The following is a 72089-nucleotide window of genomic DNA, read 5'->3' as shown; positions in this document are numbered from 1 at the left end:
TAATAAATATGTGTTTTTTCACCAAGATAATCGACAAAATAAACTTTAACGACCTTATATATATATATATATAAGAGCATTGTTCATTAAAAAGCCCATGCATAATAGTCAGGCTCCGCTTTTGGATCTCGTTGCAAACATGGAACAGAACCGTTAAATTGATACATGTATCTTATATACCAATCCCAATGCTTGCAAGAATCTCTACCAAAATCATAAATAACGAAGGTATGTTTTTCGCCATGCCACGAAAAATTGCATCTAAATATAGTTGATCCAAAGAATTGCTCATTAAACTGAAAATGCCAAGACTTTTCATAATTAAGCACTTTTACACCAAGATCTTCGCTTGATCAACAATGAAAAGTAAGAACCCTCTCTAGCATTGGCGGTAAAATATTAGTTATATTAACAGTAATTTTGGCATTGCACACAAACAAGTATGGCAAAAGAAGGGTTATTGATGAGATAAGCTTGTTTAAAGGACTCATCTTTTTGTTTGGAGGTAATTCTAGGACTTTTTTTTGTCTCTATAGGTTTAAGAAAATAACATAATTTTAGAGTAGGTGCCCTAGAGCTAATCATATTATTGTATTTGACTCTATGGATCACGGTTATTTTATTTATAAAGGCATCATTTATATTATGCAAAGCATATTCCATATGTATGCATTAATATATGCCCTTAGAGTGGCTGAATCGTAACGAGGGAATCAAGCAGTGATAAGTCTTCATTGTGAGATCTCTATGATCACATTTGGTGGTCATTCTAGAAATGTTCGTAGTCCTAGTATTATCCTAACTTATGGCACAGATAATACGGTAAGGCTATATAGCGTTGAACGACCCTACCAAAAGGTAGTTACAGATCTCGCATGTCAAGGTTTTTTTAAGACAACTTGGTGAGACACGTGGATACTTGTTATTCACAAGTTCACCGGACTAGCCCATCAGAAGATTCCATATAGAAGGTAACCCTAATATCCATAGAATACATCCTCTAATAAATGGTGGTGCATGTGGTCCTTAAACTTGAGATCACTAGAGCACCATGTGTAAACATTGGTTTAGTTTGACACTAGTCTAACGTAATCATGTTCAAGGTTATCAATATGGTAGTGATTGGCTGTATTGAGATGTACATCATGGCTTTGGTGGATCGACAAAGGATTCATCACTCCTAGTTACAAGAGAAATTATCTCGGTGAGATATTTAGTTTGAGACAATGACCTTAAATCTGTGGCCACGGTGGAATTGAGTTAGTGCACGATTAATTGGTCGATTGATCCGACAACCGAATCTGAATATGTCAAGGTGATTTACACTTGAAGCTGACATTATTTCTATGCTTCAAACCTTGATGTGATGATAGATGGTGAAAGGATTTGATTGCACGGTAATTATACCGTTGATAGGTAACAGATACGCTGAATCTGAATCTATCGGATACCCATGATGCCTTATTAGAGGTCAATCTTGGTCTATGTGTAATAAGATGATTAATAGGGTGTTGATCACATATTACTCACTACCGATACGATGAAGAGCCTACGGGTCACACACTTAAAAGGCAATTTAAAGAAGATAACTAGTGAGGGGCATTTTTGTCATTTATTGATGAATTGGTATTTTGGTAAATCTTACGGAGTAATTAAATTTGCTGGAAAGGTTGTTGTCTAGATCCAATCCTGAATTGGATTTAATATGTAAGATTGATATTATATTATATGTATATGTGTCTGTGTATATATCTATACACACACACACACACACACACACACACACACATGTATACATATATACATCTATATATATAGATGTATATATGTATACATGTGTGTGTGAGTATACATGTGTGTGTGTGTATATACTTTGAAATCAGATAATGAATGATAACTTACAAGAAGAATTTTTGATGACGAAACGTGTTATTGCTTGATGACTTTTTTACAAAGTATTTTCAAAGGACACTAAAATTTTGCTCTCTCTTTTGAGCTCTTGTTTTCTTCCTTTTTTGCATTCTGCCTTGTACATATGAAGTGATACATATTTATACTACAACCAAGCGGATTTCAAATACATTTGAATCCGTCTTCATTATTACAATACATTATAAAATATGAAGTAGTTGATAAACTGATGAGCTGTCTTGAATACGTGTCTTGAATTATTGAGAACTTGTCTTGATATTGGTCGACAAAATGATCTTGGTGATAAGGAGAATCATGAAAAATCTTGGATATCCACCGAAAGTCTTGAACATGTGATAAAGCTGGTGTTGAGTCATTGTCCTTTATTGAAATCATAATTGATTTGATTATGGAATGTTGCAAAATAGTCTTCATCGTCTTCATCACTTGGTGACTTGGTATTGTTCAAATCTACTTTTTAAGATGAGGAAGATCCGATGGCCATAATGATTTTGTCCATATCTTGAGGGGTTTGGCATTTTGATTTTTGTGTCAGAATGTTGATTGTTGTTGAGGTTGACATAAATGAGGGTGTTGAGAAATCCATATATGCACTACTGGTGGGCTGACATTTTGGATGGAAAAGCTAGGCCACCATTTAATAAAGAATTTTCTTTGTAATTCTCTGAATTTTGGATGAGGAGGTATAGTTATATAAAATTGCCAACTCATTATCCAAGCAAATAAGAAATTGTTGGAAAATGCTAGCAAAGGTTCTTCACTGTTATATACATTTTTGGCGAATAATTGATATCCTTCCCAAACCGAAGGTGGGAGAATTTTTTTCATTTAAACCGAAAAAATTGAAACATTGTTGAAACCATTTTGGAAAAGTTTTTGGACAAGTTTTGTCAAATATAAAAGACCAAAAATGTGTTGTATGTGATAAACAGAAATTATAAAATCGGGCTTTTTCATAATCTTTATAAGAAAATTCTTGAGGAACGAAGGTTTGAGAAAATGAGCGTTTTTTGTAAATCCCAATACGCCAATCTTGTGGTCTAAAGACTTTTTTTATTTTGCATTTTGAAAAAGCAATTTTATTTGGATCATATTTATCTGGATAATGGGTAATTTCAATTGAATTAGTATCAACTAAAATAAATTCATAAAAAGTTCTTGTTTTTAATAGATCATCAGGAATAAAATAAAAATCAGGAGAGAAAATTTTTGATAAGGTTTCTTGAAAAAGTTTGTCCCCAGAATTTAGGTTCAATAATACAAATTGATTGGGTTGTTTCCTTTTCAATGTATTGAAAGGTCGGATTAATGTTAATAGGTTTTGACGGAGAAGGTGAATAAGATGTTGGTATTGTAAGGGCTTGTTGGTCATTTTTTGGTGGTGATGGAGAAACATATTCTTCATCTAGAAGAGTGAACTGATTTGGTTGGGTAATAATGGTTTTCTGTTTATTGGGTTTTGAAGATTTTGATTGTGGGGTAATAGGTTGTTGAGGTGGTAGCATCGCATACGATGCTTTTGATTTTGGATTATTTTGGGGTTTGATGGGAGTGCCCATCTTTTCCTCACTTTCTGTCAAAAAAATTTTGTCCTAAAAGTTATTATGAGAGAGACTATTTGTAACGCCCCACTTGAGGTACGTAGTTATTGTTTCTTCTTTTGCTCTTAGTTGAGTTGGTTTCTTGGTAATATTGCTTGGTTGACCTTTGATTGAGTGTTGTGTTGAATACTTGCCCTGAATTGTTAAAAATAGAAGAATTCAGTGTGACAAGCTTCGCCGGGGCGAAGAAGAATCTTCGCCGCGGCGAGAGGTGTTGAAGCCACTGGGGAACTTGCTGGACAGTTTCGCCGTGGCGACATAAGTTTCCTCGCCCCGCGGCGACAGGCCACAAAATGTTTATTAAGTTTTAGATATTTTCTTTCCTAAGGGCAATTTGCCATTCTACCCCTAATTAGCAGAAAAGTGGGGAGTAAAATGTAGGATTTTTTATAGAGAATATGTTGATATGGGGTTGTGTTTGTAATGAATCAAAGGATATAGATGGAATTCCCAAAGAAGAGTAAGGGCAAAATGGAAGGCTTGTGTATAATTTTCATTAAAAGGAATTAAGACAGGCAAACCCTTCATTCTCTTCTTCTCCCGCCACTTTCTTCTCTTGTTTTCCTCTCAAACTCTCTTTCTTTTGATCAGGAGTTTTAGGGCTTTTGGAGTGATTAAGGGTAGAAATCAACCTAAGGCATCCTAAGTAAGGATTCTTGCTTTGGTTGTGAAGTCTTGTGAGTTTTGTGTATTTATTGATTATTGAGGGTTTTTGTTCATTTGTTTAAGAATAGAGAAAAAGCCAAGCTTATCAAGTGAAAGGAAGAGCTAGTAAAATCTCTCCATAACAGGTAGTAAACCCCAACCCAAGTTGAGATTTAAGAAATTTCTGATTAGGGTTTTGATAGCACTTATGTATGTGTGTTATATACATGTTATAGCCATCTATTGAGCTTATAGAATTTATAGTGCTTGTGATGTTTATGCCTTTCAAATATAAGAAGTGAGTTGTGGGTTGGAAAGGTAGTTGTAGATTGAATTAAAAGTATTGGAAACTTTTTGGAAGTGTCTTTCTTTGGCAGGTTATGTGGCTATGCGAGGGGGTTTCTCCCCATTTGGGATGGTTAGAGAAAGATTTAGAATCGTTGCTATAGTAGAGTTTACAATGCACTTGAGTTGTTTGATGAAATGCCTAATAGAGGTTTGAGTATGAGTAGTGAACCTTAATCTTGCAACATTGCATGTTGGCATTTCATAGTGCATTAGTGGAGATAAACCATCCATGGCACTAATTGTGCATTGAAAAGTGACCTAAGAAAGAGTAGGAAACTTTGTGTATGCATTACTTTATGAGTAGAGAACTTGGTGGATGCAACTACTCTAAGGGTAGAGAGAATGAAAAATGCTAGAATAGAGTGTGAGAAGAGTAGTAGAAATGGTTGATGCTTTGTGATCATCACCCCGACAGTTATGAGATCGGGTTGATGCTTTGTGATCACCACCCGAATAGCCTAGAGATGGTTGATGCTTTGTGATCGTCACCCGATAAGTATTAGAAACGAGTGGATGCTTTGTGACCACCACCCGGTTTTATTAGATAAGGGTTATGCTTGTGTCATCACCCTTAGTTATGAGAATCGGGTTGATGCTTTGTGTCACCACCCGAATAGCCATTAGAGATGGGTTGATGCTTTGTGATCGTCACCCGATAAGTATAGAAACGGGTGGATGCTTTGTGACCACCACCCGGTTAGTTTAGATAAGGGTTGATGCTTTGTGATCATCATCCCATTTATTAGAATGGTTGATGCTTTGTGATCATCACCCGACAGTGATAAAGATGGGTTAATGCTTGGTGATCGTTACCCGATAGTTACGAAACCGGGTAGGTGCTTCGTGATCCCCACTCGGTAGTCACTAAGAACGGGTTGTACTGTGTGATTCCACCCATAGTCATGAGAGTGAGAGGGTGCTGGGTAAACGCCATCCGACCGTACCTCCTTAAGATGAGGCCATGACGTTTAGTAGAAACAGAAATAGAAACTGATGTGTAAGAAAGAATTAAGAGTATATCATACGGGGACAGACAGATAGAGGGCTGTACTTACTGAGCATTATTTTGTGCTCACCCCACTTTTTCCTTTGTGGATACAGGATCTAGGTGATGATGCAGTCGAGGGACGTCGCAAGCGAAGAGCATAGCTACACTGTTTCCCCTGTTTTGTCTTTTAAAATAACTTTTTGTAAACATATTCTTGTGTATAAAAGACATATGACTTATAATGAAAAAGTTTTTGGGCCCAATTTTCTATTGTTATTATGCTGCATTGTACTAGTTACACAGCCGTTACATTTTTGGTATAGAGCAAGATTTTGGGATTGAACAGTGTACTATTCTCTCGCCACGACGTCCTAAAACCGTGTGTGAGTTAATTCTTTCCTTACAGTAATTGTTTCTTGAGTTGATTGGTGTGATTATTTTGTAGATGAGGCGTAGTTACCGAAAACGTGGTAAGGGTGTGGTGACTGAAGGAGAACCTTCTAACCCACCAGAGTCTACGCCCCCTCCCTTGGATGAAGCTGGAGTTCAGGGAATTATACAGCAGGTTATGGCAGAAACACAGGGGAGAGTTGAAACCCCCGTACAAGTACCGCCAGTTGCACATGTCGAAAGAGGACAACTGGTACCCTCCCCAGCACAGAGCAGAGTTGAACCGATTTACGGTCTTTTAGTCAGCATCAACCCTCAGAGTTTAGGGTACTACAGATCCAGTAATAGCCGAAGAGTGGCTTGGTCCATAGAACGAGCCACGGGGTTATTTCCCATGTCAGACAGGGAGCAGATCTGGTATGCGAGTTTCTTGTTTCGGGTGATGCCCGAATTTGGTGGGAATTAATGGAAGAAACTCATGATGTGACAGTAATGCCCTGGGAAGAGTTCGGGCAAGAGTTTGAGGCCAGTATAGAACAGGGACCAAGTTCATGAAAAGGTCCAAGAATTTATCAGTTTACAGCAAGGAAATAGTGCCGTGAAAGAGTACTCGTGAAATTCAACTCTCTGGCAGGTTTGCACCCGGAATAGTTAGTACTCCGGCCTTGAGAAGAGATAGTTTGTGCATGGGTTGAAACGGAGATAGCCCGGATAAATGACAAGTTCCAACCCTCCTCGGAATTATAGTGAGGCTTTGAGGCGGGCAATGAAGGCGAAGATTTTTGAGATAAGATTTTCCCAGTCGGATCCTCGACGGAGGACCGCGTGAGCCGCCTTCCGCCCCATAGAGAGAGAAACAAGAGAGTGTAAGAGGTAAAGAAATGAAGAATCAGAAAAGAAGAAGTTTCAGTATAGACAATAAGAGGAGTGGAAGAATAAACGGCCCCGACGAAGGGTTTCCTCTTGCCCTAAATGCGGGAAGAATCACCCCGAGAATATCTGAGACCAAGAGTGTGTTATAGGTGTCGACAGCCAGGGCACATGATGAGAGATTGTAAGCTCCTCTTCCACACCACACCCAAAGTTCAGGAGGTACTGCGAATGCCAGAGTGTTTACTGTGGCACAGGGTGAAGCAGAGGCCATTCCATCAGCTGTTACTGGTCGTTATTATTTCATTCAGTTCCTCTATATGCTTTAATTGATTCAGGGGCCACTCATTCGTTTATATCTTATGGGATGATTGAGAGATTAGGTTTGAAACCTATAGAGTGACTCAACCCATTAAGATAGAGTTACCCATGGGTAGTGTTCTGATCAAGAATTTTTCGGGAGAGTCCTTGGTGATCCATGTAGAGTTAACATTTGATTTAATAGTTTTTTTTATCCCGACTTTGATGTATTTTCGGCATGGATTTCCTAGGGATATGAGTAGAGATTGACTGTCGGAAAAAGAAGGCGAGATTTAATCTCGATAGTGGAGATAGTTTAGTTTTCGAGAGGGCTATCAGTTGAGCATGCTGATATAGTTATGAAAGCGAGGAAGATGTTGAGAAAGGGGTGTTCGGGATATATTTCCCATATGTGCAGAAGGGTGATGTCCCACAGCCAGAGATTCAGAGAGTGCCAGTAGTTCGAGACTTTCTAGATGTGTTTCCGGAAGAGTTCCGGGTTTGCCTCCAGAGAGGGAGGTAGAATTTAGTATCGACTAGCACCAAGGACAGCACCAATATCTAAAGCCCCTTATCGAATGGCCCCGGCTGAGCTTCAAGAATTAAAGAAGCAACTCCAAGAGCTTTTAGATAAAGGCTTTATCCGACCGAGTCATTCTCCTTGGGGAGCCCCAATCCTATTTGTGAAAAAGAAGGATGGGTCACTAAGGATGTGCATTGATTATAGGGAGCTGAATAAAGTTACAGTGAAGATAAAGTACCCGCTACCCCGGATAGATGACCTTTTTGATCATTTGAAAGGAGCGGTAGTCTTCTCCAAATTGATTTGAGGTCCGGGTACCATCAGGTAAGAGTGGCTGAGCAAGATGTGGCTAAAACTGCCTTTCGTACAAGATATAGGCATTATGAATTTGTAGTGATGCTTTTTTGGCTTGACTAATGCCCCAGCAGTTTTTTATGGACTTGATGAACAGGGTATTCCATGAGTTTTGGATCAGTTTATTGTTGTCTTCATTGATGACATCCTGATTTATTCAAAGTCAAGGAAGAGCATGAGAAACACTTGAGTTTAGTATTGCAGCGACTGAGAGAAAAGAAGTTGTGTGCTAAATTTTCTAGTGTGAGTTCTGGCTTAATCAGTTTATTCCTATGTCATACCGTGTCAAAGAAAGGGATCTCGGTAGATCCAAGTAAAGTGTAGGCAATCCTGGAATGGCAGAAGCCGAGAACAGTGAAAGAAATTAGGAGTTTCTTAGGCTTAACAGGTTACTACCGGCTTTTTGTAGCGGGATTCGCCCAGTTGGCTAACCGTTGACAGCTTTTACCAAACAGAAAACTCCTTTTGCTGGTCGGCAGCATGTGAAGAAAGCTTCCAAGAGTTGGAAGAGATTAACCCACTCTGTATTTTGTTACCACAGAGAGGTGTAGTATATGACATTTATACGGATGCCTCTTTGCAGGGACTTGGCACTGTGTTGATGCAGTTAGGTAGGTCATAGCTTATGCTTCTCGTCAATTGAGAGTACGAGACCAAGACCCTACGCATGACCTAGAATTGGCAGCCGTGGTCTTTGCCTTAAAGATTTGGCGGCATTACCTTTATGGTGTAAAGTAATATCACACCGATCATAAGAGTTTAAAGTACTTCTTCACTCAAAAGGAGTTGAATATGAGGCAGAGAAGGTGGTTAGAACTGGTTAAGGATTATGATTGTGAGATCAAGTATCAACCGGGAAAAGCCAATGTAGCCGATGCCTTGAGTAAAAAAGCCTATTTATTCCGGCTTACCACCAGAAAGAGTTGATAGAAGAGGTCTAAGCAACAGATTGAAGTGGTTCCGGGAAGAATTGCCAGCCTAGAGGTACATTTTTCTTTACTGGAGGAAATAGAGAAAAGCAAGTGGCATAGATGGTGTCAGAAAACAGTTCAGCAAGTCTTGAGGGCAAGACATCAGAGTTCTTTGTGAGAGATGGGGTCCTCTATTCAGAAATCGGTTGTGCATTCCTCCAAATAGGAGTTGAAACAGAAATTCTTATGGGCCTCATGACACCACCGTACACCGCTCATCCGAGAGCAACCAAGATGTATCAAGATGTAAAGAAAGGTATTGGTGGTCAGGTATGAAGAAAGACATTGCAGTTTGTAGCTAAATGTCTAACTTGTCAGTAGGTGAAAGCAAAACACCAACGGCCGTCAGGTTGCTTCAACCACGATATTCCAGAGTGGAATGGGAGAACATTTCGATGGATTTTATCACGGGTCACCCCAGAGTATAGAAAGGGTGTAATGCTAATGGGGTAATTGTGGATAGATTAACCAAATCAGCCCATTTCTTCCTGTAAAGGAAGATACCACTACAGATCAGCTGGCTCAGATTTACCTCAAGAGATAGTCAGATTGCATGGTGTGCCCAAGACTATAGTGTCAATAGAGATTCCAGATTGGTTTCAGCCTTCTGGACGAGTTTACAGAGGAGTTTGGGTACCCATTTAGCATTCGTACTGCCTACATCCTCAGACAGATGGCCAAATCGAGAGAACCAATCAGGTGCTCGAAGATATGTTAAAGCCTGTTGCATGGATTATTGAGTATCCTGGAATGAGTGTTACCCTTAGTGGAATTTGTCTACAACAATGAGTTCAGTCTACAATTAGAATGGCACCTTACGAGGCTCTATATGTCGGGTAGGTCTCCGCTCCATTGGGATGAAGTAGGCGGAAAGATGAGTTGATTACCGCCCTTGGGCCAGAGATGACTCAAGAACTAGTAGAAGAGGTGAAGTTAATCAAAATAGAATGAAACAAGCCAAGTCGACAGAAGAGTTCCACTTGAAAGAGAAAGAGGTGGAATTCCAAGTGGCGACAAAGTGTTTCTGAAGTTTCCCCTTACAAGCGAGTAATGCGCTTCGGAAGCAAAGGAAGTTAGCATCGAGATATATGGTCCATTTGAGGTCTTGCAACGGATGGGAAGGCCTACAGATTGGCACTACCACCTAGCTGGACAGGTGCATATGTCTTCCATGTCTCGATGCTACGAAATATGTAAGTGATCCCCTCACATCCTGATTGTAGAGGACGTTGAAGTAACAGAAAATCTTGTATATGAAGAACGTCCAGTTCAGATTTTAGATCGAAGTAAAGCTTCGGAACGAGAGTGTTCCGCTAGTGAAGATCCTTTGGGGAATCACAAAGTGGAAGCCACTTGGGAAGTAGAACGGGACATGCAGAATCGTTTCCCAGAGTTATTTGTATGAATTTAGGGGACGAAATTCTTTTAAGGGGGGAAGAATTGTAACGCCCCACTTGAGGTATGTAGTTATTGTTTCTTCTTTTGCTCTTAGTTGAGTTGGTTTCTTGGTAATATTGTTTGGTTGACCTTGATGAGTGTTGTGTTGAATACTTGCCCTGAAATTGGTTAAAAATAGAAGAAGTTCAGTGTGACAAGCTTCGCCGGGGCAGAAGAATCTTCGCCGCGGCAGAGGTGTTGAGCCACGGGGGAACTTCTGGACAGTTTCGCCGCGGCGACATAAGTTTCCTCGCTGCGGCGACAGGCCGACCAAAATGTTTATTAAGTTTTGATATTTTCTTTCCTAAGGGCAATTTGACCTTCTACCCTATTAGCAGGAAAAGTGGGGAGTAAAATGTAAGATTTTTTATAGAGAATATGTTGTTGGGTGTTGTTTGTAATAATCAAGGATATAGATGGAATTCCAAAGAAGAGTAAGGGCAAAATGGGAAGGCTTGTGTATAAATTTCATTAAAAGGAATTAAGACATTGCAAACCCTTCATTCTTCTTCTCCATCGCCACTTTCTTCTCTTGTTTCCTCTCAAACTCTCTTTCTTTTGATCAAGGAGTTTTAAGGGCTTTTGGAGTGATTAAGGTGATAAAATCAACCTAGGCATCCTAAGGTAAGGATTCTTGCTTTGGTTGTGAAGTCTTGTGAGTTTTGTGTATTTATTGATTATGGAGGGTTTTTGTTCATTTGTTTAAGAATAGAGAAAAAGCCAAGCTTATCAAGTGAAGGAAGAGCTAGTGAAATCTCCATAACAAGGTAGTAAACCCCAACCCAAGTTGAGATTTAAGAAATTTCTTGATTAGGGTTTTGATACACTTATGTATGTGTGTTATATACATGTTATATCCATGCATTGAGGCTTAAATAGAGATTTCTAGTTCTTTGTGATTGTTTATGCCTTTCAAATAAAAAGTGAGTGTGGGTTGGAAAGGTATGTTGAGATTGAATTAAAGATATTGAGAAATCCTTTTGAAGTGTCTTTCTTTGGCAGGTTAGTGGCTATGCGAGGGGTTTCTCCCCATTTTGGATGGTTAGAGAAAGATTTAGAATCTTTGCTATAGTAGAGTTTTACATGCACTTGAGTGTTTGATGAAATGCCTAATAGAGGTTTGAGTATGAGTAGTGAACCTTAATTCTTGCAACATTGCATGTTGGCATTCATAAGTGCATTAGTGGAGATGAACCATCCATAGGCACTAATTGTGCATGAAAAGTGACCTAAGAAAGAGTAGGAAACTTTGTGTATGCAATTACTCTTGGTAGAGAACTGGTGGATGCAACTACTCTAAGGGTAGAGAGAATGAAAAATGCTAGAATAGAGTGAATGAGAAGAGTAGTAGAAATGGGTTGATGCTTGTGATCATCACCTGACAGTTATGAGAATCGGTTGATGCTTTGTGATCACCACCCGAATAGCCATTAGAGATGGGTTGATGCTTTGTGATCGTCACCCGATAAGTTTAGACGAGTGGATGCTTTGTGCACTACCCTGTTAGTTTATAGATAAGGGTTGATGCTTTGTGATCATCACCTGGTTAGTTATGGAATCGGGTTGATGCTTGTGAGCACCACCCAAATAGCCATAGAGATGGGTTGATGCTTGTGATCATCACCCATAAGTATTAGAACGGGTGGATGCTTTGTGACCACCACCCGTTAGTTATTAGATAAGGGGTTGATGCTTTGTGATCATCACCGACATTATTAGAAGGGGTTGATGCTTTGTGATCATCACCCGACAGTGATTAAAGATGGGTTAATGCTTGGTGATCGTTACCCGATAGTTACGAAAACCGGGTAGGTGCTTCGTGATCCCCACTCGGTAGTCACTAAGAACGGTTGGTACGTGTGAATTCCACCCGATAGTCGGAGAGTGAGATGGTGCTGTGTGAACGCCACCGACCGTACCTCCGGTAAGATGAGGCCATGACGTTTAGTAGAAACAGAAATAGAAACAGTGATGTGAGAATGAATTAAGAGTATTACTACGGGGACAGACATAGAGGGTTGTACTTACTGAGCATTATTTTGTGCTCACCCCGTTATTTTTCCTTTGTGAATACAAGATCTAGGTGATGATGCAGTCGGAGGGACGTCGGCAAGCGAGAGCTATAGCTACACTTTTTCCCCTGTTTTGTCTTTTAAAATGACTTTTTGTAAACAATATTCTTTGTGTATAAAAGACATATGACTTATAATGAAAAGAAAGTTTTTGGGCCCAATTTTCTATTGTTATTATGCATGCATTGTACTAGTTTACAGCAGTCGTTACACTATTAGAGTAAATACCTTTTGACTTTTGCATTTCATTGAAAACATAATTTTGAAACTTTTTAAATTTTAATACAAAAAGTTGAAAACACGTTTTTGCAATGCAAGCATCCAAAATTTTGTTAGAATCGAGCCATTCTTTTGTAGAAACAATTTCTAGACTCTCTAATTTAGTAATAGTATTTATCTTCGATATTGAAATATTTTTTAAATTACTAATGTCTTTTACTAGCAGCGGATTAACGAATTCAAATGTTACATCTTGTCCTAAAATATTTGTTGTAATTCCTCTACCGTTTACCATGAAAGGGTAAACTTGAGTAATAAATGGGGTACCTAATATAACATATTGATCTAAATCTTTTGCTAGAATAAAAGTATTTTTAATACAAAAAATTTGTGCACATACATGAGAATTGGATAATTTATAATTAATGTTTAGTTATTGACCATTAGCTCCATGTAATCTTTTTTTTTTTTTTTCATAATATTTTGTTGGAATTAATCCTTCTCTCATACAATTTTGATCTACTCCTGTGTCTACTAAGGCTTGTGTAATAATATCTAAATCATGGTTAATATTGATCCTAATATAAACATGCCATTTTTTAAATTGAATTCTAGATATTTCATTAATAAACGATTCTTCGATTTCTTCAATAATTTGTAATTCTGATTTTGAGGTTGATCGTTGTCCTATAGTTTCTTTAGAGGTTTTTAAACATAATAAATCTGTCTTAACTTCAAAATTATCTTTTTGTAATTCTTTGACTAGATTTTTCAGAATATTGGTTTCTTCTTGCAAGTCACTTAGACTAACTTGTGTGAGTTTGTCAAATCTTTTTAATATATCTTTTAAATTATAAGAATCTACATCTTTTTGTTTTTCTTCAGATAAAATCAATTCTTTAAGTTTTAATAAATATTGTCTCTTAATATCTTCATCCTGAATTTTATCAATAATATCTAATAGAAATTCTTTTGATTTAGTGATAACATTTATTGACTTAGGTCTAGAGATTGATATCATATTTATTGATTTTATTGAATTATTAGGATTTTGTGGAGATTTACTTTTAATATCCTGAAGTTTTCTATATCTACGGATGAATTACTGGATTCTTTATCAGAATTATTTTGATTAAAGTTTAATGATTGTTTTTTTTTTTTTTTTTTTTTTTTNGCAACTCCAAGAGCTTTTAGATAAAGGCTTTATCCGACCGAGTCATTCTCCTTGGGGAGCCCCAATCCTATTTGTGAAAAAGAAGGATGGGTCACTAAGGATGTGCATTGATTATAGGGAGCTGAATAAAGTTACAGTGAAGAATAAGTACCCGCTACCCCGGATAGATGACCTTTTTGATCAGTTGAAAGGAGCGGTAGTCTTCTCCAAAATTGATTTGAGGTCCGGGTACCATCAGGTAAGAGTGGCTGAGCAAGATGTGGCTAAAACTGCCTTTCGTACAAGATATAGGCATTATGAATTTGTAGTGATGCTTTTTGGCTTGACTAATGCCCCAGCAGTTTTTATGGACTTGATGAACAGGGTATTCCATGAGTATTTGGATCAGTTTATTGTTGTCTTCATTGATGACATCCTGATTTATTCAAAGTCAAGGGAAGAGCATGAGAAACACTTGAGTTTAGTATTGCAGCGACTGAGAGAAAAGAAGTTGTGTGCTAAATTTTCTAAGTGTGAGTTCTGGCTTAATCAAGTGGTATTCCTATGTCATACCGTGTCAAAGAAAGGGATCTCGGTAGATCCAAGTAAAGTGTAGGCAATCCTGGAATGGCAGAAGCCGAGAACAGTGAAAGAAATTAGGAGTTTCTTAGGCTTAACAGGTTACTACCGGCGATTTGTAGCGGGATTCGCCCAGTTGGCTAAACCGTTGACAGCTTTTACCAAACAGAAAACTCCTTTTGTCTGGTCGGCAGCATGTGAAGAAAGCTTCCAAGAGTTGAAGAAGAGATTAACAACAGCTCATGTATTAGTGTTACCACAGGAGGGTGTAGTATATGACATTTATACGGATGCCTCTTTGCAGGGACTTGGCACTGTGTTGATGCAGTTAGGTAGGGTCATAGCTTATGCTTCTCGTCAATTGAAAGAGTACGAGACCAGATACCCTAAACATGACATAGAATTGGCAGCAGTAGTCTTTGACTTAAAGATTTGGAGGCATTACCTTTATGGTGTAAAGAGTAATATCTACACCGATCATAAGAGTTTAAAGTACTTCTTCACTCAAAAGGAGTTGAATATGAGGCAGAGAAGGTGGTTAGAACTGGTTAAGGATTATGATTGTGAGATCAAGTATCAACCGGGAAAANAAAATAGTGTTGTGATTATTAAACTTAACAATTTCTTCTTTTGGTATATCAAAGGATTCAAAAAATGGTTTTACATATTTTTGTGAATAAAGGGTGTTGAATTAGATGTTGATTTCCTATTTCAACTATCTCCTTCCGAGTGGTTTTTGAAAATTTAGTGATTATGTGTGTAGTATTATCTTCAATCTTATTCATTTGTTGACTAATAGTGTGGAGAATTTGATTAGAGTAATTCTTTTGATGTTGAATACTTTTAATGTCTCTTAAAGTTGGTTGTTTTTTATCATCATCAATTCTATTAATTTTTTTAAAGGGTGATGCTATTATTTCTGCTTGTTGATGTTCTATTTTAATTTCTTCTAAAGGTGGATGAACAAATATAATAATATTATTAGTTGATATTTGCCAATTTTTTGTTGAATTAGTAGTTACAAAAATAGTTTTCTTTTCACTTAAATTTTAATAATATTTTCTATTTTCTAGCCAATTAAAGAAATAAATATTTTGTTTCAATTTTTCTTGTGTATTGTACCATTCAGATCTAAGGGTATTTTGTTCTTCTGGTTCAAATGTTGTAAAGAAAATTTGTCTTTTTTCTTTATTATAGTTTTGTAGGAATTCTTGTTTTAATAATTATATGTTAATTTCAAAGGGTTTAGTTATTGTGTTAATTTGACTATAATTTCCGAATACTTCTGATTGTGTTGGTGAAATATGTGGACTTGATGTGTTTTCATATGCCGGTTTTGGTACAGGAGGGGAATAATTTACTCCTACTAATTTACTTATTGAACTTGCTGATGAGGGCCTAGGTGTAGTAATTTCTTCAATCCTAGGGTTGTGATGATTTTTGTTAGTAATTATGGGTTGATTTTGTTCTATGGGAGTTTCTCTAAATTTTAATCTTATTGTACCATCTAGTTCTTGTATTATTTGTTGTATTTCAAATTCATTTTGATCATGTAAAGGTTTTGGAGGACATAATTTTTCTAGTTTCCAATCTGTTTGTTTAATAATTTCATCCCAAGCTAATCTTTTTTGTGTAAAAGCTTTATGTTTTGTTTTATCGGCTTCCATAATAACTGTGTGTCCTGGTGGGGACATCCTAAGGGCTCTTGGACTAATTGTGGTATTCATAACTTGGTAATAAATCCTATATATTAATGCTACTGGTTGGGCTTTATTTTGATAAGTAAGATTAGAAGCTTTTAAGTTAATAGTTAGTGCAGACAGTATTGTTGGATCATATAAACCTACTATAAAATTTGGATAACAATCAAAATATACTAGACCACTTTCTAAATTAGAATTTAATACTGCTAATAAAGAGTTATTGAAGTTTAAATTTCTTGCATCTCTTAACATTACTAATATTGGAATGTTTTGTCCTAATCTAAATAATGGTTTTACTGCTACTTGAACTAATCCTATGTGTAAAAATTTATAATTGTTTTGTCTGTGTTTATGTATTGCTTCTTCAGAAAGAAGTTGAATTTCTTCAACCCTTTCTTCCGTTATCATTATTATGTCTTCTGTTGTTTTAATAGAGTAATCTGACATAAATTCAAAACTACCTATTTGATATATTGTGTCTTTTTTAACTGGTGGTATGTTCCAATTATATAAGTGTTGATCGATTTTTTCCATATTAATTTCTTGAGTGTTAATAGATTTCAATAATTCTTGATTATTGTTTGTATTTTGTTGTTGATTATTAATTCTAATAGCGTTACTGCTACTACTATCATCTCGCCTACTGCTACTTCCTAATCTCCTTAAGAAATTAGACATCTCTAAAATAATTCTAACCTAAAAGTTCCAGTTTCTCTTCTAGATTACTGGACCACCTCCGGGACCACCTAACACACGGCTAACCAACGGTTACAGGTTGACCAAGCGCACCCTCCAAGCTAACCAAGCGTAACCTAGAATCAATTCTATAGTTCTTCTAGATTTATCTAACCCTTAATTCAACCAAGAAATGAACAGGGCTATGGATGAATAGTAAACTACTATAGTGTGAACAATGACAGTGAACAGTGATAAACAGTGCTTTTGAACAGTGTTTGCTACAGTTGCTATGGTAATGGATGTTAATTTGTGTAGTTTTTAATTCCTAATTCCTTACTTCTAATGACTCTTCTTGGCTCTGATACCATATGAAGCAGGATCGTTAAAATCTTGAGGGATGTATATAAATGTAATGTTTCTCTTTCTCTAGCTAGTATACTTGTGAAATACACAGTAAAACTCACTAAATATATATATATATATATATATAAGAAAATATACATGTAGATGAGTATGAAATAAAGGGCCCATACTAATTTTTCTTTTTATACAAAACTGTACAACAAGTAACAAAATTAGTCAAAAATAAACTCGACAGTCTTACCAGACCCTTCCGCTTATTGATGCTCCATCCAACCACATCTCATCTACTACCTACAAAAACATTGAAAACAATGAGGTGAGCACTAATTGCTCAGTAAGTAAACCCGTTATGCTACCCTTCTATCTCTGTTGCTCTTATTCTGATTCTCTTTCCTTACATCAAACTTTTCTATTCTTCTCTGCTCTAGTTTCTCACTACTCAGGATAGTGGAAATGGTATCATGCATAAATATAATGCATATGCACAAATGCATAGGATGTGCATTTTCTTTTCTGTTTTTTCTGCTTTCTTATTCTACTTTCTGTTTCTTTGCTCTTTCTTTGTTTCTTTCTTTCTTTTCTAGTCTTTCTTTCTTCTATTCTTTCTTTCTTTTTATTCTTTCTTTCTTTCTATTCTTTCTTGCCGATCGGACTCGGTTGAGGCATGGATTCAGAACCCTGGCCGTGTGAGTGTATTCTCTAACTCTTTCTGGGTACAGTCCTCATCCACATACACTTCTAACGGACTGTACAATTCTTCTTTCTGATTCTAAGGCCGCTCACTAAAGGCGGCGTACATGCAGGGCTAGTCACTCACGGGTTCCCCATCGCAACAACCTTCTCTTCTCTTCTCTTCTTTCAAAGTGTTCTTTATTATTACTCTTTTCTTTCTCTTTGTTCTTTAATGTTCTTTAATGCTCTTTAATGCTCTTATGAGTATGTATGCATGTAGATGGGCTTATGCTTGTTATGCTTTCTAAATTCACATGTTTAGAAGAAATAATGCAATATGGCATGTGAACATGTCATTCTCTACCATCTACAACCTCATCTCAAGATAACAAATAATCATATTCATGCATGCACTTCTCTTTGACATTTCATCAAACAATTTGTATGCACACACAAACTCTAAATTGGCTATACTTCTATATCTTTCTTAAGCCACCAAAATTTGGGGCCAAACTCCTTAAAATCATCATCAAACCTGGCCAAGAATTACACTTCACAAATTCTACTCTAATTCTTCCATAATTCATCCAAACTCTCATCAAATACCACATACACAAACACCACATCTCATGGTGGAATTCTAACCATCATTCAACATCAATTCCATCAACAATTCTCATACAAACACATACATGCATAAAAGAAGTTCTCTACACAATATTGCTCCAATCATGACTAGGGTTGGATTTACTTACCTTAGATGTGAGCAATCCAAACACTTTAGTAGTCTTCCTTGATACAACCCTCTTTCTCTTAAACCCTATGAATACAAACCATAAGAATCAACACTTTAACACATTAATCTCACATCTTAGTGCAAGAATCTTACCTAGGGACGCCTCAAATTGAAATTCCACCAAAAGTGAACCAAGATCTATGAATTTCCTTGAAAACTGATTGAAGAAATTTGAGAGAACTTGGGTGGAAAGTGGCCTGAATGGAAGGGGAAGAATGGCTAGGGTTTTATGCTTGAACCCTTAATATAACATATTATTACTTATAGCTTCCCATTTTACCATTGGACTTTCTATGAAATTCCATCTATGTCCCTTAGTCAATTACCATAATGTCCTCATTCCATTGTATTCTCCAAGAAAATCTATCTCTTTTCACTCCTCACACTTTCAACTAATTATGGGTGGAATGACCATTTTTCCCTTTAGCAAGGTTTCCCCTGAATTTCACTGAAATTTCTAGGGAGTTCTTCACCCCGGCAAAGAACTTTCTTTGCCCCAGCGAAGCATGCATTTGTTGCCACTAATTTGGGTAGAGAGTACATTGCCGCGGTGACAAAATCCCTTTGCCGTGGCGAAGTCTGCAAAATTTTCCCCAAGCTAATTTCATGCATTCATCTTGGAATAAACACTACAACTAAGGGAAATGAGATTACATACCTCGATGTGGGTGTTACAATTAATCAAGTATTTTTAAAGTCAATGAAAGATATATATTGACAATGAATAGTAAATGCTTTTTGAAATAATAAATGTGAATAGAAATGTAATCATTTAAAAGACTTGTAATAATGTAAAAGACTGAAAAGAAATCAAATAATGAACAATGAATTAGAGGAAGAAATTTGATGAAGAAATAAACGTGTTATTGCTTGATGACTTTTGTACAAAGTAATTACAAAGGACACTAAAATTTTGCTCTCTCACTTTTGAACTCTTGTTTTCTCTATAATTTTGCATTCTATTTTTTCATTCTACTCTTGCTATCTAAGTGATACATAGTTATACTACAAAAGAGTGGACTTCAAATACATTTGAATCCATCTTCATTATTACAATACAGAATAAAATATGAAATAATTGAAAAGTTGATGAGATGTCTGATGAGCTGTCTTGGAAACGTGTCTTGAATTATTGAGAATTTGTCAGAACTTGTCTTGGTATTGACCAACGAAACGATAATGTTGATAAAGGAATCTTGAAAATCTTGAATTCTGCCGAAAATTTTGAATATGTGATAAAGGTGGTGCTGAGTCATTGTCCTTTATTGAAATCATAATTGATTTGATTTTGGAACATTACAATATAGTCATCTTCGTCTTGATCACTTGGAGACTTGTTATTGTCTGAATCTACTTTTTAAGACGAGGAAGATCCAATAGCCATAATTATTTTGTCCATATCTTAAGCGGTTTGGCATTGAGCCAACTCGGCCATAAGTTTTGATTTTGCATCAGAAATGTTGATTGTTGTTGAGGTTGACATAAATGAGGGTGTTGAGAAATCCATATCTGCATAGCTGGTGGGCTAACATTTTGGATGGAAAAGCTAGGCCACCATTCAATAAAGAATTTTCTTTGCAATTCTCTGAATTTTGGAGGAGGAGGTGTAGTGATATAAAATTGCCAACTCATTATCCAAGCAATTAAGAAATTGCTGAAAAATGCTAGTAAAGGTTCTTCACTGTTATTAAAAATTTTGGTGAATAATTGATATCCTTCCCAAACCGAAGGTGGGAGAATTTTTTCATTTAAACCGAAAAAATTGAACCATTGTTGAAACAATTTTGGGAAAGTTTTTGGACAATTTTTGTCAAATATAAAAAACCAAGAATGTATTGTATGTGATAAACAGAAAGCATAAAACCAGGCTTTATGATAATCTTTATATGAAAATTCTTGAGGAATAAAGGTTTGAGAAAATTGGCGTTTTCTATAAATGTCAATACGCCAATCTTATGGTCTCAAGACTTTTTTTATTTTGCATTTTGAAAAAGCAATTTTATTTGGATCATTTTTATCTAGATTATGGGTAATTTCAATTGAATCAGTATCATCTAAAATAAATTCATAAAAAGTTCTTTTGCTAGAATAAAAGTATTTTTAATACAAAAATTTTGTATACATACATGAGCATTGGATAATTTTTAATTGTTGACCATTAGCTCCATGTAATCTTTCTTTTGTTTTTTCATAATATTTTGTTAGAATTAATCCTTCTCTCATACAATTTTGATCTGCTCCTCTGTCTACTAAGGGCTATGTAATAATATCTAGTTCTTGATTAATATTAATCCTAATATAAACATGTCATTTTTGGAATTGAATTCTAGAGATTTCATTAACAAATGCTTATTCAGTTTTCTCAATAATTTGTAATTCTGATTTTGAGGTTGATGGTTGTCCTATAGTTTCTTTAGAGGCTTTTAAACATAATAAATATGTCTTAATTTCAAAATTATCTTTTTATAATTCTTTAACTTGATTTTTTAGAATATTGATTTCTTCTTGCAAGTCACTTACAGTAACTTGTGTGGGTTTGTCAAATCTTTTTAATATGTCTTTTAAATTATAAGAATCTACATCTTTTTGTTTTTCTTCAGATAAAATTTATTCTTTAAGTTTTAATAAATATTCTCTTTTAATATCTTCATCCTGAATTTTATCAATAATATCTAATAAAAATTCTTTTGATTTAGTGATAACATTTATTGACTTAGGTCTAGAGATTGATATCATATTTATTGATTTCATTGCACAGTAGCAAGGCCCTATGCAATCACAATCTTCAGAGTCTTGTGAAGACTCACTTATTGTTTCAGAAGAGCTTTCTTGAATTTGATAAAGCATATCTTCATTATCAGTATTATAACTAGATTTTTCTTCAGAGTTTGTGTGAATAATATTTAATAATTGTTGTTTTAATTTTGAATCTATTTCTAATTTTTTAATTTGATCTTTTATTGGACACTTAGTAGCATAATGACCTTGTTGTTTACATTTCCAACATGTGATAGGTTTTTTAGATATTTTCTTATTGAAAGATTTTTTCTTTTTATAGGGCTTATCATAAGATTTTTGTTCATTTTTATAATCTCTTTTGTAATAAAGTTTTCTATATTGTTTTTGTTTTTTATTCTTTTTATATTTACCAGAGGGAGGTAATATTTTTTCATAACCATATTGGCTACAAAATCCACTTAATTCTATTTTCTTATACTTTAATTCATTTTTTTAATTTAGCTTTTAATTTTAAATCAGTGCAAATTATTAAAGCTTCATTGTTAATAAAACTAATTAGATCTCCATAAGTCAAATCTTCATAAGGTATATTTCCATCAAAAATTTTGTATAATGCATTTTTAACAGATTAACTAAATAATCTAGGTAGACCGTCTAGGAACTTTTGTTTCCAATAGGGTTTCCTACAGTCTGTTCTTGTGAATACTTTTTGTAAAAAGATATCCTTATACCATCTAAAATCTGCCATGGTTAGACACCTTAAGTTTGATAATATTTCCTATGATCTTTTTTGAAAACTTGTTGGGTCTCCTACAAAGCTTTTAGTTATTGCATAGATTAATGTAGAGACTGCATCTTCTTCTTCTTGTTCACACTCTATTTGACTTATACCTTCTGTTTTAATTTTTCTAATCTTTTTTGTTGCATGTAATATTGATTTTCGATGAGCTTCTATTAAATCGTTATCCCACCAATTTTTTAGCATTCTTGTGAATCCTGAAACTAATATTTTTGCTATTTGGTGATCAGTATTTTCGTGGACTTTATGGGCTAATGCTGACATTGTCATTTCTTGTAAAACATTTAATATTTGATGTTCAACTAATCCATCTATATTCCATTCATCTATTCCTGTTCCATTATAGGTACATCATGACATTTGAGTTACATCTTCGAATTGTATATCTGAAAAGGAAGGTCTTGGGTAATAATTTCGAGTTTTAGGATATTCCATATTAGTTTTCATTTTATTAATAGATAAGTTTTGGAAGTTTTGATTTAATTCTTCTATAGGATCAGATTCTGTAAGAACATTAATGTTTGATTTTGAAGGTGCTAATTCATTAAGTTTTTTGCTAATTTTTTCTAGAATAATGTTGTGATTATTTAATTTTATTATTTCTTCGTTTGGTATATCGAAGGGCTCAAAAAATGGTTTTACATATTTTTGTGAATAAAGGGGTGTTGAATTAGATGTTAAATTTCCTATTTCTACTATCTCCTTCCCGAGGGTTTTTGAAAATTTTGTGATTATATGTGTAGTATTATCTTAGATCCTATTCATTTGTTGACTAATAGTGTGGAGAATTTGATTAGGGTAATTGTTTTGATGTTGAATAGTTTTAACGTCTCTTAAAGTTGGTTGTTTTTTATCATCATCAATTTATTAATTTTTTTAAATGGTGATGCTATTATTTCTGCTTGTTGACGTTCCATTTTAATTTCTTCTAAAGATGGATGTACATATGTAATAGTTTTATTTGTTGATGTTTGCCCATTTTTTGTTGTATTAGTAGTTACAAAATTAGTTTTCTTTTCACTTAAATTTTGATAATATTTTCTATTTTCTAGCCAATTAAAGAAATAAATATTTTTTTCAATTTTTCTTATGTATTATACCATTCAGATCTAAGAGTATTTTGTTCTTCTGGTTTAAATGTTGTAAAGAAAAAATTCTTTATTAATTTCAAAAGGTTTAGTTATTGTGTTAATTTGACTATAATTTCCTAATACTTCTGATTGTGTTGGTGAACTAGGTGGACTTGATGTATTTTCATAGGCTGGTTTTGGTACAGGAGGGGAATAATTTACTCTTACTAATTTACTTGTTGAACTTGCCAATGAAGGCCTAGGTGTAGTAATTTCTTCAATCCTGGGGTTGTGATGATTTTTATTAGTAATTATGGGTTGATTTTGTTCTAAGGGAGTTTCTCTAAATTTTAATCTTATTGTACCATCTAGTTCTTGTATTATTTGTTATCTTTCAGATTCATTTTGATCATGTAAAGGTTTTGGAGGGCATAATTTTTCTAATTTCCAATCTGTTTGTTTAATAATTTCATCCCAAGCTAATCTTTTTGGTGTAAAAGTTTTATGTTTTGTTTTATCAGCTTCCATAATAACTATGTGTCCTGGTGGGGACATCCTAATGGCTCTTGGACTAATTGTGGTATTCATAACTTTATAATAAATCCTATATATTAATGCTACTGGTTGGGTTTTATCTTGATAAGTAAGATTATAAGCTTTTAAGTTAATAGTTAATGCAGACAGTATTGTTAGATCATATAAACCTACTATAAAGTTTGGATAACAATCAAAATATACTGGACCACTTTCTAAATTAGAATTTAATACTGCTAATAAAGAGTTATTGAAATTTAAATTTCTTACATCTCTTAACATTACTAATATTGGAATGTTTTGTCCTAATCTAAATAATGGTTTTACTGCTACTTGTACTAATCCTATGTGTAAAAATTTGTAATTGTTTTGTCTGTGTTTGTGTATTGCTTCTTCAGAAAGAAGTTGAATTTCTTCAACCCTTTCTTCGGTTATCATTATTGTGTCTTCTGTTGTTTTAATAGAGTATTCTGACATAAATTCAAAACTACCTATTTAATATATTATGTCTTTTTTAACTGGTGGTATGTTCCAATTATGTAAGTGTTGATCAATTTTTGCCATATTAATTTCTTGAGTATTAATAGATTTAATTAATTATTGATTATTGTTTTTATTTTGTTATTCATTATTAATTCTAATAGTGTTACTGTTACTACTATCATCTCGCCTACTGCTAATTCTAACCTAAAAGTTTCAGTTTTTCTCTTAGATCATGGGACCACAAAGGTACGAGACCATCTCCGAGACCACCTAACACGACTAACCAATGGTTACAGGCTGACCAAGTGCACCCTCCAACCTGACCAAGCGCAACCTAGATCAATCCTGGAGTTCTTCTAGATTAAAACCTTATAGATTTGTCTAATCCTTAATTTAACCAAGAAATGAACAGTGCTATGGATGAACAGTAATCTTCAATAAACTGCACTGTATGTGAACAGTAACAACAAACAGTAATTTTGAACAGTGTTTGCTACAGTACTATGGTAATGGATGTTAATTTGTAGTTTTTAATTCCTAATTCGTTAGGAGATCGTAGAAATAGGAAATTTAACATCTAATTCAACACCCCTTTATTCACAAAAATATGTAAAACCATTTTTTAAACCCTTCGATATACCGAAAGAACTTGTTAAATTTAATAATCACAATACTATTTTAGAAAATATTAGTAAAAAACTTAATGAATTAGCACCTTCAAAATCAAACATTAATGTCCTTTCAAAATCAACCCCAATTAAAGAACATAAAAGAAAATGTTCTTATTACAATAATAAAAATAAAAGAGTAAAATGTTGGAAATGTAAACAAGAAAGACACGATGCTCTTAAGTGTCCAACTAGAAAACAAAATAAAAACTTAACATTCAAACCCCAAAATAATTCAAAATCAAAAGCATCGTATGAAATGCTACCACTTCAACAACCCCTCACAATCATTAAACTTTATTCAAAATAATTCTGATAACAAATCCAGTAATTCATCCGTAGATATAGAAAACACTTCAGATATTAAAAGTAAATCTCCACAAAATCCTCTTAGTTCAATGAAATCAATAAATATGATATCAACCTCTAGACCTAAGTCAATAAATGTTATCACTAAATTAAAAGAATTTCTATTAGATATTATTGATAAAATTCAAGATGAAGTTAAAAGAGAATATTTATTAAAACTTAAAGAATTGATTTTATCTGAAGAAAAACAAAAAGATGTAGATTCTTATAATTTAAAAGATATATTAAAAAGATTTAACAAACCCACACAAGTTACTCTAAGTGACTTGCAAGAAGAAACCAATATTCTGAAAAATCAAGTCAAAGAATTACAAAAAGATCATTTTGAAATTAAGGCAGATTTATTATGTTTAAAAGCCTCTAAAGAAACTATAGGACAACGATCAACCTCAAAATCAGAATTACAAATTGTTGAAGAAACTGAAGAATCATTTATTAATGAAATCTTTAGAATTCAATTTCAAAAATGACATGTTTATATTAGGATCAATATTAATCATGAATTAGATATTATTACACAAGCCTTAGTAGACACAAGAGCAGATCAAGGACTTCTGTAGCATGGGGTTGCAGTCTATTTATAGTCAATTGACACTAGTGCACGTTAATTCACTGTAGGTTCGTAAATGGGTCATAACGGATTCGATAGTGAATCAATTGACTCATGGGTTGCTCCAGTAGATTGCTAACATGTTGGTGCACGTTTAAGAATTCTTTAACACTACTACCCATATGCGTCGACACACATAAAACCGTTGTTTCGGGCAGCCTATGTGTTGGTGCACGTGGGCTTCATTTTGGGCTGTTTTTCACATTGTTGCGCATTGATGTTGGTCCAAAAGTTAATATAATTGTTGCTGCATATTATAAACATTCTGGAGGCCCAATTTGGAGAGGCCCAACAACAAGGGACTAAACTAAAAATTTTACAACTTGTTGGGTTTAAACACAACAAGGAATAACATCAAGGGCTAATTATTAATTTACCAAGTGATCAAAAAATTGTATTTTTGATTGATTGTTATATGTATATTCTTCTGATGAAATTGCATAGTGTTGATTGCATTTGCCTTTAGACCTAGTTAAATTTCAGGATTGTAATTTCAATTTAAATAAGATATGCGTATCTTGTCTTTCTTTATAATCTCTTGCAATTTCTCTCTCTCATCTTACTCCCCTCGAATGTAAATCGAGGATTCTCTTTATTGATTAAATTAGAATTTATTTTAATTTAATGTAATGATTGAGGAGAAGAAGCATTGGATTCAAGAAGGTGGGGGTTTATAAATTGAAGGCCCTTTTGTAATTTAATTACCTTGGTTGACATACAAATTCCTCAGGGCTCGGGAATTGGTTTAGTTAAGGCAATGCACCAACACGTTTATCTTTATTGCTTAGTTGCAATGCTAAGGTTGTATGTTATGGATATAACATGTTAATAAAGATAATAAAATGATGAGACCAAAACCAAAACCCTCATGAAAAGGATATTAAGTCTATGATTTACACCTTCCAACACTATGGATCTAGTCAAACCATTGATCGTCGTAACCTTTTCGATTAACGAAGGGTATGCATCTATCAATGGGAGTCTAAGTCACATTGGAGTTTTTCCTTAATAGTGTTAGGTAAGACTAAACTAGTAGTTTGGCTTGTTCGACCAATGAAGGTTGAAAGTGTACTAGAAGCACATGTAGATAAGTGCAATTTTATAATGCACGGGATGATATGTAGTATCTACTCTACGGATCCAAGAGTTGCATTGAGGTCAATGGTCGGCGCCGCTGAATTGTGTAATTGGTTTGTTTGCCCAATTTATATTTGAGGATTAATGGTTGGTGCCATTAGTTGGTATAAATTGAGTTTGTGGCCTACCTAAATCAACCCATTTTTAACTTGATTCGATCAACAAAGGTTCAAAATGGAATTGATGGGATCTTGGCCCACTAGGAAGACCAACGGCCTTCCCGAGTTTAATAGTGAGGGCTATTAGAACTTGAGTAAAATAGTGGGAGCGTTTAATTAATTAAAAGACATTGATTAATTAAATTATAACATGATATTAACTCGCTTTATTTTGCACATGTAGACTTACAAAATGGTAACCAACAACCTATCATTGTGATCGATCATCGAAAAGGAAAACAGGCTGGATGGTTCTAACTTCAAGGATTGGTATAGAAATCTTCGTATTGTACTCAAATTGAGAAGAAGTTATATGTCCTTAATGAGCCTGTTCAAGAAGTGTGTGGTCCTGAAGCAACTCAGGAGGAGAGAGATACTTATGCCAAGTATCTTAACGATGCTGACAATGTGCAACGTCTCATTTTAGCAGCAATGATGCCAGATCTGTAAGAGCAACATGAACACTTGGATGCTCAGTCCATTATGACTCATCTCAAGAAGCTCTTCTAGAAGCGTGCTAGGCACGATCATTATGATGCATATAAACAATTGGAGTAATAAAGTATAACCTCCAACCAAACGCACCCTAAAAGTGTGAGTTATGTGGATGTCGGTGGATTAGGATAGTAGAGGCATACGCAGGAAGACGTTTTGGAGAAAGCTTCAAAGGTATCACCTTGTCTTTTGATTAATTAATTTTTAAAACCCCAAATTAAGTTATTTTCCATTGCAATTCGTGTGGATATAAAAAAATCCCAACAAGGATATGTTGTTCTATTGATTCCTGATTTTTGGCTTAAGATGGGATGGCTAGTTTAAAATTCAGATTAATTTAAGGTTGTATTTTATTCTTTTATGCTTATCCATTTGTTTTAAATTGCCTATAAATATGTATTTCATTGTACACAATCAATATTAATGAAAAATATCGTTGTTCATATTGACAAAGCTGCAAGAAGCTGATTAATGAAAACCTTCAATTTTGTCAATGATTATTAGATCATCTACATAGACTAGAAAATATGAGGTCATGTCATTATACTTATAATATAAATATTGAAATATCAGTCTTTGTATTTGTTAAACCTTAAGTCACCAAAATATGTTTGAGTGCATTGTACCAAGTTCGATGAGACCATAAATTGCATTGTCGAGAAGCCAAGCATGAGCAGGATGACCTTTATCTATAAAACCTGGTGGATGTTTCATAAATATCTTCTTAGAAAGGGTTACGTGAATGACAGCATTATTGACATCTAGCTATCGAATTTCCAACCATTGGTGAGTGCTAAAACAATGTATTAACCGGATACTATCGATTTCACCATAGAATCGAATGTTTCTTGATAATCAACTCCAAGACGTTGATGAAATTCTTTTGCAACAAGAAGAGCTTTATATATATCTAGCCATTACGAGTTGTATTCCCCTTTATATATGAAAAACCCATTCACGCCCTACAACATTTTGAGATGAGTAAGCAAGAACAAGATCCCAAATCTCATTTTTCATAATAACATTTAACTCATTAGACATTGCTTGACACCAATGTGGACTGGTGATGGCTTAAGAGACATAGGTAGGCCCAATTCTGTCAGAAAGTGGGTGTCTTGTGTTAATATGTAGTTGCTTTGGTTTAAAGATGTTATTTTGAGATCGTGTTACCTTTGGATGGATGTGGGTTAAGAGTTGAGGAGCAGTTTCAAAAGGTAAGTGTAGTAGTGGTCTTGATGTCTCATCAAGAGAATGGAAACCAACCAAGGAGTCACATGTTCCCAGTGACAAGGAGATATCCATGTTGGATGAGTTGTCAAGGCCAATGACGATATCACTTAGTTTTTAGGGAGAAATTATTGGTGTTGGGTTATGAGGTGGTGACTTTTGAATAATTGGAATAATGAAATGGAAGGGTAACAATGTAGCGAGGGATGGTGAACAAATGGACCACTTGGTGACAAACAGATGAAGAAAGACAAGAAGTGATAAGAGATGAATTTTTATAAGGATAATCAGGTATATAAATGATTAATAGACATATCTAGATTAAGATAAGTGTTATAACCTGAGCCTAAATTGATCAATACGCAATCCAATCCAAACACAAACAAGATTCAAGAACAAATCAAACACACACACAAACAAGGCAAGATTTACCGTGGTTCACCTATCCAATATCGGATAGATTACATCCATGTTGAGCTCCGAAATATGGAGACTCACTGCACTAGAATTATCCAACAATTACAAGAAGATTACACACACAATCTGTCGAATCAGAGCAACACTTTACCCAGGCCTAATCACTCAAAGAAGTCTCCCTAATCTGCAAGAAACCAGAGGACTAACCTAGCCTCAAGAAGGAAACACAACCCTCTCACAATCTGCCCAGATTACAAGGAGAAAGACCTTAGCGAATAAACCCCAAATCAATTGCTCATACAACAAAGAAGAACCCTAACTATTCAGACTAAAACCCGATAAACCTTACACTGATTTTTGCCCTCTTTTATATCAATGAATATTAGCAAATATGAGCCATTGGATCTGTCTTGATCTGATGGTCAGAATTTACTTACTTAATTTAGAAGCGAACGGCGTCGTTTGGCTTCACAATACTTTCAGTCTCCACCTTAAAGCCAACATTCTACCTTCCATTTTTTCTTTCTTCTTTTTCATTGCTGTACCTCCTTCAGTGCAGTAAGCTATTCCCATATTTCTTCTCAGCTCTAAAAAAGTATCTAACTGCTGTGAAGTAAATTCAAGTAGTGCTTGAACTTGGCTGTGGTCACTACTTTGGTTCCTATGTCTGTTGGATTCTCTTCAGTAGGTACCTTTAGGAGATTAATTCTTCCTTTTGCAATCAAGTCTCTGACAAAGTGATGTCTGACATCCATATGTTTTGTTTGTTCGTGGTACACCAGGTTCTTACTCAGGTGGATGGCACTCTGCCTGTCTGAGTAAACTGTAACTATGCCATTCAACATATCTGCTTCTTTGAGAATTCCCTGTAACCATGTTGCTTCCTTGAATGCATCTGAAACTGCTACGTACCCTGCTTCAGTAGTGGAAAGTGCAACCAGTGGTTGCAACTGTGCTTTCCAACTAACACAGTTGCCTCCCCATGTAAAGTAATATGCAGTAGTGGACTTCCTGGAGTCCCGATCACCTGCAAATTCTACATCTACATACCCCACTAGATCAAGTGATACATATCTTTTACAGAAAATTAAACCAATCTGAACAGTACCATTTATGTATCTCAGCAACCATTTTAAAGCATTCCAGTGTTCATTTCCAGGATTTGACATAAATCTAATCAATAGTGATATTCCATATGCTAAATCTGGTCTGATGCTTATCATGGAATACATTACAGAACCTATCACATTCGAATAAGGGACATTTTCCATTTTCAACATATCAGATTCTGTTTTTGGGGATTGTGACTTACTAAGTATGAAATGGTTTGCAAGGGGCATTGTTACCAATTTGGATTCAATCATGCCAAATTTGGAAACTAGTTTCTGTAAGTATGGGGATTGATGAAGTTTAAGGGTATTTGCACTTCTATTTCTATCAATCATCATTCCTAGGATTTTCTTTGCCTTTCCTAAGTCCTTCATGTCAAATTCAGTATTTAATTTGGCCTTTAATGCATTAATTTGAGACATGGACTTACTAATTAGTAACATGTCATCTACATATAACAGAAGATATATTGGCATGTTATTCATACAGGCAAAATAGAAACAATTGTCATACATGCTTCTAGTGAATCTATTTCCTACTATGAATACATCAAACCTCTTATACCACTGCCTAAGGGACTGTTTAAGTCCATACAGAGATTTATTCAGTAAGCATACATAATCAGGAAGTTTTTTTATCCTTAAATCCTATGGGTTGACTCATGAATATTTTTTCATCCAACTCACCATGCAGAAAAGCAATTTTAACATCCAATTGTTCTATCTCTAAGTCATATTGTACAACAATTGCTAGCATGAGTCTAATAGTTTTAAATTTAACTACTAGTGAAAAAATTTCAATGAAATCAATACCTGCCCTCCGAGTGTAGCCCTTAGCCACTAACCTTGCTTTAAATCTTGGTGGATCAGATTCATCTATCCCTTCTTTCAGTTTGTAAAGCCATCTACATTCCACCAACTTCTGATTTTTTGGCTTTGGGACTAGTGTCCAAGTGTTGTTCGAGTGCAGTGACTCCATCTCCTCTTCCATAACAGTCACCCATTCTTTGTTGTCCCTTGATCTCATTGCCTCAACATAAGTGTTAGGTTCTGATCTATGTACCTCTGAACCAGCCAGGGGTGCTGTATAAATCAAGTCAGCATAACTGTACCTTGTAGGAGGTCCAATTTCCCTCCTGACTCTGTCTCTGGCTAACTGATATTGGGCCAGATCACCATGTTGATCCACTTCAGCATTTTCAGGATGGTCTTCTTCCTCCTCCTACTCTTGGGTTTGTTGTGGCTGGTCTTCAAGTAGACCAGTCTCATCTGTTTGAATGTGTTGGTCAAGATTATTTGCAGGCTCCACCTCAAACTGAGTTATCCCATTTTGTCCAAAATTTCCAAAATCTTCTTGTGAGCTACCTGCATTATCAGTACCAGATTTGCAAGGAAAAATGGCTTCATTGAAAATCACATCTCGACTAACAATTACTCTAACCCTTGGGGCAGCCCTTTCCCATAGCCTATAACCCCTTGGTTCTCTCTTGATACCCTAGAAATACGCACTTAAGAGATCTTGGCTCTAACTTTCCATCTCGAGTATGTGCATATGCAGCACATCCAAATACTCTTAGGTGTTCAAGAGATGGTCTCCTCCCAGACCATCTCTCTTTAGGGCACTTAAAGTCTATGAAGCTTGAAGGACTTCTATTTATTAGATAGGTTGTTGTACCTAGTGCTTCCCCCCAAAAGATTTTTGGTAGACCAGCCATGAATAAAAGGCATCTAACCCTCTCTAGTAGGGTTCTATTCATTCTCTCAACGACCCCATTCTACTGAGGGGTCCCCCTAATTGTCTTATGCCTCAAAATTCCTTTTTCTACATAGTAAGAGTCAAACTCCAGGTTGCAAAATTCTAAACCGTTGTCTATCTTAAGGGTTTTCAACTTCCTATTGACTTGGTTTTCAACCAAGTTTTTCCAGCCTTTAAACTTAGTTAAAGGTAAACCCATACCTTCCTACTATAATCATCCATAATGGAGAGGAAATAGCAATTCCCTCCATGTGTCTTAACCCTTTCAGGACCCCAAAGGTCCGCATGCACATAATCCAAACCTTTTTCAGCAAGATGAGTTCCCTTTTGGAAACTCATTCAGTGATGTTTACGCAATACACAAACTTCACAGAAACTTAATTTAGATATGGATTCCTTACCAAAATAGTCTTGCTGGCTTAACACTATCATACCTTCTTGGCCTATGTGGTCAAGTCTCAAATGCCATTTCTCTGCAGCAGTCATATTAGTAGTAATAAAGCAGAATTAATAATGAATACACAATGTTGACCACATAGGATGTACAGTCCATTTTGTTTGACTCCTTCAAGCCAAATTTCATTATTTTTATAAACTACTATGGACCCCTTTTCTGCCTTGTAACTACATCCAGCTTCATCCAATATTCCTAACGAAATCAAGTTTTGTTTAAGGTCAGGTATGTACCTTACTCTGGTTAACATTATGATTTTACCATTATTTAACCTAATGGTTATGTTTCCTATACCTTGAACCTTACAAGAGTGATTGTTACCCATGAATACAGTTTCTAACTCTCCTTTCCTAAGGTTTTGGAACCATTGAATGTTTGGGCTCATATGAAAGGTGCATCCTGAATCTAGGACCCATTCCTTACTGCTAGCTTGGTTTGAGACAGTGAGAGCTTCTAAAATTTCAATAACAGTACTAGTGCTGGCTAAATTACTCTCTGTATTGTGTTGTTTTTGTTTCTTTATCCAATCATAGCAGTTCTTCTTAAGATGGCCTGGTTTATTACAGTGAAAGCACTTCCTAGTTTCTCCCTTAGACTTGTTATTCTTCCATTTCTTCTTAGTCTTAGAGTTCATGTGTTGTTGGAAGTTCTTACTACTATCCCTTCCTAGTTGTACAGGATCTGTCCTACTTTTGACAAACAAATTATTTCCGTTTCTTTCTGGATTTTCAACTCTAATTCTCTAGATTTCAGGCCAACTATAATCAGGTCAACACTAGGAACTATCCCAGTGTATTGTAAAGCATTTTTCACCACTAAATACTCATCAGGCAATGAATTCAAAAGTATCATCGCTAAACTAGAGTCTCCTAACTCCTAATCAGTACCTTTCAACAAGAATGTCATCTTAAGAAACTCATCAAGGTTTTCTTCTACAGACTTAGTAACATCCATCTTATAAGAGAATAAAGCACCTTTAAGAAATGCTAGATTAGGTGCAGACTGTAAAGAATATAGGGATTCGAGTTTACCACAAAGTGTGAGCGGTGTTTCCATGCCGTCTACCTTCCGCAGGATAGCATCGGACAGGTTCATTATGATCAGATTATAGGCCTCCTCGTCAACTTCAGATTTTTTCTTCAATTTCTCCTCTGACCACTTGGTGGTGTCCTTTTCCAGAGCAAGCCCTACCTTATTGTGGGAAAGGAGGGCCTTCATCTTCTTTTTCCATGTGTTGAAATCGATCTTCCCATCGTATTGGGAGATCTCCATATGAGTAGCACTCATGATTCTGTAACATTGACAATAAACCTAGACAACAACCAAGATTTCTCTCTCGGACTCGTATTTGTGACTCAAACTCACGAATTCAATCGAATTCAAAAAGATTCGAAGCCCTAAAGATCTGAAAAACCTCTTAATCGAAAAACCCCCAAATCCTGACAAACCCTAATTTTTCAATTTTGTCACGAATTAATCGATCCCTTGTGTTTGTGACTTAATCTCACGAATTAACCTAAGACTCAGCAAGATTCGATGTCCTAATGATCTAGAGAAACTTTAAATCAAAAAACCCCCAATTCTGACAAACCCTAAATCTCCAATTTGTCACGAATTAGTCGATCTTTAACCTAGATACACCTTAGGACTTTGGCTCTAATACCACTGTTATAACCTGAGCCTAAATTGATCAATACGCAGTCCAATCCAAACACAAACAAGATTCAAGAACAAATCAAACACACACACAAACAAGGCAAGATTTATCGTGGTTCACCTATCCAATATCAGATAGATTACATCCACGTTGAGCCCCGAAATATGGAGACTCACTGCACTAGAATTATCCAACAATTACAAGAAGATTACACACACAATCTGTCGAATCAGAACAACACTTTACCCAGGCCTAATCACTCAAAGAACTCTCCCTAATCTGCAAGAAACCAAAGGACTAACCTAGCCTCAAGAAGGAAACACAACCCTCTCACAATCTGCCTAGATTACAAGGAGAAAGACATCAGTGAATAAACCCCAAATCAATTGCTCATACAACAAAGAAGAACCCTAACTATTCAAACTAAAACCCTATAACCCTTACACTGATTTTTGCCCTCTTTTATATCAACGAATATCAGCAAATATGAGCCATTGGATCTGTCTTGATCTGATGGTTAGAATTCACTCACTTAATTTAGAAGCGAACGGCGTCGTTTGGCTTCACAATACTTTCAATAAGCACTTTGATCAGTGGAATATCCTAGAATGATACAAGACTTAAACTTGGGTTTGCCGTATGGTTTTAGCCATGGAAAGCGTCCAATGGTGTGAAGTTTTGATCATTTTGTAATAATTGAAACATGGAAAGGTGTTTTGTTTTGTACGACAGGTGAGGGAAGACGATTTATAAGGTAAAAAGTTGGTTTGAAAGCATATGACCAAAATAAGAGAGGGAGAGAAGTAGTGTGAAGTAGAGCAAGACTAGTTACAGCAAGATGTCTATGTCTTCTTTCTACAGATCGAGCCATTGTGATCAGGAAGTGTGTGGAGGTGTTGGATTCCATTTTGTTCCAATAATTTTTTGAGTTCTTGGAACTCTCCACCATCATTTGAATAAATAGTGATGAATTTGGTGAATGTAGCATCAGATATTTAACGCAACGGAAACAATCAAAGATATTTCATAAAATGAAAAACAAAAATTACGTAATAGCTAAAACCATCCTTTGAAAAAAAACAGGAGCTGGTCCCCAAACATATGTGTGAACAAGATCAAGCGATCCACGACTTTTGACAGTAGATTGGCAAATGGAAGTTTATGGCTCTTATTACAATGACCTAGATGGTTGTGCCAATACAATTTTGTCTTATGGAATGTTGTCAGTAGAGGCGCAAAGGTTTGCAGTTTCTTTGGTTTTTCTATTTCCTAAAAGTGTGTGTTTGATCAATTGTGCATAGGTGGAGACATCTCTGTGTTTGAATTTTTTATTCGACAACACAACTAATAAGAGCTCTCATAAGCAAGTAAATTTTCAGTTGATTAAGTTTACAAGGCCTGTGGGTTACTGCTGGGTCTATTTTATTAGTTATTTTAAAGATTATTTTTGTTTTACGTGAATTAAATGTCAAAGTTTGGGAAAAAGCTTTCAATCCAATTTCAAGATGAGAAATTAAGTTGTATTTGGCCCAACACAATTGATTAAAGATTAAAGCCCCTTAGCCAACAATTAAACAAAGGGACCAAAGTAAAATTTGCCGGAAACTTTCAAGTGCTTACACGGTAAGGAATGGGATGGGAGAAAGCAACTCTTGCATTTAATGATGTGCGACCCATCCTTATTACAATGGTAAAAGGAAAATTAATGAAATAGAATCCTTATTTTGATAAGGAAAAAAATTTATTTTACCCTAGCCTATTTAAAGATTATTGAGAGAGAGTCGCATCCTGGAGACTGAAGACTTGGTGAGAGAGTTCTCTACATGCTTTCGGTTCAACGTTTTAATTTTGTTTCTAGTTTAATATGTCGTTCAGTAATTCTTAGATGAAGGCTGATGACACCTATGTGTGATGAGATTTTGTTATCTTATTTATGCTATTAAAGATTAATGTTCTTGCTTCCCCGTTAATTTGAAAAAAATTCTTTACTCTTTAATATCATGTATTATTAAAAGTTAAAATTATTTGATTAATTGAGTCTTGTTTAAGCATGTTATATCTAATTTCATTAATTTGGATACAATGAATGTTTTATAAATCATTTCTTAGGCAAAAGAGGAATTACATAAGATTATTAAATTGTGCTTAAATAAAATATTCATATGAGACAGTGGATTGATTTCTTCATTGTCCGTCAATTAAAATTGGGAAATAAGTCATACTTGAAAAATTAAGAGTTAAAGATAGGCGGATTTAATGTCTTAATTTGCTTTTTAATTGTGTCCTTGATTTTAATTAATTAGAGTTGTTTAATTTAATTTTTTAGATTTAGATTTAATGTCAATAATTTAATTTATTTAATTAGTTTTTATGAACTGGGTTCGTAATAGATTTAGTTTAGTTAACTAAGTTTTCTATTAATAATCAATCCATGTTGGCTTATACTCCAATACATTCGTACACTTGTCGAATTTTATTCAAAACAAGGATTACATAGGTAAAACTAACCTTTCTTGATGTTCCTGAAAAATTTTATTACAACAATACCACAAATAATATAACAATGTAGGAAGTTCAAGTTCAAACACAATATCAAAATGTTTAATACATGCATAACAACAAATGATAGATACACTTTAGCACCCCGGCCTAATGTTAAGATATTGTTGAATTGTGTCTCTTACTTACCTCAAATAGTGAGGTTTAACTCATGACTTCATCATTGAAAATGAATCAAGAGTAAACGTACTCAAAGCCTCACCATTTGAGGTGGATAATAGATAAATTCATAATATCTTGACAGTGAGTCAGGGTGTTACAAATACCAGTTAGTTCTTGAAAAGCTCCAAACAGTGTTCTTGATCTAAGTTTCTGCTCCAAAATTTTTTGTAATATTCTGCATACGTGAAATCTCTGTAAACAGTTGCAGGGGCATCATCCCCAGAAAGAGATTTTGGAGCACTGATAATTGCATCATCACTTGGGCATAGAAACGAAGCAACTGACATCCTTGCCTTGTCAGCATTCACAATAGCACGATGCCACACACTTTTATACCTCCCATTACTTAATGCCTGCATCAATAATTCCAGTAGCTTGAAATCCACCATTGACTTATGAAAATTAATATAAATCTAAATTTAAGTTGAAACAGTACCTGAAATTGATCACCAATGTTAATGACAAAAGCATTTGGGTGGGGTTTAACAGCAAGCCATTTACCATCTTTGAGAACCTGAAGGCCAGTAACTTGTAAATCTTGAAGTAAAATGGTAAGAGCATTTGGATCAGTATGGCCAGGCAACCCATAAGTGAGCTCTGGCTCTGGACATGGTGGGTAATAGTTCACAGCCATATGTTGCCCTTGTTCACCCAACACTTTTTTTATGTATCCTTTTTCCAAACCTAAGCTCTCTGATATTAATTCCTCCAATCTCAATCCAAGTTCTCGAACTTCTTTACAGTAATTGCTTACAATTTCCCTAACAATTTATGCAACACAATTTACCATCAGAAACAAATGACGAAAATAATGATAAATATCAAAGAATTGTGAACTAATATGTTCTTTTGAGTTATACTTTAGATTCATTATAAAACAACTACTTTAATTATTGATAAAGATAGACCCAGAAATTAATTTTAGAGTAAACAAATTTAAAATAATATAAAATAAAATAAAGGAAAAGTAAATGAATGAAATCAAATTTAATTAATACAAATATAGAGTGGTCAATACAAAAAAAACAAAATCAAAAGAATGAAAAAAAAATTGAGCAAAGTCACACCAGCCCTCACTCATTACTATGTGGGTCAGTCCATAATTATTGATGTATTTTATTTTTAGTATATTGAAATGATTAGATTTTGAATAGTTATAAAATTATATAATATTTGCCTTAAAATCACCGGTTAAAACCACCTATATATTGTAATGATAAGATGACGATAGTGGGGATGACCAAATAAATAATGTTTAAAAGTTTGACAATAATGTATAAATCCATCTAGAAGTAGCTAAACAAATCAATATCAAGAAGGAAGCCGATATGACTTTTATCTCAAAGATTAATTGTACATTAACATCTACTTTTTCTTCACTTTTGTAATTATTCATTATCATCGTCATCTAAGTTCCAAGCAAGTCAAATAAGCTGAGCAATAAGCACATTGATATTAAAATAAACATATTTTTTTACATGATTTATAAGTTGTTCTGCCGGTCAAACCATTCAACACCGTTACACTTATAATTATTTTATATATTAGTGTAACAAAATTAGTACATTTAGTACTTGGTCGGAGGTAACAAAAAACCCAAACAATATAAGAGAACAAAATGGAAAAAAAAAAATGCACACATTAATTAAAGCTTGTTTAGTTTTCAATTTGCTAGAAGAGCTCAGTTAAGGCTATAAGCACTTTAAAAAAATAATAATAAATAAAATAAATAAAATAAAAATAAAAATAAAAAATTAGGTTTTTTGATTGCATTTCACAGTGTTTATTGGATTCAAAATAAGCTATTTCACGGGAGAAACTCAAAATCCCATAAGCTATTTTTAAGCTTATTCAAAGCAATGTTTTAAAAACCACACCATTGCTCAACCCAACCAAGGGGTCGGTTCTTGGATTGACCAATCTGATCAAATCGCTAATCAGCCCGATCAAGGGGTCAGTTCTCGGGTTGACCGACTAGTCTAACCGGTGTACATCAAACACATCCCTAAAAAATTTATTAGTCCCTGCCGTTTGAAATCCAACAAACACATCCCTAAAAATTCCATTAGTCCCTATAGGTTTGAAATAAAGCAAACACACCCCTATAGCATCTACACTTTTTTTTTTTCTCTTTTCCTTTCCTCTTCTCTTTTTCTCCCCCTGTTTCTCTTCATCTCTTATTCGTTTGGCCAGATTGCAACGCCGACCTTTTCCCTTTTTTTCGACTATTTTCTCACCCAAAATCACCCTTATCACCACCATTGAACCCACACCCTCTTCTCTTTAAAACCATACCTTTTATCCCCTCTCATCACTCATTGATTGCCGACCATGAGAACCGCATCGAGCAATTGTCCTTTGCTAGTTTCTAGCCATTTTGAGCGACAACAACCCCAACCACCACAACCCTTAGACTCATGAGCTACTCCCCTACAAAACCCCTAAAGTTCCCAAGCCATTCCACCCACCAAACGCTGGCAATCACAAGCTAGGGTTTCGCTGTTTTTTGGCCAAATTTTGGTGATTTTGGCGACCAAAACTCAATCTGACACCACTTCCCAACTCACCTTGATCCACCCTTCGAAACCCCCCTAACATCGATTCTTGTTTGCCCGTCGAACGCCAACTGAGAGCCACCTTCCAGCCGCGGCAATTTGAATTTTTTTGGTGTGGGATTTATCGGATTTTCAACTAATTTTTTTATTGGTTTTGGCTTCCTGGTTACCTAGTGCTTGTTTTAATTGTGTGTTGTTGTGTTTTCCTGGTCGATGACACCTCTCCTCTTATTGAAACTCATAGAAATTTGGGAATTTGAGTTAACTTGGTTTGGCAAAAAACTGGTTGGACCAGTGATTTGTTACAGTAACATCGGTCCAACCGTATTTCAAAATGGGTTAGTTACAATTCCGATTTTCGACGCTAATCGGACCGACTTAGGCACAGATTGACGATTTGATTGGTTAAACTGGTCGGTCTGAGTTTTAAAACACAGATTCAAAGCATTAAAATTTAAAAAATATCCTTATTATTTTTTATAAATTTGACTGGATTTATTCATGTATATTAAAGCTGTTTTGATAAATTAATACTAAAAAGTTGTTTTAAATTTTCCTAAGCTGACGACTAACAACTTTTTCATAAAAGTTATATTTTTATAAACTCTAATAAGCTCTTCTTATATAATCCATATTCGAATAAGTCATACCAAAGGGACCTCAATGTGGTTCGTCAAATCGCAATTTTTTTTACAGTTATATCCCTTTCATTCCCTTCTTCCACTCTCCTAGACCCGATCATGCACTTTCTAGCGCCTGAATAACTTCTAATCTTATTTAATTATTTTCACCATTTTCATAAACTATTTAATTATTAAAAAAAAAAAAAGGCGTTGGTGTTTTTTTTTTTTTTTTTTGGGTAATTGAAAAAAGGCGTTGGTTATTGCCTCTACCAACTCCAAAACCAAATTTGGCCTCAACACTGCCTTCAAGGGCCAGATCCGACCTAGGCGGGTGCTACGAGGCAATAGCCTCTAGCTGCGCCACAAGGCCGTTGCAGGTGACGACATAGGCACTAGAAGCTGGTTGGGCGATTAGGGGGTATTTATGTTAGTTTGGTAAATGGTAAAAATCGTCTTTTCACGTTTTAACAAATTTTAATTAATGAAATTGGACAAAATAGGGCTAAGGTCTTACTTCTAAAAGCAGTAGGTGCTTTCATAATTCCTCAAACATAGGGATTTACTCAAAATTTGTCGATCTATCTTTGTTTAACTCGGAATTAGATGGGATATGAATACATGTAATGAATATGGTATTGAAAGTCAATTCAAATAAATATTAGTATTATATTTAATTAATTCTAAAAATAAATTATAAAAAAATAATTTGATATAATAAATTCTAAAATCAGTGTTTAATTAAAAATTCATTGTAGGTGAGGATTGAAATAAAGAAATTATCAATTTATTTTTTAATATAATATTAAAAATAATAATACTATACTTACAAAGAAATCTTATAAAGATTTTTATATAAAGTGAGATGGTAAAAAATGAATGAAAAAATAAATTTTTGTTTCATTCTTTCATTCATTTTTTGTCACTTCATTTTGTATGGAAATCTTTGTAAAATTTTTTTTATAAGAATAGTATTACTCTAATAAAAAGGAGTGAAAAAAAAAATAATAATAATAAAGAGAAAGAGAAGAAAGAAAGGTGGTCATGTGTGGATGAGGGAAGAGGTTAGACTTTCAAAAGAGTAGATAAAATAAAATTTTAAAGTAAAAAAAAAATGAAAGCTAAGTGTACGTACAATTTTAAAACATCTTCAAATGACTCTTTATATGACATAAACTCTTAATTATAAAGAGTTTATCTATAGAAACAAGAGTCTAACCGACTCTTTATTCTTTAAATATAAATTAAAGAGTGAGTTTCACTCTTCATATTTAGAGAGTCAAATTTCACACTCTATTCTAATTTTAAATAATAAATTACAAATTTCTATACATTTTATTTATGTTTTATCTCTTCTATTAAGTTTTTTTCTTAAAAAAACATATTTTCTCTCTTAAAATTTAAAATGTTTGTTAGATTTAAATAAAAATTTTATTCTTTATATTTAAAAATAAATAAAGATATTTTTTATTTATATAAAAAATATTTTTTATTTTTAAAGAGTATTATTAAATATCTCATACACTACGACAAAACTTAAAAGTGACATATTTTTAGGATGACGCANTTAACTAAAAACAATTACACTTATTCATTTATAAATCGTTAATTATTTATTTGAAAAGTTAACTAAATAAAACAAAATTAAAAATTTAAAAAAATAAAAAATAAAAAAAGGGGGTTAACCCGGCCTGACCCGCAACCTAACCCGGAGGGTTAGGGTTGGCGGGCCGGGTTGGGCCAGCCATTCCAGTAAACATGGCGGGCCTAACCCGACCTGCCTTTGTTGGCGGGTGGGTTAGGACCAACCCGCCGCGGGTCAGGCCGGACGGGTTACTTTTCCAACTCTAATAGTATTACTCTATTCAAAAAGAGTAAAAAAAAAAAAAAAAAAACGAGAAAGAGAAGAAAGAAAGTGGTCATGTGTGGATGAGGGATGAGGTTAGACTTTCAAAAGTGTAGATAAAATATAATTTAAAGTAAAAAAAATGAAAGCCAAGTGTACGTATAATTTTAAAACATCTCCAAATGACTATTTATATGATATAAACTTTTTATTATAAAGAGTTTATCCATAGAAATAAGAGTCCAATAAATTCTTTATTTTTTAAATATAAATTAAAGAGTGAGTTTAACTCTCTATATTTAGAAAATCAAATTTTACTCTCTATCCTAATTTTAAATAATAAATTACAAGTTTCTATATATTTTATTTATATTTTATCTATTTTATTAAGTTTATTTTTTGAAAAAATATATTTTCTCTTTTAAACTTTAAAATATCTATTAGATTTGAATAAAAATTTTATTTTTTATATTAAAAAATTAATAAAAATACTCTTTATTTAAGTAAAAGTTATCCTTTTTTTAAACATCATTATTAAAGATCTCTTACGCTACGACAAAACTTAAAAGTGACGTATTTTTAGGATGACGCAGACGTGGCAGCATGCAAGCTATTAAATTTCTATTAAATTTAAAAAGTTTCGTGCAATTTGGTGTAATTGACCATTAAACACGCTTCAATCTGGTTACGTAAACACGCTTTCAGGCGATGATGTCACGTGGTGCAGAACCGGGCCATCCTTTTATTAAATGCAATGTATGGTGGGTGCATTATGTTTTTGTTTCTAAAGTACACAATGGTTTTGATTTCAGATCGTACTCCATCAATGCATCATGACCGTTGATTATTTTGGAAAAAAGACAACCCAAAAGGTATTTTTTTACTATAAAGGACCCCACTCGTATCAATGATGAATATCTTATGGGTCCCACCACGTGTACAAATTAATACTCTAATCAATTTCTTTATCTACCAATCAAAATTTCTACAAGTCAATTGTCTCTTGTATTGACTTGTAGAAATACAAGAGACAATTGACTTAAGACTTGGCTATTAGGGGTGGAATAAAATTATTCCCCTCTGCCTACTAAATCCTTCTATTGGTAAGAAGCTAAGTCCTTAGTTGTGTTTTGTTTTTTTTTTTTATAGTATTAAATATGTAAAAAAAATTCCAATAAATTAGGTTGGGAATAATTTTAAATTACTAGACTTTAGGTATGTTAGAATTATGCCTAGATTTTTCTTAGAGTATCGATTCTTTGGATAGGAAAATTATAGGTTCATATCATGCTTACTCTTTTCCTTTGATACACCCCAAGTCCCAACCAAATCCAAACCTGAAATTAACTTCTAACTCAAACTTTAATTCTAATTCGTTTGTTCTTCAGCAACCGACTTTCTCTTTTCCCAGATAAGCGCCAACTAAATCAAACCTCAACTCAAATCTTAACCTAACTTTAATTCTAATTCCCTTTCTCATCGCCTCTTAGGTAGAACCTAAACCTAATCCAAACCTCAAATCTAATCTGAACACTAACCATAAATTTAATATAATTTCATTTCTAAATTTGGGACAAAACTACTAATTAACCTGTTTTATAATTATTTTAACACAAAAGTAAAGCTGGGAATTTTCAAACCTAGGGGAGCTAATAAATTGAGAAACTACAGGGGTAGTTAGCAAGATTTATAGAAAGAGACCAAACGTTAAGACGACCCAAGACTTTAAAGAATATTGATTACCTCGTGGTTTATGCCCCATAGAGGACCATAGCACCTTAATTTATGCCCCACGAAGCCAAATTGGCCAGAAAGGCAAAAGCATAATAAGAATCTATTCCTTTTGTATGATGTCACCTTGCTCACGTAATACTATGTATAGTCCCCATAAAAAAAATAAAAAAAAAAAAAAAAAGTTTTAGTTTGTATGTCTTTTACGTATAGCTATAGCTAAGCCTATATTCATCACAGGGTAACAAATTTTGTAGTGTAAATAAATTCGAATAAACAAGAGATAAAAAGCTTTTTATATAGACAGAACAGTCGGGTGTATTTGGGTACGTTTATTGTTATTTTGGATAAGATTTTGAAAATAATATAAGTAGTTGAATAAGATGAGTATTACGAGATAAAATTTAAAAATTAACAAAAAAAACTCTCTAGGTTTGCTAATTTAACTAGACACCCCCAATATAATTTTTTGTAAAATGACAAAAACACCCCACCCACCACAGTGTCAGATTTGGCCACCACCTTCGAAATCTGGTCGAAATCTACCTTACGACGTACATCGGTCAGATCGGCCGTGGGGTGTGTCGATCTGGCCTTTTTCTACCAGATCCACACAGATCTGGCCGAAAAGGCCAGATCTATGGCCAATTGGCCGTCGACGACCGCAAAAGACAGATATGGCCGTCAGAGATGGCCAAAGATATAGCCGTGTGATTGTCAATGACGCTATTTCTTGGATGTCGTTGACGGTAGATCGGTGAATAAATGGCCAGTTTCGATCGTTTTTAGGCCGTTGTGACAGATTCCGACCACACCGATGGTGGTTGCCGGAATATGAAAACTATGGATGGGTAAGGTTGTTTTGTTAAACTTTAAACTTTTTTTTTTTAGGGGTGTTTAATTAAGTTAATAAACTTAAGGGGTTAAAATAATTAAAAATAGAATAATATTTCTCAATAATTAAACAAACAGTATTTTGAAATATATAGAAAATAGGGTTTGAATAATAAAAACAAACACAACAGGTATATATAGAGTATTTTGTATTTACTTTAATTATTTCTGTCGCATCATTTTTACAAAAATTCTTTCTCCTTAACATTATTAAAAATATAAATACAACAGACAGTTTTCAGTTATTCGACATAGTACCATCAAGAATCTAACCCTTTTATGATACTAAGAAGGACAAGAATCTTTTCTGTGAAAAAAAAAAAATTTACCAAGAAAAAAATGTATTTAAATGATTTAGATTACTTGGTAATAACAAGAAATTAAATTATTTGTAATTTCTAATTAATTGTTTAAAATATAAATATGAAGTTATTCTAACGTGGTAAGATAAATAACATATATTAAATTAGTTTGATAAACATGCCACGTGATAGCAGAAACAAGAGATGTAAATAATGTAATTGATTGCGAAAGAAAGAGAAGAAAGACTTACTTGAAAGAAGAAGGATTTGAAGGCCATTCAGGTACATACTTTTGGAGTGGATAACAATGGAGTCTTAGATAATCTCTCCAATTGTGTACTTTCTCTTTGTTCACATTAAAACTTGTGGAAAGTCTCATTGTCTTTGATGGGTCATCTGAATATAGCTTAAGCTTCTCTTCAACTGGAAGCTGAAGAATCATGGATACTTCTAAAATTTTATCAACTGCTTCCGGTCTACTCCATGATTGATAACCTACATATATACAAGATTTATCTATATATTTGTTATAATAATAAAAATCAATTATAAAAAATATGAAATTAAAAAACTGGAAAAAGCATAACACTGCAAGCTTCAGCATTTGTTGAACAAGGAAGCTTCTATCTTCACAACCCAAGGCAATAATTGGAACGTTTTCGCATTCGGAAACTTCCGATAGCCGGGGTCGCTCCGATTCCGGTCTGATGTAACTTCGGCAAGTTTGAGTATGCGAAATCCAGAAGATAGAATTTGGTATCCATTTTTAATTTCACAGCAAAGACAAAGATGAGCACCTTACAGAACTAAAACTAATTTATAAGCAGGGCACCGAAATGTCAGCGAGGGTTTATTCAATTAAACTAAGGGCCAATAAAGTTAGTACATTTGTTGGATTTTAATTGGTAAGTAAGAAGGCAACTAGGATCTACATTCAAACCAATGGGCCACATTGTATATGGTATGGATGAGATTGAAGATAGTATATGGGTCTTCCATAGCAAAGGATAGCCATTTGATTGTTTGATCGATCCAAGATTCAAGATGGTTAAATTCAAATCTCCCACCTCCAAACTAATTGGAAAGAGCTTTGTAAGGGTTTCATTCTATTTTTCTTTTATTCGTAAAAGCTTGATCTTAATTACTATATTCAATGAATATTTTCAAATAATGATTTTATATTTTGGCTTTCCCTATAATGCCTTGAAGATATTCCAACATGTTTACTTGGTAACGTTACAACTCCATTATTGGATTTGATTTGACAATTTTATACTCTATCAAATGACTTTATACTCAAGGTCATTTTGTAAGTCTTCGTTGATGTTATAGGTCTATCGTTTAAGAATAATACTAGCCATATTCTCCCTTCTTACTCATTTCTCTTACTCACTCATATTAATCTTCATTTTTACTCCCTTATCTCTCTTCTTATACGAGTAATATTTTATTTACACCACTCTTTTACACCATTTTCATGATGTGGCATATGTCACAACCACATAAATTCTATTATAATATTAAAAATTCAAAATAATTAAAATTTTGTGTAGTTGTGGCATATGTCACATCATAATGTAATGAATATGGTGTAAAAGAGTGATGTAAAAATAGTATTACTCCTTCTTACACCCACCTAGAGCTGGGCATTTGGGACCGGGCCCAAAAGCCCAGCTCCAAAAACCGGTCCTAGGACCGTTCCTTGAGAGGACCGGACCTAGGAGGTCTGGTCCCAAAACGGGACCAGGCCTAAGGAGGAGGGCCCGGGCCCTCCACTGGGCCCTCCTCTAAGGCCTGGGCCTAGGACCGATCCCAGGCCTGGGCCCAAAAAATTTTGTATTTTTTCAATATAGTCTCCTGCCAAATTACATAAAACCTCCTGTTAATTTTAAAATAAATATAAATTACGAGGGCTAAAATAAAATTTTATAAAATTTATAGAAAAAAAATCTTCCAGGTCTAAAAATTTTATAAATTTTACCCCTAAAAAAATACTAAAAACCCCCTATAAAATTTCGTTTTACCCCCAAAAATATAAAATAAATTGAGGGGGGAAAAAAATTACCCAAGTCCCATGGGACCAATCCTGGGCCCATAGGACCAGTCCCGATTAGGCTTAGGGCCTGGTTCGGGTCCTGATTTTTCTCATGGGCCTGGGACCGGTCCTAGTCCCAAGGGACCAGTCCCAAATAGGTCAGGCCTGGGCCCGCAAGAGACCGGTCTTTGCCTACCTCTACACCCACTTACCATATGAGTGAGTAAGAGAAATGAGTAAGAAGAGAGAGTAAGGCTAACATTATTGATGTTGAATTCACGTCTGATATATGTGTTAAATTATATTATTTTAGGTGGTCTGGATGTACGGTGAGGTTTAACAACTCACTTTTCTAATATCTCAGATTTTAAATTTAAATATTAAATATTGTTAATGCTCACTTTTATCAAGGAGGCCCACAAAGGCCCAAGGCCACATGAAGGTTCATACAAATGTTCTCTTAGCCTTTTGCGAGAGATTGCGGGCCAAAGTCGTTTCATGAGACACTTTTGATGGGTTAAGAGTGTCTACTAATAAAGCTTTTTTTAATAAGCAACGAATATTGATTTAAAAGCCCAAGTCCAAATAATTTTAACACAAATTTTATAAAATTATAAAAACCTCTCAAAATAGCATTGTTTGTAAATACATTATTATTCATGCATTTAGGCATAAAAATCTCTATTAATAAAAAGAGCACAAATTTATGAAAATACCCCTACTTTAAGCATGTGTTGACTTTTCCATACAAAATAGTTTTCATTATTTTTATATTTTCTAAAATCTTAGCAAATTGGAAAATATTCCAGTTCTAAATTTTGTAATTTCTGATTTATATTTGATTTTATAAAATTACTTTTTTTTTCTTTCTGTAACTTACCATTTTAGCCCTTTAAATTTCTATTGTACTTCAATTCTTTTGAAAAGGACGTCTTAAGTCCTTTTTAATTTTTTCTCTTACTTTTTTAAAGCTATAAATTTGGTCGACTAATTTTATTTGTTTCAAATTACGGAAAAACCCACCCTTTTCAAACTCTTTATTAACTGCAATCTGTAAGTTTAATCAAATTCTTTATTTCAAATATTTCCTAAAACCTTATTATTTTTACTATTTATTGATTTATTTTATATTAATCCCCTTTTTTATTTGATTTGATTTTATAAAAATACTTTATCTCATTAAAATCTTTATTTTATCCTTTTAATATATATTTTTAATCTTAATAACTATTCAGAAGCCTTTTTATTTATCCTGAATTTTCTTAATTAAATTTTTTTAATTTGTGAATAAAATTTTTACATGGAAAAACCTTTTGATGTGAAGAAAGCAAAAAACCTTAAACTTAAACTGTAAATCTTGATCTAATTTGCTTTCAATTCAAATTATTCTCTTACCTATTGATGTTATTGATGTCTTATGGAAATTTGTCATGGAATTGGATGGGGAGAAGCAAGGGCCAAATGGAAAAATGAATTGAGTTATATGCGCTTTTAAAATAATATTTTATATGATTAAGTTCTTTAAAAATTAAATAGTTAACAATTTCGTTTACTCTTGATATTAGATTGTCATAGTCAAAGTTCAAAGAATAATCCAAATTGAATTAGAATCTGATTTTTTTTTTTTTAATTATGTCATGTCATTGTCATTAGTTGGAGGACAGATTTGTGAAAGAGTATAATATAATCATTCAAAATTTATTAAAATTAGGTAAAGATAATAATAATTATTAAGTAGATTATTAGTTTATAATTATATAAATTATTAATTTTTATTTCTATTAAAAAGGAGTTTAAGTTGTAACATAAAATCTTATATTAGTAGAGGAAATTGGCAATCTGTTTAATAATTAATTAGGTAGAGGGATGAAATGCAAAAAAGTAAGTAAAGAGAAAATGACAGTGAGGTCAGGTCGGAGAATTAAAAATCACAATTAATAGTGATTTGTTTGATATATTATATGGACTAAATTAGAGGAAAGAGTGAGGGCATAAAAGTCAAATTAATAAAGACATGTAGAATCTCAAAGGACTCTAGGGAAGAATTTCCATAGAAAACTTTTTTTTTTTTTTTTTTTTTTTTAATTTGTGGGTAGGCTCACCCCCAGGCTGAAGTGCTTGGAAGCTCAATTTATTATTGTGATGATAACATGAGATTGGAGCTTGGTGGATCTGATGGGCTTTAAACCTAATATAAACTTGATGTGGTGATTTAGTGTAGGCCAAGTTATGGGTTCTGTGATGGGTGAACCCAATAAAGAGTGTTTATATTAGAAAGGTAGGGCGTTCTAAAAGAATCCCAATTAAATAAGGGTACGTCCCTTCTCTTTTTCCTATATATAAGATCATCTACAACCCATTGCACCAAATTGGTATAAGTTTCAGACCAAATTAATATAAAATATTATTGTATCTCCAACCCATTACACTAAATATTTCACAAAAAAGAATATTTTTTAGAATATTCATCTCTTTCTTTTTCTTTTATTGTAATAATAAAAAATTAATTTATTTTACTCATTATTTTTGTATATATTAATTAAATATTGGGAATGATATTTTTATTAAATAACAATTACTTTGAAAAAATTTTAGTCAAGGATTTGAATTCCATAACTAATCCAAGCCTACGTGAGTTTTTTCAAAATGAGTAATCAAGAATTATACAAAAAAGAGCTCAACAACAAGGTCAAGGATCTCAAAATAACTCTAATTCTTTCCAATATTTTGATGATCTTAGAGGATCCGGAACTAATATACCGAAATACTAAATTGTTATTTTAGTTTATGTTGTATTTTCCTTTAATTTTAGTGTTTTTAAATTAGTGTTAATTTTTATTTTGAATTATTGTAGTTTAATATTTGCATTGAATAAAGTTTTGTTTTTAATTTTTCATCATTTTTTGAATTACATAATTATTATGAATTTATTATTATAAATATTAATATAAATAATAATCAAATTAACTTAAATACAAATAACAAAAAAAACATTTTTTTTTTTACTGTTTGAACAGTGCCACGCCAAATTGGTGTGCATGAACAGTGCTACACCAAATTTGATGTGGCACTATAGCTGGGCACCAAATTGGTGCAGAAAATGGCACTGGGTTGGAGGTAAGTTTCATGAACACCAAAATAGCGTTGGGTTAGAGATGCCCTAAAATTAGACCCATTGTAAATTATTCTACACTGTTGGAAGTAGGCTAGGAAGACCTTCCCTTGATTTTAACATGTGTGTAGACAACTTTCCTTCAGATTTGGATTATCAATAAGGAGGTACCCAATTTGGTGTTTTAATTTGATGCGAGGATGGTGCATAATATATCTAACATATGGAATGGAAGTCGGAACACACAATCAATTAAAACCCTAACAAAATTTTCCTCATGATTTCAGTTAGTCCACAGGATTTTAATTGATTATATGAGTATGATTTGATTGATTTGGGTTTTTGATGCAAAAACTCATAGCAGATATATTATATTGTCCCAATTATAGATTTATGATTATTGATTTGGCTATTTGATCAAATAAAGTAGCCATGTATTTGTGATAATTATGATCCTAATTTGAATTATTACTTTCGTAATTTTAATTGATTGGATCTGTAACTTTGGCTAGGTTTCAGTTGGATATGTAATTCTACTAAACACTTTCATGTGAGATTGTGGTTTATGCATGTTGATGTTGATTTTTGACACCAACTATTCGCACGTGCAAAGTGCTAAGCTGACTTAGAAATTACTTGTGAATGGAAAATGAAGTAAATAAATGGGAGATGATTTTTAAAGTGGTTCAGGTGCTCAAAGCGAATCCTACATCCACTGCCTTTTATAAATGAGAGATTACAGTTTGGTCGAGTATTGCGATCAGAGAGTAGAAATACAAAGAGGGAGAGTGAGTGTTTTTTTGTTATCCGAATCCCGAAAATGGGAGGGGAGCCCTCTATTTATAGAAAGAGATTTATGGGTAATGATTATAAATTTGTAAGCGGGCAAGTGCTGTACAATTCCTACCCTGCTTCCTATTAGCTGATTGTACAGGAGATATCCTTAAATCGCATAGGGCTTGGGCAGGTGGGCGACTCCCAACCACTCACAAACCAAATTTTTACCTGCCAAGTTGATGACAACTTTACTCCTTCCGTCCTTGGACGACGTGGCAGCGCTTGGACGACACAAAGTCTTCCTGAACTCTAATTGGTCCTCGCTGACGTAAACTTGCATTAGCCCTTGATTTTTAGGTATAACAGAAGCCCCCTAGTTCTTAAGGTTCAAGGTTTGAACCTTGAGAACTTCATGACTATGCCATGATCTGACTTGTCCTGAGGAACGCTTGCTCGAATTGTAAGCGAAGAACAGCTGAAATGACATAGAGTTCATGGTCTAACTCGACTAGCAAACTGAGTGGAGGTCGCGATGTGGATCTTTGAGAATTGCGCAAGCGACCTTAGGTGATCGTCCTTTAAAGGTTTAGCGACCTAGGTCAGATCCTGCTCAATGCTATACCAATGTGCTTTGAACTTTATCCATGGCTTGCGACCTGAAAACACTTAGGATTTTTTTAATCGAAAACTAGGAATCACTTCGCTTCAAGCTCGATACACGGAGAAGAGTGTTTCATTCGAATGACCTCTTCAGATGTTATCCGTTGCGCTTGATAGCTGGCCTAGTCAATAAGATAAGTTTTATCTAACAGACGTGTCTTTGTGCAATAAGCATCAGCCGTGAGCATTAAATGCAAGCGATGCTGAAATGACATTCTCTTTTAAAGCATTAAATGCGGATGAGGACGCATTTAATATGGAGGAGATAACCACGCCAATGTTTGGTGTCTCTAACAGAGGGAAACATCGATTGATCTCCACGAAGCATGAAGGTTACTTTTCACGAGGATTGACGACACGTGGTCACATCCAACGGCTAGGAATGCATCTCGCCCAAACATCGCTTGCAAAGAAAGCAAAACGTCGCCTTCCTTCCTATAAAACCCTAAGCCCATTCCTCATTTTTCACAGAAATCAAATTTTCAGAGAGAGAAACAAAGTTTTTGCATTCAAGAAATCAGTTCATCCTTCTTCCAGTTGATGCGCACTCGCCGTTACGACAGAACGTTCATCCCCAGCAACCAAGAGGTAAGGAAAACTCTTCCTTTTCTTCTTTTCATTTTTGTTAAAGACTCACTTTTTTACAGCAATGGTGGGTATGAACCAGTGTTCTAAAAACCGGACCAGACCGTCCGGTCGAACCGGTTCGATCGACAATCGACGGTATTTTCAGTCTGGTATATTGTAAAAATCGGCATTTACCATTAAGCCGGATTGAGCCGCGGTTGGACCGCCGGAATACTACCGAGTCGCGGTCCAATCGCGGTCCAATCGCAGCTCCATCCAGTCGGATTCCAGCATCGTTCGATGGAGAAAACACCCCCATTCGACGTGATGGCATCTCCACGACCAAACCCATCCATTTTCAGTGGCCGTCATCCAGCCTTCGTCGCTCGCCATCCACCTAAAGTTTACGCGACGTCGGATTTCTTTTGTTGATTCCGGCGAGTTCCAACGTCAATGGAACTCCCTAGCACCACCATCAGAGTCACCGGCACCTACACATCAAAAGCCCCAAGATTCCAGCTTCGATTGGCCGTTGATCGTCGTTGCCGCCACCACTCACCAGAATCTTCGCGTGACAGGGTGTTTTAGACAGATTTCAAACCTTAAGGGAGTATTATAGGAGTGTTTTTGATTAATTTCAAACCTTTAGGGACTAAAATGTAATTGTATAGAATACGGTCCAACCGACCGATCCAACCGGTCAAACCGAAAATCGCACCCTTGAACGGGTCATTGTCCCGTCTGGTTTTCAGAACATTGGTATGAACGTCTAGTAAACTTACACGATGCACATTCTTGAATAGTGTTAAAAAAGGAACACTCTTAAAAGTTAAAAACCAAGGGCACAAATATTTGGGAACCCATTCTCAAGGATGTTTAGGGTCTTTATTCTTGTAAGTCGTCGTACGAAACACTATGTACAGAGACCGAGTCACCTCCACGTGTCGTACCTTTTTAGACTTTAGGAGCAATGGATGCTTCATAGATAAGAGCAGCCGAAAGGACAAGCTCACAGTCTTCGGGCACCTCAATAGGTCCCGCACAGGTGGTACTATCAGCAGCCACTGCGGACAAAATTCAAAAGGCAATAGATCAGTTTGCGATCAACGTAAACGTTTACCGGCACAGGTAACACACTGCTCAGGACCCTTCAGAGGGAATTGCTACGATCTCAGAAGCAATTTTCAAATGCGGGGTGACGATACCCTTTCACCCCTTCATCAGGTCGATCCTCAACCACTTCGAGGTCGCGCCATTTCAATTAACGCCCGTATATGATAGTAGTTGCCATTTATATCGCATGCCGCGAACATGTACTTGGCAAGTTAACAGCGTTGGAACTCGCATGCACTTACTATCTAAAGAAAATCAAGGACAAAGATTCTTTTTACCTATCAAAGCGATCTACGATCGAGGGAGGGATATTTGGTTACCCTAGCAACGTTGAGGCTTACGACACCAAATATTTCTTCTTCGAGTATGATGGCGTTTGTAAATTTAGGGAGCCGAGTAGGTTATTTGCCTTTTAATTTCCAAACTGACTATCCTTTCCTTTAACTTTCTTTTGGTAGTCAAGACTAATGGAATTTTTGCTTTTTCACAGGGAACAAAACGACCAAGTTGTCCGCTCTAGCGAATTTCAGCCGCATCGAGGCGTTTGGTTGTTTACCCGATTAGAGTCACGATGCAAGACTGCTCGTGACCACTGCTAACCTATGGAAGTACGATTTTTTCAATCTCGAGGCCTCTTTGGAAGCTCCAGCCTGTAATTATCTTCGTATTCAGAAGAACTTTTAGCCTTTTACTATAGATGACCTTTTTGCTAACACATTTTCATGGCGTGCAGTGACCATGCCACCAAAGGTTTTGAAGCCATCGACAAAGGCTAGGCGGTTTGTATTCCCCCGGGTCAACCCGACTGAGCCAACTGAGGCGACCCCCGGTGATATCCCTTCAAGAGGGATACATATTGGTGTCGAAAGACGACCATCCATGGAGCGACGCAAAAAAGCTCCTAGGCTCGTGGCTACTCGCGCCATGAAACAGAAAACTATGGGCCAGAAGACTAGGAAAAGGAAAGAACTGCCCACTGAGGAGGAATTAGAGTCAGAGCTAGAGGGCTTTGGGATGCTGCTAGAGAGATCTCAGCCTTACCATGCCATTCGCTCAGGAATACCCCTGAGGGGTGCCCTCAACACTTCGATGGCCCTTGGGAGCTCGCGTAGGGGAGAGGGAGCGACCACGGCTGCCTAGAGGAGAGCAAGCAAGCAACGGGTCGAAGATGTACCTACCCCCTCGGGGCCATACCTGTTTATGTTGGATTCTTTAGGGAAATTGCTGGAGCACTTGCAGTTGATAGTGTATACCCTGTTAGAATGCCAACTTGTTGTGGCCTTTGAGGACATTGTGGCTTCCCGACTTACAGATATGGTGGCCACCATGCTCCAGCTGCATAGTTAAGTGAAGTAGCCTGTTCTCTTCGAGAACTTTCTAATACCAGTCGATTTCTCAAGTTTTTCTCCTTTTTTTTTTATATCTTTAGAAAAGGAAACTAATTTTGTTTCTTTGCCCATGCAGTCCCTGCTCGCCCTTATCGTAGCCTAGCAGAAGATTGACATGGACTTTACCAACAGACTCAATGAGCTGAAAGAGGAGAATGCCAAGCTAAAGCAGGATCTCATGGTCGTGGATGTTGAACAAAAACGGTTCGCGTCCAGGCAAATCAGTACTTGGTAGAGAGAGATTCTGCTCTTCAGACTATGGACTTTCAGAAGGTCGAGCTCGAAAAGAGAGACGGGGACAACAGGAAGCTCCAACGGATAGTGGCGCGGCTCATCAAAGAGTTGAGCGAGAGAGAAAATGAGCTAAAGGTGAGCACCGATCGCGCAAAGGCGGCGGAGGAGAACTGAGCTCAGTTGTGGGAGAACTCCAAAAAATAGAAGAGGGCGATGGAGGTAGACCTCGAGCTGCTTCAGGGGTGAGTCACTTTAGTGACTGAGCAGATGAAGCGACAAAGCCTCGAGCTCGAGAAAAAAGCTGCTCACTGGGTAATACAAGCTATTTATAGCTTGCGACCGAGGAATCCAAAAATGGACATCTCCAAAAATGGACGAATACCAATCCATTCTTGTTTCCATGCTCCAAGCTGAAAAGGTCGAGCAACAAGAGGAACAAGAACCTCTTCCGAAAGATGATCAGTTAGAAATGAATATTCTCGAAGATTGAGTGGACGATCCATAGGTTGATGATTGTCCAGAGGATCAGGGGGTCGTGCCCGGGGGGCCTGGAAACGAAGACCAGTGATTGCTCTCTTTTCTGTTCTAGTATTTTTTCAGCTTAACTTTTGTAGCTCCTCGTTGTCTTTTGTACACATTTGCTTGATATATAAAAGAAACTTTTGGCCACTTGTGACAGTACTTTTATAACTTAAGCACTTCACAAAACAAATATAACTTAACTGACCATTGAACTTGTAAAATGTTATAAAGAACAATATTATTAAAAAAGACTTGAGATCACGACACACGTTTCTCTTCGAGAAGAAGTGGAACAATCTTATTCATAATACTTACAAGAAGGAAAACTTTACAAGTAAAAAAGAAATGATTAAAGCTATAAACGAGTTCGGAATTAATAATAATAAGGACGAAGATGTTCAACATTCCAAGCCCGCGACACTTCAGAACTGCTAAACCTTTTGAGGTGATACGTTCTAGGTCGTATTACCTTAGCGATGCGATATGGACCTTCCTAGTTAGGTCTCAATACCCAGAAGGACTTCTTTCAAAGCTAGGTCGCCAACTTGAAAGTCACTTCTTTTGACTTTAGAGTCGAAGAATCTTTTTGCCCACTGCTGGTATGATGCTATCCTTAACCGAGCTTTGTAATGGTGTTCTTCAACCAAGTCTAGACCTGCTTGTAAGAGTGCTTCATTGTCTGCCTCATTAAAAAATTTCCTCCGAAGTGAACCAGTTCCAACTTCCACTAGAACCATCACCTCGCAGCCATACGCTAGCGAGAAGGGTGTTTCTGAAGTAAAGGTTCTCGGAGTTGTTCTATATGCCCATAGAACTTTTGGGAGATCATCAGCCCAATTGCCCTTGGCTGCGCCAAGCTTGGCCTTCAATGTGTGCTTAATAGTCTTGTTGACAGCTTCAACTTGACCATTGGTTTGTAGTCTTGCTACTGAGGCAAATTTCTTATGAATCCCAAGCTCATCGCAAAACTGCTTGAATTCCTCATTGTCGAACTGTTTCCCATTATAAAAAATGAGTGTATGAGGAATCCCATAGTGGCACACTATATTCTTGAAGATGAAGTCTTTGAGCTTCTTGGTAATGATCGCGGCCAAAGGCTCGGCTTCGACCCACTTAAGGAAATAATCCACTGCGATCACTGCATACTTGACGCCCTCTTTATTGGTCGACATGGGCCCAATGAGGTCAATTCCCTACATAGTGAATGGCCAAGGACTAGTTATTGTTGTCAGGTAGTGGGAAGGAGCTCGCGAGACATTCGCGAATCTCTAGCATTTATCACACTTTTTCACAAAGTTGAAGGTGTCCTCGTAAAGTAGAGGCCAATAATATTCCTGACAAACAATTTTATTGGCGAGAGATCATGCAACAGTGTGATTACCATAGATCCCTTCATGTATCTCTCTCATGATGTAGTTTGCTTCATCATCGGTTACACATCGGAGGAGGGGAGTGCTAAATCCTTGCTTATATAGCTGATCCCCAATAAGTGTGTAACGATCAACTCTAGTTCGCAGGATTCTCGTCTCAGTTTTATTGCTGGGCAGAGTCCCATCTCAGAGATACTGAATAATTGGAGTCATCCAGGAAGTAGATTCGGTAGTAGCTACGACTTGCTCAAATGAGCTGATGTTGGGAACCTTGGTGTACCAAATTGGAATACTGTCTAGAGCATCGGAGTCCAACGAGGAGGTTATCTTTGCAAAAGCATCTGCGACAAAGTTACTATCTCTCAGGATTTGATTGATCATATAATGCTTGAAAGGCTTGAGCGCGGCCTTAGCTTTCTTTAGATAGTTGATCATATTCTCTTCTTTGGTTTGATATTCTCCTAAAATCTGATTAACAACCAGCTAGGAGTTGCTATAGATGTCGATCATTTCTGACCCTATTTATCTTGCTAGTCGCAGACCAATAAGTAGCGCTTCATATTCGGCCTCATTATTCATAGCTTTGAACCCAAACCTAAGGATTCCATGAATTCGAGTCCTTTTGGGACTAAGGAGTAGAAGACCAACTCCGGCTCTTCTTCTGTTCGAAGACCCATTAACATAGAGGTTCTAGGTTGATAGGTTCCGAACGGTTTTCTGGAAAACTCGCTGGCTGACTTTCGGGTTCTCGATCTGGCTGATAAGGGAGCTCCAAGATAAAATTAGCGATAGCCTGTTCTTTGATTGTTGTCCTCGGTCTGTAATGTAGATCAAACTGACTTAATTCCATAGCTCATTTAAGCAACTTACTCGAAACCTTTGGCTTCTGAAGAACTTGTCTGAGTGGGTAGTTTGTCAAAATATGGATGGTGTGAGCATGGAAATAAGGTCGCAGCTTCCTGGAGGCGATCAGCAGGGCATAGGCTAACGTTTCATCTCTGGATACCTGTCTCGGCATCCAGTAGTCGCTTGCTCGTGTAATATATTGGTCACTGAACTCTACCCTCTTCCCAGATGAGAGTTGTTCTGACCGCATATTGAGAGACAAATAGGTAGAGAAATAAGATTTCCTTGGGAAGAGGCTTGGATAGAAGAGGTGGCTTTCTGAGATGTTCTTTTATGATTTGAAAGGCTTGCTCACATTCTGAAGTCCATTCAAAGTTCTCGTTCTCGATATGAAGCGACTGAGATCCGCCATTCCCCCATTCAAGCTCTAAACTTGCTTCCGATTGGCAGGACTTTTCATATCTAGGAGAGCTCAAATCTTTCGGGGTTGATTTCAATTCCCTGGTAGTTATACCACATACCCCAGGAATTTCCCTGAGGATACTCCAAATGAACACTTAAGAGGATTAAGCTTCATTCCATGTCTCTGGAGTACGTCGAACATCTCAATGAGATGGGCTATGTGATCTGAAGCGACATGCAACTTGACCAACATGTCATTGACATAGACTTCTATTGATTTTCCAATCTGCTCGAAAAACATATGGCTAACCAAACGTCGGTAGGTTGCCCCATCATTCTTCAGACTGAAAGGCATGGCCTTATAACTGTACAATCCTCGATCTGTGATGAACGAGGTATGCTCCTCATTAGGCTTATACGTTGGGATCTGATTATACCCCGAGTAGGTATCCATGAAGCTTAACAACTCGTGCCCAGAGGTGGCGTCGACGATTCGGACATTCTTTGTTGAGGTTCGAGAAATCAATACAGGTCCGCCACTTGCCGTTGGGTTTCTTCACAAAAACCAGATTGCCGACCCAACTAGGGTAATGAGCCTCCCAAATGAACCCGTTTGAGAGGAGCTTATCCACCTCAGCCTTAAGAGCAGCATAGCACTCCGAGTCCATGACTCTTTTCTTCTGGTGAACCGGCTTGACCGTGCTGTCAATGTTGAGTGCATGAAATATTATATCCGGGTTGATCCCGACCATATCAACATGAGTCTATGCAAAAACATCGATATTCCATTTGAGGAAGCTCGTTAAATCTACAATAAGCTGACGGCTGAGATTACTCTCGATTTTTAATACTCGTGTCAGTTCACTTTGGTCGACTAATACCTCATATAGAGACTCAACCAGCCCACTATGGGAATACTCCTCTTGAATGCGAGGATCTATGTTGTCTTCCACTGGACCCGGCTATGGTTCGATCCTGTTGATTGCTATAGCTTGCTCGGGAATGCCCACCGGCCTTCTTTTTCCTTTTCATGCCATCTGTATTGCTCTCACGTAGCAGTTGCGAGATTCGCTCTAAGACCCTTTCATTTCCCCACACCCTGTCGAAGTGGGGAATTTCATCTTCAGATGATAGATGGAGGTGAAGGCTTTAAAATTTTGTAGTAGGGGTCGTCCCAGAATGCCATTAAAAGTGGATGGATAGTCTACGACTGAGAATTTTGTTATCTTGGTCACTTCGTTGGTCTTGCCCAAAGTGACAGGAAGCGCGATCATTCCTTTGGGGATTAGATGATCCCCAGTAAAACCATAAAGAAGGATAGAGGCAAGCTTCAGATCTGCCTCGTCCAATTGTGTTTCCTCAAAAGCTCACTAAAATAGGATGTTCATAACGCTACCATTATCTAGTAACATCCTGTGGACTTCGCACTAACGTATTTTAGGTGCGATGATGAGTGCATCCTCATGGGGATGATGCAATCGCACCACGTCTTTCTTTGAGAAGATAATCTCTTCTTCTCTACGAACCTTAGCAGGTCGTGACGCTGTGTTCATCATACTCACGGGGTTATGGCAAGCTCCTCGAGCATACTTTTCCTAAGCACCTGAAGAATTCCCCATGAGGTGCAGTCCTCCAAAGATGATCCCCATGAGGTAGAGACCCTTACGACCATGATGTTTCTTCCCCTAGTCCCCTTGATCCTTCTCTTGTATAGGAGTCATACCATTAACATACTCCTTGAAATGCCCTTGCTTAATGAGGTCTTCAATTGCTTGCTTGACAGCCCGACACTCATTGGTGTGGTGCCCATTATCCCGATGATAACGACAAGATTTCTTATTGTTTCTTGCTGAAGGGGGATTGTTCATGGGCGCCGACTCTCCGAGCAGACTAGCGTCTTCTAACTTATCCAAGATAGCTGATACTGATGCGTTCAAATGAGTATACTGATTCTTTTCGCGATCACGACGAGGAACCTTGACATAAGATTTCTTGGGCTCAAACCGTTGCTTTTTCCCCTTCCATTGATCATCATTAGCCCATCTGCGATCAGCTTTTCTACTACCCTACCCCTGGTCAGGAGCACAGGTCGAAAGACCGGGGTCGTGGCGATTAAGAGCGGCCACAGAGTTCTCTATTGGGAGGTACTTCTCAGTAAGGTCATGGAAACGGGTGAGGAAAATGTTGTCCTTGAATTGCAGCTTTTTTCACAGGTCGGTCTGTGGGCAAACTCCTGTAATAATGAGAGTCCGAACAGACTCTTCAGGTGTGTTAGCCACCTTATGCAGTTCCCTGTGGAACCTGTCAATGTAGGACCAGAGGGATTCATTCTTTTCCTGCCATATGTTTCTAAGATAGCTCAACGACATCGTGAACTTCCTATTCGCCTGGAAGTGTTTGAAGAATAACGAGCTCATCTGCTGCCACGAGTTAATAGATCATGGCAGAAGTGATCTAAACCATCGCTTAGTGTGGGCAATCAGAGTCACTGCCAAACAGCGACATTTGGCTAATTTGGAAACTTGGTGAAGCTCTATGAGGTCGTTAAACTCATAGAGGTAATCCAGCGGATCAGAATTCCCATCGAACACTCGCATATCGGGCATTCTATATCTTGACGGGAGAGGAGCAGCTAACACTACTGGAGAAAAGAGAGACGCCTCAGTGACCTGCCCATGCTCATTTTGCTAACTCTAAGCTAAACCAAAGCTCGCTATAACTTCTCAATATGAGGCAGTGGAGCTACCTGAGGATCGTTTTTCGCAATGTGGGTTCGACCCTCATGATTGCGATTGAGGAAATACCACAGATCAAACTATTCCTCACCTCGACTGGAAGCTCTGGCATACCTTGACACACGTTGACTAGAGCCGTGTGAAGGCAATGAATGGTTCAGGGAGTTATCCCAACCTCTACAGTGGTCAAAACCGACTCGCGGATGATGGGGGTTTCCCTTACGCTGATGGTCGAGGTCATCCTTCTGGTGGTAATGGGAATCTCACTGCCTTGCACTCTTGTGGGGGTGCTCATATGATGTGGCGTGGGACGGTTCATGATGCGACATATCGCCAAGTCGCAAAGCCATAGGTATTCTACCTGCTTCGCGGTCGGTATTCGTTAGTCCCTTGGAGCCTGTTGGCCCATTACCTGTCACCTGCTTTCCCTTATCTTTACGTGCTGTAGTGCACGCGACATGGGCCTTCACCTGTTTTCGCGTTTTAATGTGACCTACAAGCGTCTTCGGCGGTGGTAACGCCTTACCGGACTCGGGCGATATGACCTGATCCAAACGGTCTAACCTTCGGTTAACCATTTGGAGAGTATTATTGAACCTCTCCAGGTAATCCATCACAATTGGGTTAGGTAGTGAGCTCGAAGGAATATCCACCGCGGTATTCTGCTGAATCGGGGGCACTTCGAGAGAAGTGTCATCCTGTACCCGGGGGATCTCCTCGTTGTTGAGGCTAGTTCGCTCGGTTTCAAAACTATGAGCCATTTGCTAGCGATTAGAATCGATTGATCAGAGATTCCTGATGAAGAGTGGATACTAAATCAGGGCTCTCATTCTATTGCCAAACTGTTGATGCTGATTTTTTACACCAACTATTCACACGTGCAAAATGCTAAGCTGACTTAGAAATTACACGTGAATGGAAAATGAAGTAAATAAATGGGAGATGATTTTTAAAGTGGTTTGGATGCTCAAAGTGAATCCTACGTCTACTGCCTTTTTATAAATGAGAGATTACAATCAGGTCTCGCATTGCAATCAGAGAGTAGAAATACAGGGAGGGAAAGTGAGTGTTTTTTTTGCTATCCAAATCCCGAAAATGAGAGGGGAGCCCTCTATTTATAGTAAGAGATTTCTGGGTAATGATTACAAATCTATAAGCGAGCAGGTGTCGTACAATTCCTACCTTGTTTCCCATTGGCTGATTGTACAAGAGATATCCTTGAATCGCGTAGGGCTTGGGAAGGTGGGCGACTCCCAACCACTCACAAACCAAATCTTTACCTGCCAAGTTGATGAAAGCCTTACTCCTTCCGTCCTTGGACGACGTGACAGCGCTTGGGTGGCACAAAGCCTTCCTGAACTCTGATTGATCCTCGCTGATGTAAACGTGCATCAGCTCTTGATTTCTTAGGCATAACAATGTATATGTTGCAGTATATTAATACACTTGTTTAATTCGCATGAATGTTGCAATTTTTTTTTTTTTTTGGGTTTCAATTCTTGGTTCAACTGCACAACTAATTGTTTCAATTCTGGCTCAATTGCCTGATATCATTTTCTGCCTGAAATTGATATCAAAGTTGATCTGTGTTTGATTGGGTTCAGCTGATTTTGTGGTTGGTTATTTGGGCCAATGAGGTAATACTGGCCTGCGGCCACATGATCTTGTTACTTGCTTCGGCTTTTGTTCGGCTTAATTATTAGGAAGTGAGGTGGGCCTACAAACTTTACTAAATATTTGAGATTTATCGTACTTGAACGGGTTTATATTAACCACCCCCTGAGAGAAAAGATATTTTTCGCCCCCAGTGCTTTGGAAAGGTATTAAAAAAAACCCCCCTGAAACCCACTAAATATTAAGACGTGGGTAGACAAAGTCAACTGAGCTTCTTTGACTTTCATTCAATCAGTTTTATGCTCTTTTGAAAATAACAAGTTTGTCCTTAAAAAATAACAAAGCATTGGTTTTTTACCTTTACCTAATTAAAATAATTTTTTCTTTCATTTATTTTTTGACTATTATTGTGCGAGAGTTTTTTACAAACTTGAAATTAGGGGTGAGCACGGGTAGCGGGTAGAACCGAAACCAGAACCGAAACCTACCCAGAACCGGCACTGTGCGTGTAGGTTCTGGTTCCAGTTCTTATGTGTGGAGGAACCGAAACCGGAACCTGAAAAAAGAACCTGAAATGGGTACCCAGTTTGGAACCTGCTTGGAACCTGTAGCGGGTATCTGATTTGGAACATGTTTGGAATTGATTTTTGGAACCTACCTGTTTTAGAACCTATTTTGGAATCTGTTTTGGAACCTGGACTCCAATGAAATATTTGTGAATAATTGGGAGTTTCATTATTTTACATATAAAAAATTTAAACTAGAAAAAGTTAAAATTTTAGAATAACCTAATTAAATAAATATACAATGATACTTATTACATATAAACTATACCATATTAAAAACTTTAATATATTAATATTAAAGTTTTGATTAATTACATGTATAATTGGAATTATGATCCAATAAAAAGTGTTTTAAATTTTTAAAGTTATTAAAAGAATCATTTTTGAATAAAATAGTATATTTGATTGAATAATAATATATTTAGTTATTTACTTCAATTATCAAGTTCTAAGTATTTTTATGGTAAATTAGCAATTAATTAATTATATATGATAAATTGATAAACATTAATAAATTTAATTACTAGTTAAATATCATACTTAATCAATTATAACATTACATTATAGTTAAATGATAACTTAATTAATTATAATTTTATAACATTACTTAATTGATTTATAGTATAATTAATTATAGCATTACATTAATTGATTACTACTTAATTAATTGACTTATAATATTAAGTGTATTACTTAATTAAATAATTAGAAATTTAATTAATTATAGCATTATATTATAGATTTATAGTATAATTACTTAATTAATTATAACATTTCATTACAAACATTAGTACAATACTTAATTAAATGATTAAAAAATTTAATTAATTATAATATTACATTAAAGATTTATAGTATGATTACTTAATTTATTATAACATTACATTATAATATGATCACATAATTAAATGATTACTTAATTGATTATGACATTATATTATAAACATTAGTAATTATTAATTTACTACATAAGCATTAACACAATATTTAATTAAATGATTAGATATTTAATTAATTATAACATTACATTATAAATTTACAGTACGATTACTTAATTAATTGTAATATTAATTAAATGATTACTTAATTAATTATAACATTATATTATAAAAAAATTAATTATAATATTATATTAAAGATTTATAGTATGATTATTTAATTCATTGTAACATTTTATTATAGTATGATTACATAATTAATTATAACATTACATAATTAGACGATTATTTAATTGATTATGACAATATATTATAAATATTAATTATAATATTACATTATAAACAAATGATTACTTAATTAAATGATTAGAAATTTAATTAATTAAGTATTACATTATAGTTAAATAATTACTTAATTAAATTATAACATTATATTATATTATGATCACTTAATTAATTATAGCATTACATAGTTAAATGATTACTTAATTAGTTATAAATTTATAACATTACATTATAAACATTAGTAATTTACTACATTATTACATTACTTAATTAAATGATTAAAAATTTAATTAATTATAACATTATATTATAGAGTTATAGTATGATTACTTAATCAATTATAACATTTCATTATAGATTTATAATATGATTACTTAATCAATTATAACATTCTATTATAAACATTAGTATATTAATTAAAAGATTAGAAATTTAATTAATTACAATATTAAATTATAGACTTATAGTATGATTACTTAATTTATTATAACGTTAAATTATAGTATGATCACATAATTAATTATAACATTATATAATTAAATGATTACTTAATTAATTATGACATTATATTATAAACATTAGTAATTTACTACCTAAACCTTAGCACAATACTTAATTAAATGATTAGAAATTTAATTAATTATAACATATTAACATTACATTATAAATTTATAGTACAATTACTTAATTAATTGTAACATTACATTATAAACAAATGATTACTTAATTAAATTATTATGTAATTAATTATAAAATTATTACATTACATTTTATTATGATCACTTAATTAATTATAGTATACCATAGTTAAATGATTACTTAATTAGTTATAAATTTAAAACATTACATTATAAACATTATTAATTTACTACATTAGTCATTAGTACATTACTTAATTAAATGGTAAAAAAATCTAATTAATTGTAACATTACATTATAAATTTATAAATTTATAGTATGATTACTTAATTAATTGTAATATTACATTATAAACATTAGTATAATATTTAATTAAATAATTAGAAATTTAATTAATTATAACATTATATCATACATGTATAGTATGATTACTTAAACATTATAATTAAATAATTACTTAATTAATTATAATATTATTATATTACATTATAAACATTAACAATTTATAACATTAAATTAACAATTTACAGATGAATAATTGTTTGTCTTGGTTTTGATTGAGAAATTTTATGTGAATTGTGATGAATTGATTGAATTCAAGTGTTGCCTAGAGATTAGAGGATTTATGAGTTACATTGGACACAAATGAATGACAGAATGAGTAATCAAAATTTGTTAGGGGTGTATTTGTAAACTTTTAAGGTATTTTTGTCATTTTTTAAACTAATAGGGGATAATTGATTTTTTATAGGGTACCCTGGAAAGGAACCGGAGCCTGCATTTTAGGTTTCGGTCCTTGAATTTAAGAACCTGCATTGTGCGGTTCCGGTTCCTTTTTTTGGGAACCTGCACTGTGCGGCTCCGGTTCCCCCGAAAAATGCGGGGCACCCGGAACCGCTCACCCCTACTTGAAATCAGTGATAGCTTGGAGAAAGTAAAGCTCGTAGAGCGAGCTAAATAGACAATTGTATCACATATTACTGATAAGCCCTATCCCCTAATATCAAGGAGAGGATTTCATAGCTTTATCATCCAATCCAAGATTTATCGCAATCACGCCAATCATGGGATTAACTTCCTATGATTGAACCATGATCCCTAAAATCATTCACTTATTGTTATCGAATTCTTGTATAAATAACCTCGAAAAGCTCGTTGTAAAGGGTTAGATATTTTAGAGAGATTATACTTATATAGTTATATTTGTATTCAAAGCATCAATAAGATAACAATAAACGTACGTTTTAGAGTGAACAACTTGCCGAACCACTTTTAAAAATTGTTTGTGTCTTTCATTTATTTATCTTTGTTGATTTTAATTAATCACGCACATACCTAATCTGATTCTGTCAAGATTAATTGGGTTTCATTAGTTGTTGTGTAATTTCATAACAACATTTTCGTGCTAGAAGGAGAGCTTAGGTTTACCTAGGCTAAGCGTGCCGGTTTATATCCATGCCAAACCTCCCAAACCCCTCATTTGGGGGGCTGTGTTGATGCCAAAAACTCCCACATCGGCTAATAGATGAGTTCGCTTATATAACGTAAGAACACCCTAAAAAACCCAGAGGTGCCTTATGTTATTACAAAATTATGCAACAACTACTGTTTTTTAATACCTTTTCTTACCAAATTATAAAAAGAAATTAGAACCTTTTTTCCATTTCATTATATTTTCTTTTACCAAATTAAGATCTCTTTTCTTCCATTTTTTTTTTTTGCTTTTTCTAGAGAAAAGAATTCAACTTAAAATCTTCAACACAGACTCATTTTGAAATTTTTAATTCAATGAAACCGATTAATCCAAAAAAAGTCAAACAACAAATACACATCCCACTCAAATCTGTTCATACCAACCATAATAATCACATACATATAGTCTTCATAAAAAACAATAAAAAAAAAAAAAACACATAAACCCATTGATGCATCAATTTATACATAACCCAGAAACCACACTGATTAAAATTCCAAAACCCAGAAACCACACTGAGACATCCAAAAACCCCTGACCAACAAAATTTGACTGAAAGTGGACTGACTGCTTGTAGTTCATGATGTAGCCATTATTCTGCATTTGCTCTCCCAAAAAATTCTATAATCTGAGGAATTGTACATAAGACATTCCCAAGATATTGCAAACAATGAAGCAATAAATACAAAATAATCAACTTAATCACATAGAGAATCAGATTCTACTAGTAGATAAGATCCATTATGCAGCCTTTCAGTTCTTCCCAAAAAAAAATAAAAAATTCCACTAATCTTGTTCTTTTTTAGTCATTTTTAGACAAGTTTTTACAGCAATATTCATTGTGCTTCAACTTCACTATCAATCACAGTATAACTAAACTCAACCCGTTAATCCGACTTGAAGAAACTAAATGAATACTCATAAAGAAGATTGAAAGAGGAAAATATCGAGGAAAAAGATGATTGAATACCATTGAAACCCACAAACTCCATAAATCCACAAACCCAAAAATTCGTAAAACACAATGATTGAGTAATAATTATTTCCTATGTCTGTGATTTGCAACTAAAAATTTGTATTTTGATTATGCTAAATTCGTAGATGATACTATTTTCAGCAAAATAAATATAATTCATTTAATTCATTATGTATGCTTATAAATTATTGAATTAAGTGGATAGTTTATGTGAAAATTTACCTCCGGTTTGTTTCATTCTTTCAAATCATTTTTCTTTTATCTTATTTGGATTAAAAAACAGAATATATGTTTGTTTACTTATTAGGGTCATTATTTTGAAAATCAATCCAAATCAAATAAGATTTTTTCTATTGAAAATGAAAAGTGGGTGGGACTTGTTTTCTATTATCATATTCTAACATTTTTCTAACTCCTTTCAATTAAAAACAATTACACTTCACAATAAAAAGTTGATAAAATAATAAAAACACCCCCACCCACCAAAGCTAATGCTAACCGCTAGCAACCACTGCCGATCGCCGCCGCTGCCACCTGCGGCCACCACCGATTGTTGACACTAGAACGTCGCACCACTGGCAAGATTTGGTCGGTCGTGCATCAATCTTATTGTTTTCGGTCAGATCTACGGTCAGAGATCTAGTTGTTAACGACGACCAGACTTTGGCTGTCAACGATGACCAAATTGCCGTTGACGACGGCTTCATTTTTTTTTTTTTTTTGGGGGGGGGGGGGGGGGGGGGGGTGTTGTTCATTTTTAAAGTTTTATTGTGGGAGGTGTTTTTGTTAAATTTTAAAGTTTTATTATGGGCTATGTTTAGCTAAATTAACAAATGCAGTGGGTTAAAAAATAATCTTAATATTTTTAGAAAATGCTTTCAAAAAATATATCAAACAATTATTCAACATTTTATTCAACTCTAATATAATTTTTAAATATTATACTAAACACATTGTCAGAATCCTATCCTATTCTATTTAATTCTATCATATCCTATTCAGATAGTTTTTCAGAATAACATTTTTTCAAATAACCTACCAAACAGGCGTACATGTTTATATGTATTAGTAGGAATGTTCAATAAATCATGTTATTGATTTTATAATGTTTGAAGCATACATGTTCATTATTTTTATTATTAGTTTTATTCCATGATTTATATATTATTATTATTTTATATATGCATGAAAAATTGTATATTTGTGCAGGAGTATGATTACAATAAATTTATGGGCATGTTTCCTAAATAAATACATGAATTTCCTATGTTATACTGAGCCAACAAACACAAACATAAACCATATTTCAACTCCACACAGATTACACAAAACATCCACACAAGCAACGCAAGATTTTTACCGTGGTTCGATTATCCTATTTGGATAATCTACGTCCACGTTGAGCTCCGAAAATGGAGAGCTCACAGCACTACTAATCTGAATAATATCAATACAGTACAAGATCCAACACAACCAGATCAAATCCTCTCTATTTCTACCCAAGAATCAACCCGTAACTCACCCAAGAACTCTCACCTGGAATCCTCAAGCCACAAGAGTAAAACTACCCTCAGATTAACTGTCATTCACTAATCAATCTACCTAGTTACAATGATTCCAAAAATGCAGAAAAAACCAAGAAGAACTGATAACGCAAACTGCAGAAAAACGCAAAAAAATTCAGATCTGATGTACAGTGAACAATTCCCTCTTTTATACTGTTGACTCTGTGAAATGCCTCAGCCGTTGGATTTCTACAGATTGGATGGACAGGATGCACAAATGACTCAGGCTAAAACTCTGCGTTTCATTTAAAAGTAAAGCGGCAGCGTTTTCAGTCTTCACTCCAACATCCTATTTAGAGGATTTACGGGTTGAAATGAATGGTAATTACCCGAGCAGTCCATTTATTGATACTCATGAATTTCTCTGCTTTTGTGTGTAGCGTGTGGGAAATTTGCTTCTCTATGTTCAATGTATAATGACCTACCCAAAGAGGGTTATTGTGTATTTTACTGAGTGGAAACCTGGATTAATCCAAGAACAACATCAACTCCCTCTATGACTACTTTAGGACCTGTTTGCGCAAGCACCAGAATCAATGAAGGCTCACCCCTCCGAAAATACCTTGAGCCATGTTTTCTCTGTCAAACTAGACAAAGACAGTTCATCTATTGTGGAAATCAATGCTACCACTAGTTTTGCGAGAACAACAACTATGACACTTATTTGGCACAAAACCTTTTTCCACCTGAATTTATCTACTTAAGGAAATGGAAACACACAAGACTCAGATTTGGCCTAATCCAGAGTATGAACAATGGATGGCAACAAATCAATCTCTAATGGGCTAGTTTTTCTCTTCAATGACTACATCTGTGGTTGTTTAAGTTATTAATCGAACAACATCTAGTGAGATGTAGAAGGCTTTAGAAGTTTACTATGGGATACAAAACGCTTCTAGCTTATAGAACCTAAAGGCATCTCTTCAATCAACAAGAAATAGACCAATGAAGGTTCATGAATATCTCTGTATGATGAAAAATATCTCTGATAACCTGACAATTGCTAGTGAGTCAGTTTAGCTTGAGGTAATTAATTGCTTGTGTTGTAACTAGACTTGGTATAGAGTTTTTAACTATAGTCTATTAGATTAATGTCAAAAGGGATATCACTTGGCAAGAGCTAAAGTGTAATGTTATTGAGCTACAAGAACACATTGGAGCATTTGAAGGCACAAGATGATGGGTTTAATTTCTTTGCAAATTTTACTGCAAAACGCCCTAATAGTTCTGGTCTTCACCTAGGAACATCAAATTTCGATCTCAAAGACATAGGCAAACACCACCAAATAGAACACCTTTTCAAAGGAATTTTTGATAGGCACAGCCACAAAAACAACTCTATACTTACGGGCCATGTTTGTGAAAACTGAAAAATATGTTCATTCACCACCTATTTGTTATCACAGGTTCAACAATAGTTTTATGGGAGGTTCGCGCAATCAAGGAGCACAAAATAACAACCAAAAACCATTTGTATTTGTTGCTTCACCTGAGATTGTTGGAGATCAAGCTTGGCATGCAAATAGTGACTACAAACCATGTGACTGCAAATGCCAACAACCTACCCCAAAGAGTCGATTACAATGGTAAACATTCCTTGGTTGTTGGCAATGGATCTAAATTAATGATACCTCATGTTGGACAATCTGTTCTTAAGGTCAAACAACACAACTTCATCTAAAACAAGTACTTCTTGTTTCTGAGAAAAAAAAAAAAAAAAAAAAAGAGCCTAGTTAGTTTTCTATATTGACTATTAATAAAAATATTTTCTTCGAATTCCATGCTGACTCATGTTTTATGAAGGACAAACAAATGGGATTGGTGATTTTACCAAGAAGACTTAAAGGCGTTGTACCAGCTCATGCTCTAGCCTTTACTTCTGAAAACAAATATATCTAACACTTGTATTCACCAAATCAAGTCAATAGTCCAACTAAACAAATATTGTTAGAATTTTAATTATATTAGAATTCTTTAATTGGATTGATCCTACACTTTTAATATAAAGTAAATGGGTAACTGCTGAGCAGTTACATGCGGTTGTTTCTCCTGGGTAGTTGTCTTTGATGGAAAGACAACTGCATTTATAATGGAAGAGTTTACAGGTCCCCATTTGACACAATTAATTCGTTTGATTCCCTAAAACCATTACTCTGAAAAATTGCAGTTGGTGGAAGACTCTGTATTATGAAGTGACAGAAGCAGGAAGACTAAAACAACAATTGCTATGGCTGGAGGTTTGTAAATTACTTTCGCAATATTCCATGAGTATTTAACATGTTTATAATTGATTATATTATGAACTTTATATGAATTTTGGAATATAAATGTTTTACATTTGGTATCAGAGCCATTATTTGAATCTCTGCCTAGCATGAAATTGTTTGTTGCAAAGTTGGAGAACATTGCACAAAATTGGGATTTTTCCAATTAAAACCCGTACTGTAAATCAAGCATAACTTTTATTATAAATAGAATATGTTCTCGATTTTGGTGTCATTGGAGTCCTTGTTGAAAAAGCTTTCCAACGATATATTATTTGTCAAAAAAACAGAGTTATGGTTGCAAAGTTATGCTAGTTTAAAGTTTCGGTTAAAATTGTCGTTTGGGTGTTTTCGGTAGCCATTTACGGCATTGATTTGGGACGAAAATATCATTTGGGGTGCCATCGACATAGGTCATATGTCCACAATCAAGTTTCCTCTCTAGAATGCCGAAAAATTGGCTGAAATCGGGCTATTAAAATCTGCAAAAAATGGTTCAAAAGTTGCAGAAAAACGGGTCAAGAAGAACCGGTTCAATTGGGTAAACGGGTCAAACCGACCCGATCAAGGATAAAACGGGTTAAACTAACCCAATCAAAAGTCAAATGTCAAATCGTGTCAAACCGGCCCAGTAACCCAATGGGTCAACCTGACCCAGTAAATGAGTCAGACCGGTCACCGAATCGATCAAGGGAGTCAAATCGGGTCAACTAGCCGGGTAAAGGTCAACCCGATCTAGTCAAACTGGTCAAACTGACCCGTGTTGACTTATGGCGCATGTGAGCGCGTGAATGTGCGCGTGCTTGCGTTAGGTACGTGGGGGATGTGTGTTTAGGTGCGTGCAGCACATGGTAAGGCTGTTAAGGTGTGTGAAGGCGCGTGCAAGGATGTGTTGCCTTCTGGAGGCGTGTGGGGATACGTGGCTGCGCGTGGTTTAGTCATGGTGGCGAGTGGGAGTCGGTGACAACGCCTGTGATGGTTTTTATGTCATGTATTAGTCTGTTATACATAAATAATGTGGTATTCTTGTATTGATTTATGTTGTATTATATGCAATAATAC

The 72089-nt window shown here is 35.1% G+C and overlaps 1 protein-coding gene across 1 annotated transcript; it reads right to left on the bottom strand.

Moving 5' to 3' along the window:
* Positions 1–36773: 36773 nt before the first annotated feature.
* On the bottom strand, positions 36774–51209 carry LOC116133217 (protein DOWNY MILDEW RESISTANCE 6-like). Its single transcript, XM_031418912.1, is given in 7 exon segments — positions 36774–37350; positions 37434–37758; positions 45197–45416; positions 45419–45461; positions 45535–45659; positions 45662–45742; positions 51098–51209. Coding segments are annotated over 7 exon segments (1152 nt in total). The 3' UTR covers positions 36774–37104.
* Between the last annotated feature and the right edge of the window lie 20880 nt (positions 51210–72089).

Source organism: Pistacia vera, unplaced genomic scaffold (genome assembly GCF_008641045.1).
Source record: "Pistacia vera cultivar Batoury unplaced genomic scaffold, PisVer_v2 Contig1078, whole genome shotgun sequence".
NCBI lineage: Eukaryota > Viridiplantae > Streptophyta > Magnoliopsida > Sapindales > Anacardiaceae > Pistacia > Pistacia vera.
The sequence above is the reverse complement of the archived record's forward strand: the minus strand, read 5'-3'. Positions and strand labels throughout refer to the sequence as shown.